At 40.7% G+C, this 72,089-nt stretch overlaps 1 pseudogene; it reads right to left on the reverse strand.

Moving 5' to 3' along the window:
- Positions 1 to 9,955: 9,955 nt before the first annotated feature.
- Positions 9,956 to 55,141, reverse strand: LOC129530395 (zinc finger protein 717-like; annotated as a pseudogene).
- Positions 55,142 to 72,089: the final 16,948 nt, after the last annotated feature.

Below are 72,089 nucleotides of genomic sequence, written 5' to 3' on the forward strand. Positions count from 1 at the left end.
AAGTCTTATATAAAATGGTATATTTGCATATAACCCATGCTTATCCTTCCATATGCAGTCATGTGCCTCATAATGACCTTTTAATCAATAATGAACCATGTATATTACCATGGCCCCCTAAGATTATAAACACATATAGAAACCTTCTTGCGGAAAGTCAGAGACCCCTAATGGAGGGACTGGTGGGAACCGTGGCAGAAGAACATAAATTGTGAAGATTTCATGGACATTTATTTATACTTTTATAATTAATACTTTTGTAATTTCTTATCCCTGTCTTACTTTAATCTAATCCTATCATCTTCATAAGCTGAGGATGTATGTCGCCTCAAGACCCTGTGATGATTGCATTAACTGTACAAATTGTTTGTAAAACGTGTGTTCAAACAATATCAAATCTGATTGTAAAACATGGGTGTTTGAACAATATGAAATCAGTGCACCCTGAAAAAGAACAGAATAACAGTGATTTTCAGGGAGCAAGGGAAGATAAACCTAAGGTCTGACTGCCTGCAGGGTCGGGCAGAATTCAGCCATATTTTTCTTCTTGCCTAGAGCCTATAGATGGACATGTGAGTAAGAGAATATCACTGAATTCTTTTCCCAGCAAGGACTATTAACAATTAATACCCTGGGAAAGGAATGCATTCCCAGGGGTAGGTCTATAGACGGCCACTCTGGGAGTGTCTGTCTTACGCAGTTGAAATAAGAACTGAAATACACCCTGGTCTCCTCCAGTACCCTCAGGCTTGCTAGGATTGGGAAATTCCAGTCTGGTGAATTCTAGTCAGACTGGTCTCTGCTCTTGAACTTTGTTTCCTGTTAAGATGTTTATCAAGACAATGTGTGCACAGCGGGACACAGACACTCATCAGTGGTTCTAATTTTGCCTTCACCTTGTGATCTTTATGGCCCTTTGAAGCATGTGATCCTTGTGACCTACTCCCTGTTCATACACCCCCTCCCCTTTCAAAATCCCTAATAAAAACTGGTTGGTTTTGCAGCTCAAGGTCACCATCCCAGTCCTACCAATGTGATGGCACCCCCAGAGGCCAAGCTGTAAAATTTCTTTCTTTGTACCCTTTATTTCTCACACCAGCCGACAATTAGGGAAAATAGAAAGAACCTACGTTGAAATATTGGGGGTTGGTTCACCCGATAAAACCTGATATGTGGGACTTGATAATAGCACTGCAGATCAAGTAGGGAAAGTGACTGATATTCAATGATGGTGCTAGAACATAAGGTTTCTCATATGAAAAAATATAAACATATATACCATCTAGGGTTATGTAAGTACACTTTATGATGTTCTCAAAACAAAAATATTGCTTAGTAATGCATGTCTCAGAACATAGAGATGTCTTTAAGCCATGCATGACTGTACTTTATATCATCTCTGGAACACTTCAGTCAATCAGGAAACATGATCGAGACAAATCTCGATCATTTTAAGAGGTTTATTTTCCAACGTTAAGGATGCACACCCCGGAGACAGGTCTATGCCTTTCTTCAAAAATGATTATGAGGGCTCCAAATTTAAAGGAGAAAGGGTGAAATATTGAGAAATACAATTTTCATGTAAGACTGGGGTAGGGAGAAAACATTCATTGATACGGTTTGGCTCTGTGTCCCCACCCAAATCTCTCCATAAATTGTAATAATCCTCATGTGTCAAGGATGGGACCAGGTGGAAGTAATTGGATCATTGGGGCAGTTTCCTCTATGCTGTTCTCATGATAATGAGTCACATGAGATCTGATGGTTTTGTAAGTGTCTGGCATTTCCCCTGCTTGCACTTATTGTCTCTCCTGCCCCCCTGTGAAGAGGTGTTCTCTGCCATTATTGTAAGTTTCCTGAGGCCTCCCCAGCCATGCAGAGCTGTGAGTCAATTAAACCTCTTTCCTTTATAAATGACCCAGTCTTGAGTATTTCCTCAGAGCAGTATGAGAACAGACTGATACAGTCATTCATGCCTTTGTCTCAGTGAATCTGCATTTATACATAACTTAGACAAACAGGGAGGGGGAACAATCAGATATGCATTTGTGTCAGGAGGGCAGAGGGGTGAGAATAGACTGATACAGTCATCCATGTCTTTGGCTCAGTGAATCTGCGTTTATACATAACTTAGACAAACAGGGAGGGGGAACAATCAGATATGCATTTGTGTCAGGTGGGCAGAGGGGTGACAACAAACTGATACAGTCATCCATGCCTTTGGCTCAGTGAATCTGCATTTATACATAACATAGACAAACAGGGAGGGGAACAATCAGATATGTATTTGTGTCAGGTGGGCAGAGGGATGACTCTGAGTTCTGTCCTATGCATTGTAAAGATGAGCTATCAGACCAGGCACAGCAGCTCACATCTGTAATCCCAGCACTCTAAGAGGCTGAGGTGGGTGGATCACCTGAGGTCAGGACTTGGAGACCAGCCTGACCAACATGGAGAAACCCCGTCTCTACTAAAAATACAAAATTAGCCAAGTGTGGTGGTTCATGCCTGTAATCCCAGCTACTCAGGAGGCTGAGGCAGGAGAATCACTTGAACCCGGGAGGCAGAGGTTGTGGTGAGCCGAGATTTTGCCATTGCACTCCCGCCTGGGTGACAATAGTGAAACTCCATCTCAAAAAAAGGAATAAAAAGGATAAGCTATCAATTTACATTGCCATGATGAATTTTAACAGAAACACTTTAAAGATCTTAAAGCACACCAGAAATTTCCTTGTGGGAAAAATATGAGGGAGGGAGCTACAAGATAAAAAGCTTTTTATCTTGTAGCCATCTTATTTAGGAACCAAGAGGAGGAGGCAGGTTTGCATGACTGAGTTCCCAGCTTGACTTTTCCCTTTTGCTTAATGAGTTTGGAGTCCCAATCTTTATTTTCCTTTCACACTTAGAAGACCAAATACAATGTGGATGTAAATAGTTGTGTTATTTAGGAAGTAATAACAAGAAAAAGTCTGCATATGTTCACTACAGATGCAAGCATCTGATTTCATTTCAAATATTTTGCATCAAAGTTTGTTTACATACACAGATATTAAACCTACAGATACAAAAAGCTGAGTGTACTTACAAATTAATAGCTCTACACAGGCAGCATAAAATTCTCTTTGTACATGCCAAAAACATTCCGTGTCCACCCAGGGTGAACACAGCCACTTCAGAAACAGGGTGTAAATAAGGAGGTTCACTAAGTACAGGAAAGTTACATGACCATATTGGCATTTTAACAGCCATTCTTGAGAAATATAATGGGAAAGGGCTTAAGAGTCAGAGGAGAGGAAAAGAGGAAGACAGATGACCTCGTACATCAGAAGATGGAGCAGTGAGAATACAGAATAGGGAAGCAATAGTTGAAAGGAAAAAAAGTAGAAACAGGATTTTATGTCAATTTGCTGTGCAGAGGGTAAAAAGGGGAGTTTTATTTCCAGGCTATCTGCCATGATCACAGCTAGTTTGTTACTGGTGATGTGAAATTTGGAAAAATAAAAGAACAATATGATGGCCAGAAGTGATACAGACTTGGACACGTCATGTTTGAAATATCTGAGGTCCCATATGTAGGGATGTCCAGCTGGCAATTGGGAATACAGTTACAGAGTTCACAAGATAGATCAAAGCTGGAGATAAAGATTTTGAAACTATCAGAATTTCAATGGTACCGGAATCTATCAGACCAAATGAACCTAAGAGAATGAAAGGATAAAAACGAACAAGTACAGAATCCCTAATATTTACAAAGAGAAATAAACTGTTAAGACCAAGAAGGAACTTTCCGAGTTTATTTCACAAATTAAGAAAAGCTCAATATTAGAAAGTCTACTAATACAATTAATCATATTCAGAGTCCTGAGGAGAAAAATCCTTTAATTGTCCACATAGGCATTAAGAAGAAAAGTCTTAGAAACAGATTCTAGGTTCTGATTTCCGCATGTAAGAAGCTTAGAAGTGGCCAGGTGCAGTGGCTCATGCCTGTAATCCCAGCACTTTGGGAGACCAAGGTGGGCAGATCACCTGAAGTCAGAAGTTCAAGACCAGCCTGGTCAACATGGCAAACCCCCATCTCTACTAAAAATAAAAAAAAATTAGGCTGGGTGCGGAGGCTCACACCTGTAACCCCAGCATTTTGGGAGCTTGAGGTGGGTGGATCACTTGAAGTCAGGAGTTTGAGACCAACCTGGCCAACATGGCAAAACCCCACCTCTACTAAAAATACAAAAATTAGCGAGGTGTGGTGGTGTTTGCCCATAATACCAGCTACTTGGGAGGCTGAGGCAGGAGAATTGCTTGAACCTGGGAGGTGGAGGTTGCAATGAGCCAAGATCAAGCCACTGCACTACAGCCTGGATGACAGAGTGAGCTCTGCCTCAAAAAATTAAAAAATAAAATAATAATAATACAAACGTCAGCCAGCATGGTGGTGGGTGCCTGTAATCCCAGCTACTCAGGAGGCTGAGGCAAGGATAATCACTTGAACCTGGGAGCCAGATGTTGCAGTGAGCTGAGATTGCAGCACTGCACTCCAGCCTGAGCCACAAAGTGAAACTCCACCTCAAAAAAAGGAAAAAAAAAATAATGGAAGTAATCAGTCCATCTTAACACATGAAAAGCTGAAAAGGTCAGGTGTGGTGGCTCATGCCTATAATCCCAACACTTTGGGAGGCCAAAGCAGGAGGATCCCTTGAGTCTAGGAGTTTGAGACCAGCCTGGGCAACATAGTGAGTCCCCCAAATCTAAAAATTTTTTAAATAAAACAAATAAAAGCTGAAGAGACTGAAAAATCTACAATCTTTTTTGGATTTGAATGTGAAGAGAGGACATAGGGCAAGCCACTGCCCCCAAGACTGGAGAGATAGAGAAGTGAATACAGGAATTTATGGCTTACAGGAACAGAGACTCACTACTGAAACCACCTTAGGAACCAGTGCTGGAGTAGAAAATCTTGAACTATAACTGGTGAACTGCTGAAGGTTCCATATGGACAACTCAAGAAGGTAAAAACTCCAGGGATATCCAGTTATGAGGGAGCATAATATTGTAAAATTTACCTCCTGGAGCTTCACCAGGCTCCTGTGGCAAATACCTGAGAAAACTCACTTCCTGCTTCCACCTTTGGGAAGGAAAAAGGAAAATCATCTTAAAATATGCCAGAGCACCCTGTTCTTAACAAGGCTTGTCCTCTGGAGAAATTACTAAACCTCAGCCTTACCTGCTCTCATATAATCAGGTCCTAAGTGACCTGCTGGAAGTGAAATACCGAACTCCAGCCTACTACAGTCATCCCTAAAGGGGAAGATAAAAACAGAGAAACACATGTGAAGTTCATAGTCCAAAAGCAGAGACTCACTTAAACAATGAGTCCCAATCCTAAGACTCCAGAACACTTCTGCTATGGTCTGAATATTTGTTTCCTGCCCGACCCCCTGCAAAATGTGCCTGTTGAAACCAAGTCTCCAATGCACTAGAATTAAGGGGTGGGGCCTTTGAAAGGTAATGGCAAAGCCATCCTGATTGGGATTAGTGCACTTATGAAAGAGGCCAAAGGCAGCTTCTTTGTCCATTCCAACATGAGAGGACATATAGCTGGCACCATCTATGAGGAATGGGTCTCATCAAACACTGAATCTTTTGGAACCTTGACTTTGGACTTTCTAGCCTCCAAACTGAGCAACAAATTTCTGTTGTTTACAAATTACTTGCTCTATAACTTAGAGCATAACTTGCTGGTGGATGGACTAAGAGAGCTTCCCCTCCCCTTCATAACTTCCCATCATTATAGGATGCACTGTTACAGTCGTTCCTTTTACCTGGTATCTCATATCTAGGAATAAAGAAAAAGCACAAGGCATACTAAAAGGCAAAAAACACAATTTGGAGTGACAGATCAGAACAAGACATAGCTATGATGCTGGAATTATCAGACAGAGATTTTAAAAAATATCTCTGAGTAGTAATGATAAGGGCTCTGATGAACAAAGGAGACAGCATTCAAGAACAGATAGGCAATGTAAGCAGAGAGACAGAAGTCCAAGGAAAGAATAAAAAAGAAACAGTAGAGATAAAAAGATACTGCAACAGACCTGAAGAATGTCTTTGATTGGCTTACTAGTAGACTGAACACAACAAAGGAAAGAGTCTGCGAGCTCTGGAAACATGAAAGAAACTTTAAAAACTGAAAACAATGGGACATAATATCCAAGAACAATGGGACAGCTAGAAAAGGTGTAACATCGAGTGATGAGAATACCAGAAGGAGAAGAGAAATAGAAGAAACATCTGCAACAATCATGTCTGACAACTTCCACTGTTAATGTTAGACACCAAATCAAAGATCCAGGAAGCTCAGAGCACACCAGACAAGATACATGCTAAAATCCTACACCTAGGCATATTATTCTCCAACTGTATAAAACATCAACTCCAAAAGAGACCAAAGGTAGAGTGGACAACATCTTACCTATAGAGAAACAAAGAAACAAAGATAGAGAAACGAAACCTATAGACAAACAAACAAAAATCACATTCAGGCCGGGCTTGGTGGCTCATGCCTGTAATCTCAGTACTGTGGGAGGCCAAGGTGGGTGGATCATGAGGTCAGGAGATTGAGACCATCCTGGCTAACATGGTGAAACCCCGTCTCCACTAAAACAAAAAAATTAGCCAGGTGTGGTGGCAGGAGCCTGTAGTCCTAGCTACTCAGGAGGCTGAGGCAGGAGAATGGTGTGAACCCGGGACGCAGAGCTTGCAGTGAGCCGAGATTACACCACTGCACTCCAGCCTGGGTGACAGAGCGAGACTCCATCTCAAAAAAAAAAAAAGAAGAATTACATTCAACATCTCAGAACCATGAAAGTAAAGAGAGTGGAATGAAATATTAAGCATGCTGAGAGAAAAAAAAAATCAACTTAGATTTAAGTGCCTGTGAGATCTCTCAAAAGTAAATGAGAAATAAAGCATTCCTTGGACAAACAAAAGTTGAGGAAACTTGTTACCAACAAATGTGTTATGTGAGAATATGTTAAACATTATCTAGACTAAAAAATATATACACATCTGAAAACTGAATCTACATTTTATTTATTTTTATTTATTTATTTTGAGACTGAGTCTTGCTCTGTTGCCCAGGCTGGAGTGCAGTGGCACAATCTCGGCTCACTCCAACCTCTGCCTCCCAGGTTCAAGCAATTCTCTGCCTCAGCCTCCCAGGTAGATGGGATTACAGGAGCCCTCCACAATGCCTGGCTAATTTTTTTGTATTTTTATTAGAGACAGTGTTTCACCATCTTTGCCAGGCTGGTCTTGAACTCCTAACCTCGTGATCCACCCATCTTGACCTCCCAAAGTGCTGGGATTACAGGTGTGAGCCACTACACCCGCCTGTATCTACATTTTAAAAATGAATAAGTGGTGGTAAAAATCCTTTTTCTTTTTTTTTTTTTTTTTTTGAGATGGAAGTTTCATTCTGTCACCAAGGCTGGAGTGCAGTAGTGTGATCTTGGCTCACTGCAAGCTCTGCCTTCTAGGTTCATGCCATTCTCCTGCCTCAGCCTCCTGAGTAGCTGGGACTACAGGCACCCACCACCACACTTGGCTAATTTTGTTTTCGTATTTTTAGTAGAGACAGGATTTCACCATGTTAGCTAGGATGGTCTCGATCTTCTGACCTTGTGATCTGCCCACCTTGGCCTCCCAAAGTACTGGGATTACAGGCATAAGCCACCATATCCGGTTGCTTACTTTTTATTCTTAATTCACCTAACATATAACAGTTCGTATATAATAACAATGTATGCAATTATATACTTTTTTTTTTCAGACGGAGTCTTGTTCTGTCACACAGGCTGGAGTGCAGTGGTGCAATCTCAGCTCACTGCAACCTCCACCTCCTCCCTGGTTCAAGCAATTCTCTTGTCTCAGCCTCCTGAATAGCTGGGACTACATGCATGTGCCACCACGTCCAGCTAATTTTTTGTATTTTTAGTAGAGATGGGGTTTCACTGTGTTAGCAAGGAGGGTCTCCATCTCCTGACCTCATGGTCCACCTGCCTTGGCCTCCCAAAGTGTGGGGATTACAGGCGTGAGCCATGGCACCCAGCCAATTACATACTTTTATACAAGGCTATGTATGCTTACATATAAGTGAAACAAATGGCAACAATAACACAAGAGATGGGAATATGAGAGAAACTGGTATTACATTTCTATTAGAAATTTCACTGTTAAAAGGCAGTCAAAGTAACTGAACTGGTATAGTGTTATTTGAAGGTGAACTTGGATTTGTTGCAAGTCTATACTGCAAACTCCAGGGCAACTAGTAAAAACCAAAGTATAAAAATACCAAAAAGAGAAAACAGGCCAGGTATAGTGGCTCATACCAAGGTAGAAAGATGGCTGGACTCCAAGAGTTAGAGACTATCCTGAGCAACACAGTGAGACCCTGTCCCTACAGAAAAGAAAAGGCCAGGTATTGTGGTGCATACTTGTAGTCCTAGCTAATTGCATATTTGTAGTCCTAGCTAATTGCATACTTGTAGTCCTAGCTAATGACTTACTTGTAGTCCTACCTAATTGCATACTTGTAGTCCTAGTTAATTGCATACTTGTAGTCTTAGCTAGTTGGGAGGCTGAGGTGGAAAGATCACTTCAACCCACGAGGTTGAGTCTGCAGGGAATCATGATCACACCACTGCACTCCAGCCTGTGTGACTGCTGTCTCAATTAAAAAAAAAAGCAATGAGAGGAAACAAAAATCATATAAAATCATCAACTCCATAAAAGGCAGATAAACAGTGGTGGACAAAGCAAGAACAAAGAACAATAGGAGTGAATGGAAAATGATATGGCAAAATTAACCTAACTGTATAATCACTTTGAATGTCATGGTCTAAATACACCAATGAAAAAACAAATTGTTAGAGCCCATCAAAATAGAGGCACACCTCACTTTATCGACTTCACTTTATTTTGCTTGGCAACATCACCTTTTTAACAAATTAAAGATTTGTGGCCACAAAGTGCTCAGCAAGTCTGACCAGCACCATTTTTCCAACACTGTGTGCTCACTTCACATCTGTGTCACATCTTTTGGCAATCCCCACAATCTTTCAAAGATTTTAGTTATCACATCCGTTATGATGACCTGTGATCAGTGATTTCTGATGTTACTATTGGAATTGTCTCAGCGTGCTGGAACTCTATGGAAGGCAGTAAACACGATGGAAAACTGTTGTGTTTGAATGCTTCATTGGCTAGTCATTTCCCTGTCTCTATTTCTCTCTTCCAGCCCCGCATTCCCCAAGATACAACAATGAAATTAGGCCACTTCACTCTGCAGTGGCCACCATGTGTTCAAGTGAAAAGAAGTGTGCACATCTGCCACTTCAAATCATCAAGCTTAGTGAAGAAAGCATGTTGGAAGCTAAGACAAGCCAAAGCTAAGCTTCTTGCATGAGCTACCCAAGTTGTGAATGCAAACAAAAAGTTCTTGAAGGAAGTTACAGGTGCTACTCCAGTTAACACATGAATGATTTTTAAAAAACAAAACAGCCTTTTTACTGACACAGAGAAAGTCTGAGTGGTCTGCATAGAACATCAAACCAGCCCCAACATTCCCTTGAGACAAAGCCTAATCCTGAGAAAGGCCCTAACACTCTTCAATTCTATGGAGGAGAAGAGAGGTGAGGAAGTTTCAGAAGAAATGTTTGAAGCTGGCAGAAGTTGGTACATGAACTTCTAGGAAAACAGCCATATCTGTGACATTAAATTGCGAAGTGTGCATAAAAATGGGAACAAGAAAGCCTGCATGATAGCACTTCTGTTACAGCATGGTGAAGACCTTCTTGTTGGTAGGCCAGGAGGTAATGGTCACCATTTGTGTCCATATTCTCCTAGACTGAGCATGGAGAAATCTATAATAGTAGCTGGAGAGGTGTAGGTTGTGAGGTCAAGGGAAAAAAAAGTGATTTTGAGGGAATACATAATCTGCCTCAGCTACATCAGATTTCTCTCCTATATGGGTTTGTTGATACCTACTGAGGTGTGACTTCTGGCAAAAGGTTTTCCCACACTCCTTACATTCATAAGGTTTTTCTCCTGTGTGTATTCTCTGATGTATACTGAGGCCTGACTTCTGGGAGAAAATTTTCCTACATTCATTACATCTAAAGGGTTTTTCCCCTGTGTGAGTTCTGTGCTGTACCAAGAGTTTTGACTTCTGGGAGAAGGTTTTCTTACATTCAAATGGCTTCTCACCTGTGTGAGTTCTCTGATGTATGGTGAGAACTGCCTTATGGTAAAAAAATTTTCCTACATTCATCACATTCACAGGGTTTCTCTCCTGAGTGAATTCCCTGATGCATATTGAGGTTTGACTTGTTATGAAAGGTTTTCCCACACTCATTACATTCGTAAGTTTTTCTCCAGTATGGGTTCTATGATGTACAGTGAGGACTGACTTCTGACTGAAGGTTTTTCCACATTCGCTACATTCATAGGGTTTCTCCCCTGTGTGAATACCTTGATGCTTCTGAAGATTTGCCTTCTGATGAAAGGATTTTCCACATTCATTGCATTCATAGGGCTTTTCCCCAGTGTGAGTTCTCTGACGTATAATAAGGTATGATTTCTGACAAAAAGTTTTTCCACATTGGTTACATCCATACGGTTTCTCCCCTGTGTGAGTTCTCTGGTGTACGGTGAGGAATGACTTGTGATGAAAGGTTTTTCCACATTCATTACATTCATAGGGTCTTTACCCTGTGTGAGTTCTCTTGTCTATCAAAATGTTTAACTTATTAATAAAGGTTTTCTCACATTCATTACATTCATAGAGTTTTTTGCCAGCATGAGTTCTCTGATGTATAGTTAGAAATGACTTATAACTTACAGTAAAACAATTTTCCACATTCATTACTTTCATAGGGTTTTTGCCCTGTGTGAGTTCTGTGATGTATTGTAAGGTATGACTTGTGGCTATACGTTTTACCACATTTGTTACATGCATATGGTTTTTCCCCAGTATGAGTTCTCTGATGGACAGTGGGGAATGACTTACAGTGAAAGGTTTTCCCACTTTCATTGCATTCGTAGGGTTTTTGCCTGTGTGAGTCCTTTGGTGGACAGTGAGGAACGACTTATGGGGAAACGTTTTCCCACATTCATTGCATTCATAGTTTTTCCAGTATGAGTTCTCTGATGTATCCTGAGGTTTGACTTATTGATAAAGGGTTTTCTACACTCATTACATTCATAGGGCTTTTCCCCTGTGTGTGTTCTCTGATGGACAGTAAGCCTTGACTTATCGCTAAATGCTTTTTCACAATTGTCACATGCATAGGGCTTTTGCCAGGTGTGAGTTCCATGATGTATTGTGAGGTATGAGTTCTGGCTAAAGGTTTTTCCACATTCACTACACTGATAGGTCTTTTTCCCTGAGTGAGTTCTGTGATGTAAAGTGAGAAGTGATGTACAGTGAAAAGTTTTTCCACATTCAATACATTTGTAGGGCTTATCCCCAGTGTCAGTTCTCTGATGTAAAGTGAGGAATGACTTACAGCAAATGGTTTTTCCACATTCGTTGCATCCATAGGGCTTTTCCCCTATGTGAATTCTCTGATGGATAGTGAGCCTGGACTTATAGCTGAACAATTTTTCACACCAGTTACAGGCACAAGGTTTTTCCTCAGTAGGCATCTTGTGCTGTATCATGAGGTCTGATGTGCTAATGGCGGGTTTCTCATATTCAACACATTCTTGGGGTTTCTCTCCTGTGTGTGTTTGCTGATGTTTAGTGAAGTCAGACTTTCTACAGCAAGTTGGCTGTCTTACCTGAGTTATCTCTTGGACAATAATAGCTGAGTTATTACAGGCTTTCTCATATTCATCATATTTACCAAAGGTCTGTCCTATATGAACCCTCTTATGTATAAAGAACATTGCCTCCATGTTGAAGGTTTTCCCTTGTTCATTACATTGAAAAGGCTGCAGCAGACTTTGAATCTTGTGATGCTGAGTAAGATGTTCATGATGTCTGTGGGATCTCCTGGTTATATCAGGGACATGAGGTTTCTCTCCAGACTGTGTCTCACTGGGCTTAACAGGTAAAAGCACGTTCTGGCAAACATTAAACTGCCCAGGCTTCATTCCTGAACTGTTTCCATTATTTATAATCAGATTTAAAACATGGTTTGAGATCAAATTAAATGTTTTTCCTAATTCAACTCTCTCCTGAGTTGATGTGTTGCTGTTGGTGATTACAATTTGCCAGAAAAATCTATCATGACTTTCATGGCTCCTTTCAATAAGGTCATCAGTGATCTGGACAGCTGAAATGAGAAAAACGTATCCATGAACCACACAGGAGCATGTCTTACAGAATGCTTGTGTAAAGGTGAAAAAAATTACTTCCTATCCCAGTGGAGTAAGATTTGATAAAAATTAATAATGGGTATTGGTTTTATATGCCTATGGTTCCTGTTCCTTCTGACGTCATGTAATAAATCAGTATATTTTCTAATGTTCAACTGAGTTTTCCTTTGCATTTTGAAGTTTTCCTTTTCTTTTTTATTTCACAAAGAATTATATGGTAATAATATGCATCTACTTCCTACTCATAGGTTTTAATAAGTGTTCATTATCTGTCATTTGTTTTCTCTCTTTTTTTCTATTTATTCATAAAACAATAGTGGCTGTTTTAATAGCTGCTATTTTTTCACTATTCTTCTTTGAAGATAGCCAGTTTTTCTTGGGTCAGCAACTGGCAGGTACAGGAGATGGCCATTTTTCTGTCTCCTAAGCATGGAAGTAGCTTGTAGACAGGATTTTGCCTATGTTAACCTTTCACTCCTCCCTGAGAATGGTTAAATGTGTCTGGAGGTTTTCCAAGCAGAAAATCATATTCCCCATGTTAAACAAAAACAGATCCTGGCAAATTCCTACTTAAGCATGACATCTCTTGCTTCCCAGAACCATAATAGGCAAAGAAGCTCCAGTTAAAAAACCACACTGGTGATCTGAAGGATTGGTTCTGCAACTCAGGCTATGCCCGTCATCCTTGAAAACTGTATTTCTGGTTCCTTCAGAGATCAACAGCCCTGCCCCTCTCCAATCACATACCCCTGCTTGATAATTCACCATTTTTGAAGGGTTTTATTTTGTGTTTTGGAGTTTCACGTGTCACACAGTTATATATAAAAATGAAGTTTCCTGTATATTTCTCATCTTCAAATGGTAACTACAAACTCCACTCTCAAACAGAAATCTGAGCCCTTCAACAGGAAATAATTGGTTTCTTTGGACTTGAGACCCAGAATCTTCTGGTTCTCCTCCCAAGTCCAGCACCACCCCTATCCAGGCCCCTATGATGGGTCCTCCTCAGCAAAATTTCTTTCTGAGACAGGATCTTACTCTGTTACCCAGGCAGGAGTGCAGTGTTTCTATCATAGCTCACTGAAGCTTCAAACTCCTGAGCTCAAGCAATCCTTCCACCTCAGCCTCCCAAGTATAAAAATGGATTACAAACCCATGTCACCATACTCAGCTACTTTTTTTTTTTTTAATAGGTGGGAGTCTACAAGGATCATTTAAGGCCAGAAGTTTGAGACCAGCCTGGGCAACAGAACAAGACCTCATCTCCACAAACAATAAAAAAATAGCCAGGTGTGGTGGCACACACCTGTAGTCCTAGCTACTTGGGAGGCTAGGCTGTGAGAAACACTTGATCCCAGGAGTTCATCGTTACAGTGAACTACGATCATGCCACTGCACTTGAGTCTCAGAAACAGTGAGAACCATCTGTTTAATAAAAAATAAAACAAGAATAATAAAGCTACAGCTTAAAAAGAAACACTATTTTCATCATCATTGTTATAATGACTGATTCTCAAAAATCGCTTAAGATACATTCAAAGGATAAATAAATGCATGAATGTCTAAAAAAAAATTTTAAGACACTACATCAGAATAGAGGAAAAGGGGGAAATAGAGAAAATAAATAGCAAAGAAAAAGGCCTAAAGAGAGGATGGCAGGGATTGGATTTGGGATAAATAGAAGAAGATACTCAGAAAAATAAGAGACTGGGATATATGCATGAGAGTTACCCCTGGGGACTATATAATGGACATTTAATGCAGACCAACAGTCTTCAGGTCAAAGACCTAGGGAAAAAAGTGGTGAAAACAAGATAACACTACCAAAATCTGCTGGGCATTACTCCTCCAGGCCTCCCTGCCCAGTATTCACTGACTGACCTGAAAGTCTCAGGTTTGGGGTTTCTTCTACTATCCATGGCTCTCCTCCTTGCTCTAGCTTGAAGATCATCTCAGGTTTGGTAATGCAATGTCCTAGTAACAAGAAACAATGGAAGACTTTGTCAAACCACTAAGTCAAATCTTTTTCAGAATGACAAAAACTGGGCTTCAGAGACTGTACAATGAAGGAGCCAATTTGAACATTTCATTACAGAGTAATGACACATTTTTCATCAACCAGAATCTTACAAGTAAATATTATTATATGTTAAAAGGGTTCCTACATTTACCAACAACAAAACACATTCCTGGGAGTTACTGGAAAGTTTCACTCACCCAATGATACCAGGCTGCTGTAGGTCTCCACCATCACGTCCCTCCCTGTACAGGGTCCTCTGAGCATCATCCAGGTCCTGCCACGCCTCCCAGGTGAAGTGCAGAGCTACCTCCTCAAAGGACACCAACTCCTGTAATGATACCAGGCTGTTGTAGGTCTCCAGCATCACGTCCCTGTACAGCGTCCTCTAAGCATCATCCAGGTCCTGACACTCCTCCCAGGTGAAGTGAAGAGCCACATCTTCAAAGGACACCAACCCCTGTAATGGCACATTTTTCCTCAAGTCAAAGCATCAGCCCAGGGTCAAAAGAACTAGAATCTGGGAATTCAGTCTTTTGGGTGTCCATGTGTCTTATATGTATTTTACATAAGATGTAGTTTGTTTGGCACTGTTTATGGTGGGAGAAGGAGTAATCACAGTAGAAATATGCTTCCACTGTATTAACTTATGAATTAATAAAATTGTATTACAAATTTCACCTTATAGATCTAGAACCACCCTTGTTGCTAGGGATAAAAGTATAAACAAAAGGCAAGACCCTCTCTCTACAAACATAATTAAAAAATAGGCATAATGCTGCATGCCTGTAGTCCTGGCTACTCTGGAAGCTGAGGCTGAAGAATTGCTCAAGCCAAGGAGTTTGACAGTGCAGTGAGGGATGATCACATCGCTGCACTCCAGCCTGGCCAACAGAGAGCTTATCTCTCAAAAAAAAAAAAAAAAAACAAGAGAAATAAAATTCTGCTCCTCAAAGGAGCGCATGATCTGGTTATGAATATATAAGTATAAACACATACTGGGAATAATGTTTAGGTGAATTCATTGAGACACAAGTTCAATGCAGACTAAGATAAGACAGAAGGAGAAAATAAATTTTGTTTATTTTGCATCATGAGGTTCCACTTTACTGAAAAATCAGGTGTTTGGCTCTACCACATGAACCATGAATTCTCATGACTATGAGAATGTATCAGAAGTCTACTGACAAAGGCAAAGAGAACACACACCATTTTAATGGAACTCTGGACAGCACCATGCCTAGATGAATGATCCTGGGCAGGGATGAAAGCTAAATGCAATATTTAAGGAATGATTATGCAGTGATTCTGCATTTAAATATTTGACCTAATTTCAAAAATTCTTATGCACCTATCATTTTTACATTACATTACTTCCTCAGTATCCATGGGGACTGATTCCAAGACACCCCCAGATACCAAAATCCACAGATTGAATAACTGTTTTATATAAACTAGTCTCATATTTGCATATAACTTATGCACATCCTCCTGTATACAGTCATGAGCTGCATAACATTTCAGTCAATGACTAAACATGTATATCACAATAGTCCCATAAGATGATGATGAAACATACACAGAAACCTGATATTGGCATTGCAGATGAAGTGCAGAAAATGATATTCAATAATGGCTCTGAGCCATCTGGTTACCCATATATCAAAAACATATAAATAAAAATATACATATCATGTAGGTTTTGTAACACACAACAATGAAATTACCTAAAGGTGCATTTCTCAGAAAGTAATCCCATCAGTAAGCCATGCATGATGGAACTTTAAATCTTTAGATTACATATAATACTGAAGACAATGTAATGCTACATAAACGGCTGTTATATTGTACTGTTTAGGAAATAATGACACGAAAAATTTCTGTAGATGCTCTGCACAGAGACAACCATCTATTTTTTTGGGAATACTTTCAATCTGAAGTTGGCTGAATCCGCAGATGCAAAACCCATGGATACAAAAGGGTGAGTATACTTAATTAAAATCATATACACTGGCATTTCAAAATTTCCTTTCTATGGGACAAAAAATTGCTGTATCCACCCAGGGTGAACACAGCCACCTCACAAACAGGTGTAAATAAGGAGGACCAGTAAGGACAGAAAAGTTACATGACCATATTGGCATTTTAACAGCCATCCCTGAGAAAGAGAATGGGAAAGGGCTTAAGGGAAAGCCAGAAGGGAGTAAAAAGGAAGACAGATGACCACCTACATCAGTACATCAGGACACGGAGTGTAAGAATACACAATAGGGAAGCAGTTCTCAAAAGGAAAAAAATGTAGAAACAGGATTTGGTCCAATTTGCTGTGCAGTGGGTAAAAAGGGGAGTTTTGTTTCCAAGTTATCTGTCTGATCCAGCTAGTTTGGTACTTGTGTTGTGAAGTGAAATTTGCAAAAAAATAAAAGAATATGATAACCAGAAGTGACACAAACCTGGACATACCATGTGTGAAACATCTGAGGTTCCATATGTGGGAATGTTCAACTGGCAATTGGGAATATGGCTCCAGTGGTTAAGAAGAGAGATCAAAACTAAAGATAAAGATTTGGAAATTACCAGAATTTCAATGGTAACTGAATCCATCAGACCAAATGAAAATAAGAGAATGAAAGAATAAAAGAAACAAGTACAGAATCTACAGAAACACTAACATTTACACAGGAAGAGAAATAGACTGTGAAGACCAAGAAGGAACTTTCTGAGTTTATTCCATGAATAAAGAAAAGTTCAATATTCGGATGTGTAATATAATTCATCACGATCATATTCCTCTGGAAAAAAATCCTTTGTGCACAGAGGCATTGAGAAGATAGTTTTAGAAACACATTCCAGGTTCCTATTTCTGCATGTAAGGAGCTTGGAAGTAATCAATAATTACTTTAAAATAATTAATTTTAATAACATTCTTAACAACAAATTAATATGACACAATCTTTACAACAAATAAAAAGTTGAAGAGACTAAACAATCAACAATTCTTTCTAGATTTGAAACTCAGGGGAGGACACAGGGCAAACCACTGCTCCCAGGATTGCAGAGACAGAGAAGTGAATATAGGACTTAATGGCTTACAGGAACATGGACTCACTACTGAAACCAACCTTGGAACCAGTGCTGGAGCAGAAAAACTCAAACCGTAACTGGTGAATGGCTGGAGGATCTGCGTGGACAACTCTAAGTGGTAAAAACTACAAAGAGATAGAGTTACTGTGGGGGAGGGGGAACAATACTGTAAAATTGTCTCATGGAGCTTCACCAGGCTCCTGTGACAAATACCTGAGGAAACTCCCCTCCTGCTTCAGCCTTCGGGAAGGAAAAAGGAAAACCAGTTTGAAATATGCCAGAGCACCTGGTTCTTAACAAGGCTCGTCCACAGGAGAAACTACCTAACTTCAGCCTAATCTGCTCTAGTATAATCAGAGACTAAATAACCTAGGGGAAGGGAATTTTCCCTTCCACTGTAGCCCATTCTAGTCATGTTCCACCTAAGGTGGAAAATTAATTAAACAGAGGAACACTTCTGAGGTTCACAGTATAAACCCAATCATAGCATTCCAGAACACTGCTGCTGGGGTCTGAATGTTTCTCCCTCACATAGGATTCCAGAACACTGCTACAAGGGTCTGAATGTTTGTCCCTCACAAAGGATTCCAGAACATTGATGTTGGGGTCTGAATGTTTACCCTTAACTTAGGATTTCAGAACGCTGTTCCTGGGGTCTGAATGTTTGTCCCTCACGCAGGATTCCAGAACACTGATGCTAGGGTCTGAATGTCTATCCCTCACATAGAATACCAGAACACTGATACGAGGGTCAGAAGGTTTGTCCCTCACATAGGATTACAGAACACTGCTGCTGGGGTCTGAAAGTTTGTCCCTCACATAGGATTCCAGATCACTGCTACAAGGTTCTGAATATTTGTCCATTACATAGAACTCCAGAACACTGCTGTCGTGGTCTGAATGTTTGTCCCTCACATAGGATTCCAGAACACTGCTGCTGGGGTCTGAATGTTTGTCCCTCACATAGGATTCCAGAACACTGCTGCTGGGTTCTGAATGTCTGTCCCTCACATAGGATTCCAGAACATTGCTGCGAGGGTCTAAATGTCTGTCCCTCACATAGGATTCCAGAACACTGCTACGAGGTTCTGAATGTTTGTCCATTACATAGGATTCTAGAACACTGCTGCCATGGTCTGAACGTTTGTCCCTCACATAGGATTCCAGAACACTGCTGCTGGGTTCTGAATGTTTTTCCCTCACATAAGATTCCAGAACACTGCTCCCGGGGTCTGAGTGTTTGTCCCTCACATAGGATTGCAGAACGCTAATGCAATGATCTGAATGTTTGTCCCTCACGTAAGATTTCAGAACACTGCTGCTGGGGTCTGAATGTGTGTCCGTCATATAGCATTTCAAAACACTGCAGCCGGGTTATGAATGTTTTTCCCTCACTTAGAATTCCAGAACACTAACGCAATGATCTGGATGATTGTCCCTTACGTAGGATTCCAGAACACTGCTGCTGGGGTCTGAATGTTTGTCCCTCACATAAGATTACGGAACACTGCTACAAGGATCTGTATATTTGTCCCTCACGTAGGATTCCAGAACCCTCCTGCTGTGGTCTGAATGCGTGTCCCTCACATAAGATTCCAGAACACTGCTATGAGGGTCTGAATGTCCATCGCATAGGACTCCAGAACACGGCTGCTGTGGTCTGAAAGTTTTTCCCTCACATAGGATTCCAGAACACTAATACAATGATCTGAATGTTTGTCCCTCATATAGGATTCCAGAACACTGATTCCAGGGTCTGAATGTTTGTACCTCACATAGGATTCCAGAACACTGCTGGGAATGTCTGAATGTTTGTCCATCACATGGGATCCCAGAACACTGCTGCTGGCATCTGAATGTTTGTCCCTCACACAGGATTCCAGAACAGTGCTGCTGTTGTCTGTTTTTTTCTTTTACTTTTTGTCTTTTTAAATTACTTTATTAGTATTTATTTTTAATTGACATATGACATTGCAAGTTTTTTGTAATGTAAAATGTGAGGGACAAACATTCAGACCAATGCAGTAGCGTTCTGGAATCCTATGTGAGGGACAAAGTATGTACACATTGTGAAAAGGTCAAATCTAGCTAATTAACAAATACATCAACTCACATAGTTATCATTTTTTGTGGTGAATACACATAACATCAACTTTCAATTTCTCAAGAATACAATGTCATCATCAATTACAATCACCTTGCTCTACAATACATCTCCTGAAATGTATTCCTTCTGTCTAAGTATGTATCCTCTGATTAACATCACTGCAACTCCCCTTTACCCCTAGCTCTCATACCCACCATTGTACTTTGTCATTCTATGAGATCAACTTTTAAACATGCCAGTAGGAGTCATGTCATGATATATTTGTCTTTTTGTGCCTGACCTATTTCACTTAACATATTGTCCTCCAGGTTCATCCATGTTGTTCACAAACGACAGGGTTTTCTTTTTTACTGCCAAATAGTATATCACATTTTCTTTCTTTTTTTATTATATTTTCCGCATTGAATTATTTATATATATATTTTTTTTATACTTTAAGTTCTAGGATACATGTGCACAACATGCAGGTTTGTTACGTATGTATACATGTGCCATGTTGGTGTGCTGCACCCAGTAACTCATCATTTACATTAGGTATATCTCCTAAGGCTATCCCTCCTCCCTCCACACCACAACAGGCCCCGGGGTGTGATGTTCCCCTTCCTGTTTCTATGTGTTCTCATTGTTCAATTCCCACCTATAAGTGAGAACATGTGGCATTTGGTTTTTCTGTCCTTGCGATAGTTTGCTGAGAATGATGGTTCCCAGCTTCATCCATGTCCCTACAAAGGACATGAACTCATCATTTTTTAAGGCTGCATAGTTTTCCCTGGCATATATGTGCCACATTTTCTTAATCCAGTCTATCATTGTTGGACATTTGGACATTACAGTTGGTTCTAAATCTTTGCTATTGTGAGTAACATCACAATAAACATACTTGTGCATGTGTCTTTATAGCAGCATGACTTATATTCCGTTGGGTACATGTCCAGTAATTGGACTGCTGGGTCAAATGGTACTTCTAGCTCTAGATCCCTGAGGAATCACCACACTGTCTTCCAAAATCATTGAACTACTTTACAGTCCCACCAACAGTGTAAAAGTGTTCCTATTTCTCCACATCCTCTCTAGCACCTGTTGTTTCCTGACTTTTAAATGATCACCATTCTAACTAGTGTGAGATGATATCTCATTGTGATTTTGATTTGCATTTCTCTGATGGCAAGTGATGATGATCATTTTTTCATGTGTCTGTTGGCTGCATAAATGTCTTCTTTTGAGAAGTGTCCGTTCATATCCTTCGCCCACTTGCTGATAGGGTTTTTTCTTGTAAATTTGTTTGAGTTCTTTGTAGATTCTGGATATTAGCCCTTTGTCAGATGAGTAGATTACAAAAATTTTCTCCCATTCTATAGGTTGCCTGTTCACTGTTATGTCTTTTGCTGCACAGAAGCTCTTTAGTTTAATTAGATCCCATTTGTCAATTTTGGCTTTTGTTGCCATTGCTTTTGATGTTTAAGACATGAAGTCCTTGCCCATGCCTATGTCCTGAATGTTATTGCCTAGGTTTTCTTCTCGGGTTTTTATGGTTTCAGGTCTAACATTTTAGTCTTTAATAAATCTTGAATTAATTTTTGTATAAGGTGTAAGGAAGGGATCCAGTTTCAGCTTTCTACGTATGGCTAGCCAGTTTCCCCAGCACCATTTGTTAAATAGGGAATCCTTTCCCGATTTCTTTTGTCAGGTTTGTCAAAGATCACATAGTTGTAGATGTGTGGTGTTATTTCTGAGGGCTCTGTACTGTTCCATTGCTCTGTATCTCTGTTTTGGTACCAGTACCATGCTGCTTTGGTTACTGTAGCCTTTTAGTATAGTTCGAAGTCAGGTAGCGTGATGCCTCCAGGTTTGCTCTTTTAGCTTAGGATTGACGTTGCCATGTGGGCTCTTTTTCGGTTCCATATGAACTTTAAAGTAGTTTTTTCCAATTCTGTGAAGAAAATCATTGTTAGTTAGCTTCATGGGGATGGTATTGAATCTATAAATTACCTTGGGCAGTATGGCCATTTTCACGATATTGATTCTTCCTATCCATGAGCATGGAATGTTCTTCCACTGGTTTGTGTCCTCTTTTATTTTGTTGAGCAGTGTTTTGTAGTTCTCCTTGAAGAGCTCCTTCACATCCCTTGTAAGTTGGGTTCCTAGGTAATTTATTCTCTTTGAAGCAATTGTGAATGGGAGCTCATTCATGATTTGGCTCTCAGTTTGCCTGTTACTGCTGTATAAGAATGCTTGTGATTTTAGCACGTTGATTTTGTATCCTGAGACCTCACTGAAGTTGCTTAACAGCTTAAGGAGATTTTGGGCTGAGAAGATGGGGTTTTCTAGATATACAAACATGTCATCTGCAAACAGGGACAATTTGACTTCCAAGAAATTACTAAGATCAGAACACAACTGAAGGAGATAGAGACACAAAAACCCTTCAAAGAATCAATGAATCCAGGAGCTGGTTTTTTGAAAAGATCAACAAAATTGATAGACCACTAGCAAGACTAATAAAGAAGAAAAGAGAGAAGAATCAAATAGGCACAATATAAATTGATAAAGGGGATAACACCACCAATCCCACAGAAATGCAAACTACCATCAGAGAATACTGTAAACACCTCTATGCAAATAAACTAGAAAATGTAGAAGAAATGGATAAATTCCTCAACACATAAACCCTCCCAAGACTAAACCAGGAGGAAGTTGAATCTCTTAATAGACCAATAACAGGTTCTGAAATTGAGGCAATAATAGCATACCAACCATAAAAAGCCCAGGACAAGATGGAATCACAGCCGAATTCTACCAGAGGTACAAGGAGGAGAAGGTACCATTCCTTCTGAAACTATTCCAATCAAGAGAAAAAGAAGGAATCCTCCCTAACTCATTTTATGAGGCCAGCATCATCCTGATACCAAAGCCTGGATAAGACATAACCAAAAAAGAGAATTTAAGACCAATATCCCTGATGAACATCGATGCAAAAATCCTCAATAAAATACTTGCAAACCCAATCCAGCAGCACATCAAAAAGCTTATCCACCATGATCAAGATGGCTTCATCCCTGGGATGCAAGGCTGGTTCAACATATGCAAGTCAGTAAACGTAATGCAGCATGCAAACAGAACCAAAGACAAAAACCACATGATTATCTCAATACAGGCAGAAAAGGCCTTTGACAAAATTCAACAGCCCTTCATGCTAAAAACTCTCAATGAATTAGGTATTGATGGGATGTATCTAAAAATAATAAGAGCTATTCATGACAAACACACAGCCAGTATCATACTGAATGGGCAAAAACTGGAAGCATTGCCTTTGAAAACAGGCAGAAGACAGGGATGCCCTTTCCATCACTCCTACTCAACATAGTGTTGGAAGTTCTGGCCAGGGCCATCAGGCAGGAGAAAGAAATACAGGGTATTCAATTAGGAAAAGAGGAGGTCAAATTATCCCTGTTTGCAGGGGTCTGTCTGCCCTCACATAAGATTCCAGAACACTGCTGCTGTGGTCTGCTTGTGCCTCACATAGCATTCCAGAACACTGCTGCTATGGTCTGAGTGATTGTCCCTGACATAGGATTCCAAAACACTGCTATGAGGGTCTGAATGGTTTGTCCCCCACTTAGGATTCCAGAACACCGTGGCGAGGGTCTGAATGCTTCCCCCTCACATAGGATTACAGAACACTCCTGCTGTGGTCTGAGTGTTTGTCCCTCACGTAGGATTCCAGAACACTGCAGATGGGTTCTGAGTGTTTGTCCCTTACGTAGGATTCCAAAACACTCCTGCTGTGGTCAGAGTGTTTGTCCCTCACATAGGATTCCAGAACAATCCTGCTGTGGTCTGAATGTTTGTTCCTCATTCAAGATTCCACAACACTGATGCTGTGGTCTGAACGTTTCTCCTTCACATAGGATTCCAGAAAACAGTTGCTGGGGTCTCAAAGTTTGTCCCTCACATAGGAATCCAGAACACTGCTACGAGGGTTTGAATGTTTCTCCCTCACATAGGATTCCAGGCCACTCCTGCTGTGGTCTGAATGTTTTTCCCTCACATAGGATTACAGAACACTGCTAGTGTGGTCTGAATGTTTGGCCCTCACATAGGAGTCCAGAACACTGCTGCTGGGTTGCGAGTGTCTCTCCCTCACATAGAATTCCAGAACACTGCTAACAGGGTCTGATTGTTTGTCCGTCACATAGGATTCTAGAAAACTGCTGCTGGGTTCTTAGTGTTTGCCCACACATAGAATTCCAGAACACTGCTGCTGTGGACTGAATGTTTGTTCCTCACACAGGATTAAAGAACACTCCTGCAGTGGTCTGAATGTTTAACACTCACATAGGATTTCAGAACACTACTGCAGGGTTCTGAGTGTTTGTCCCTCACATAGGACTCCACAACACTGCTGCTGTGGTCTGAATATTTGTTCCTTACATAGGATTCCAGAGCACTGCTACGAGGGTCTGAATATTTGTCCCTCAAATAGGATTCCAGAACATTCCTGCTGTGGTCTGAATGTTAGTCCCTCACATAGGATTCCAAAACAAAGCTGCTGGGTTGTGAGTATTTCCCCTCACTTAGGATTCCAGAGCACTGCTATGAGGGTCTGAATGATTGTCCCTCACTAGGACTCCAGAACACTGCTGCTGGAATCTGAATGTTTGTCCCTCACATAGGATTCCAGAACAATCGTGCTGCAGTCTGAATGTTTGTGCCTCACATAGTATTCCAGAATACTCCTGCTGTGGACTGAAAATTTATCCCTCACTTTGGATTCCAGAACACTGCTGTTGGGTTCTGGGTGTTTGTCCCTCACGTACGATTCCAGAACACTACTACATGGCTCTAAATGTTTGTCCCTCATGCAGGAATCCAGAACACTGCTGCTGGGTCTGAATACTTGTCTGTCACATAGGATTCCAGAAGATTGCTATGAGGGTCTGAATGTTTGTGCCTCAAATAGGATTCGAGAACACTCCTGCTGTGGTCTGTTTGTCCCTCACAAAGGATTCCAGAACACTCCTGCTGTGGTCCGAATGTTTGTCCCTCACACAGGATTCCAGAACAGTGCTACGAGGGTCTGAATGTTTGTCCCTCACATAGGATTCCAGAACACTCCTGCTGTGGTCTGATTGTTTGTCCCTCAGAAAGGATTCCACAATATTCCTGCTGTGGTCTGAATGACTGTTCCTCACAGAGGATCCCAGAACACTCCTGCTGTGGTTTGAAGGTTTGTCCAGCACATAGGAATCCAGAACACTCCTACTATGGTGTGAAAGTTTGTTCCTCACATAAGATTCCAGAACACTGCTGTTGTGGTCTCAATGTTTGAATCTCACAAAGGATTCCAGGACACATCCTGTGATCTCAATGTTTGTCCCTCACACAGGATTCCACAACACTGCAGGGGGGTTCCGAGAGTTTGTCCCTCACATAGGATTCCCAAACACTGCTACAAGGGTCAGAATGTTTGTCCCTCACAGAGGATTCCAGAACACTACTGCTGGGTTCTGAGTGTTTGTCCCTCACATAGGACTCCACAACACTGCTGCTGTGTTCTGAAGGTTTGTTCCTCACATAGGATTCCAGAACAGTGCTATGAGGGTATGAATATTTGTCCCTCATATAGGATTAAAGAACATTCCTCCTGTGGTATGAATGTTTGTCCTCCACATAGGATTCCAGAACACTGCTGCTGGGTTCTGAGTGTCTGTCCCTCACATAGGATTCCAGAACACTGCTAGGAGGGTCTGAATGTGTGCCCCTCTCATAGGATATCAGAACATTCCTGCTGTGGTCTGATTGTTTCTCCCTCACAAAGGACACCAGAACACTCCTGCTGTGGTCTGAATGTTTGTCCATCACACAAGATTCCAGAACACTGATGCTAGGTTCTCAGTGTCTGTCCCTCACATAGGATTCCACAACACTGCTTCTGGGGTCTGAATGTTTGTCCCTCACATAGGGTTACAGAACACTGCTATAAGGGTCTGAATGTTCATCCTACACAAAGGATTCCAGAACACTCCTGCTGTGGTCTGAATGTTTGTCCCTCACATAAAATTCCAGAACACTCCTGCTGTGGTCTGAATGTTTTTCCCTCACATAGGATTACACAACACTCCTGCTGTGGTCTGAATGTTTGCCCCTCACAAAAGATTCCAGAACACTGCTATGAGGGTCTGAATGTTTGTCCTTCACATAGCATTTCTGAACTGCCATGGTCTGAATGTTTGTGCCTCACATAGTATTCCAGAACAGTGCTACGAGGGTATGAATGTCCCTCACATAGGATTCCAGAACACTGCTACGAGGGTCTGAAAATTTCTCCCTCACATAGGATTCCAGAACACTGCTGCTGGGCTCTGAATGTTTGTCCCTCACATAGGATTCCAGAACACTCCTGCTGTGGTCTGAATGTTTGCCCCTCACATAGTATTCCAGAACATTCCTGCTGTGGTCTGATTGTTCCTCACATAGGATTCCAGAACACTGCTACGAGGTTCTGAATTTTTTTCCCTCACATATTATTCCAGAACACTGCTACGAGGGTTTGAATGTTTGTCCCTCACATAGGATTCCACAACACTACTGCTGAGGTCTGAATGTTTGTCCCTCACATAGGATTCTAGAACACTCCAGCTGGCTTCTGAGTGTTTGTCCCTCACATAGGATTCCTGAAGACTGCTGCTGTCACTATAGTCATTGCAAGTGTCTGAATGTTTGACCTTCACCAAACACCAAATATCCTGGCCCTTTAGTCTTGGACTTTCCAGCCTCCAGATCTGTGAGCAATAATCTCTGTTGTTTATGAATTACTCAGTCTAAAGTATTTTGTTATAGTAGCCTAAAGAGACTAAGAGAGCATCACCTGTCCTGTCACCTCATCACCACATTACTGAAGCTATACTAACATCAGTCACTTTTAGTGGGTACTTCATGCATGAGAATAAAGGGAAAAAATTGCAAGGCATACTAAAATCAAAAAAAAGAAAAAAAATACAATTTGTGTCAACACAGCAAGCTTCAGAAGCAGTCAAAAATATGATTTTGGATTTTTTTTTAAACCTCTGGAGAATATGCTAAGGGCTCTAATGAATGAAGTAGACAGTATTCAAGTGTAGATGGGTAATGTAATCAGAAAGACAGACATCGTTAAGAACCTTCAACATAATGTAGTGATAAAAAATGTAAATAACTGAAGAATACCTCTGATGGCTTATTAGTAGACTGGACCCAGCTGAGTAAAGAATCTCTGAGCTTGAAGATTTATCATCAGAAACTTCAAAACCTAAAGAAAAGAAACACTGAACAGAAGATGATATCCAAGACTGTGGGACAACTACAAAAGGTGAAACAGAGTAATGAGAATACCAGGAGGAGAAGAAATAGAAGAAAGTTCTGCAATGACCATGTCTGAGAACTTCCAGTATTAATGTCAGACACAAAACCAAAGATCCGGGAAGCTCCGAGAACACCAGGCAGCATAAATGCCAACAACCTACACTTGGACATATAATTTTCAAACTATATGAAATAAAAGATAAAGGAAAACTCTGAAAGAAACCAGAGGTGGGGCAGAAAACACCTTACCTACAGAGACACAAAGATAAGAACTGCATTCAACATTGCAGAAACTGTGAAAGCAAGAAGACAGTGAAATGAAAAATTCAAAATGTTGACAGAAAAAAACCCACTAACCTAAGTTTCTGTACCCACTGAAACCACCCTTCAAAAGTGAAGGAGAATTAAGGCCTTCCTCAGAAAAATAAAAATTCAAGAAACTTGTTGCCAGGAGACCTGTCTTGCAAGAAATGTTAAATGAAATTCTTTAGAGGGAAACAAATGATATTTAACTGAAACCTGGATCAAATTTTTTTAAAAAGATCATTAAAGAAAGAATTATGGTACAATAAAAACCTATGTATTTATTCTTAATTGATCTGACCAAGAAGTTCACAGACAGTAACAAATACACACAGATAGATTATGTATGCTTATACACAAGTGAAATGAGTAACATTAATACAAGGAATGGAATGGAAGGAAGGGAGGGAGTAATCAGGTGTTTTCTTTGTTAAGCAGGTAGTCACCCATGAAGTGGGATAGTGTTATCTGAAAGTGGACTTGAGTTGGTTGTAAATGTATATTGAGGAATTAGGTGTTTTGTTTGTTAAGCAGGTAGTCTTATTTGTGGGATAGTGGGATAGTGTTATTTGAAAGTGGACTTGAATTGGTTGTAAATGTTACTGAGGAATTAGGTGTTTTGTTTGTTAAGCAGGTAGTCTTATTTGTGGGATAGTGGGATAGTGTTATTTGAAAGTGGACTTGAATTGGTTGTAAATGTTACTGAGGAATTAGGTGTTTTGTTTGTTAAGCAGGTAGTCTTATTTGTGGGATAGTGGGATAGTGTTATTTGAAAGTGGACTTGAATTGGTTGTAAATGTTACTGAGGAATTAGGTGTTTTGTTTGTTAAGCAGGTAGTCTTATTTGTGGGATAGTGGGATAGTGTTATTTGAAAGTGGACTTGAATTGGTTGTAAATGTTACTGAGGAATTAGGTGTTTTGTTTGTTAAGCAGGTAGTCTTATTTGTGGGATAGTGGGATAGTGTTATTTGAAAGTGGACTTGAATTGGTTGTAAATGTTACTGAGGAATTAGGTGTTTTGTTTGTTAAGCAGGTAGTCTTATTTGTGGGATAGTGGGATAGTGTTATTTGAAAGTGGACTTGAATTTGTTGTAAATGTATGTTGCAAATTCTGTGGCAACTAGTTAAAAAAAGTTTTAAAAAGAGAAGTACATGCTAAGAAAGGGAAAATGTAGTCATCTAAAATCATCAATGAAAACTGCAAAAGGCAGAAAAAGAGTGGTAGACAAAAGAATGAAGACTGAGGAGAATGAATAGAAAACAGTAACAAATATAGTAGATATTAATCCAATGATATCAATAATCACTTGGAATGTTAATAGTATGAACGTACCAATTCAAAGATAGAGATTGTCAGAATCTATCAAAAGACAGACACATCTTGTTTCACTGCACTTTGCTTTATTGTGTTTTGTGACCATGTTTTTTACATATTGAAGGTTTGTGGCCACCCTGCAATAAGCAGGTCTCACTGGCACCATTGTTCCTACAGCACATGCTCACTTCACGTCTCTGTGTCACATTTCGGTCATTCTCACAGTATTTTAAGATTTTTATTATTGAATCTGTTATGCTGATCTGTAATCAATGATCTTCAATGCTACTGTTGTCATTGTTTTTGGAACCATAAATCACACCCGGATAAGACAGCAAACAATTGAAAAATGCCTTTGTTCTGACTGCCCTACCAATGGGCCATTTCTCTTTCTCTCTCTTTTTCTCAGGCTTCTTTCTACTAATATTAAAATGTGGCCAATTAATAACCCTACAATAGCATCTATATGTTCAAGTGAAAGAAGAGTTGCATGTCTGTCACTTTAAACCAAAAGGAAGAAATAATTAAGCTTAGTGAGGAAGGCATGCTGTAAGCAAGACAGGCCAGTAGCTAGACCTCATGCAACAAACACTTAGCCAAGTTGTGAATGCAAAGGAAGTGTTCTGGGAAGAAATTTAAAGTACTATTCCAGTGAACACATGAATGATAAAAAGCTAAACATTCTTGCTGCTGTTATGAAGAAAATTTAATTGGTCTAGACAGAAGATAAAAAAAAAATTCCATTAAACCTAAGCCTCTCTTTTTACTTTTCTTTGTTTTTGAGACAGAGTTTCATTCTTCTTGCCCAAGCTGGAGTGCAATGGCGCGATCTTGGCTCACTGCAACCTCTGCCTCCCAAGTTCAAGCCATTCTCCTGCCTCAGCATCCCGAGTAGCTGGGATTACAGGCATGTGCCACCACGCCTGGCTAATTTTTTGTATTTTTAGTAGAGATGGGGTTTCTCCACGTTGGTCAGACTGGTGTCGAACTCCCGACCTTAGGTGATCTGCCCACCTCGGCCTCCCAAAGTGCTAGGATTACAGGTGTGACAGCCACCGCACCTAGCCTCTCTTCATTTCTATGAAGACTCAGAGAGGTCAGGCAGCTGCAGAAGAAAAGTCTGAAGACAGAAGAGCTTGTTTCTTGAGGTTTAAGGAAGAAAGTCATCTCCATAACATAAAAGCCCAAGATAAAGCAGCAAGTACTGATGGAAAACCTGCAGAAAGCTATCTAGAAGATAACTGATTAAGATGGCTACATTAAACAGATTTGCAATGGAGACAAAACAGCCTTCTACTAGAAAGAGATGTCATCTAGGATGTTCCCAGCTAGAGAGGAGTTGATGCCTGGCTTTAAGGCTTCAAAGGACATGCTAACTCTTTTGTTAAGGGCTAATGCAGTTGGTGATGTTAACTTGAAACCAATGATGATTTACTATGCTGAAAATCCAAGGGCCCTGAAGAATTATGATAAAACACAGCTCTGCCTGTACTCTACAAATGGGAACAAAGCCTGGATGACAGACTATCGGTTTACAAATACAGTTTACTGAATATCTTAAGCCCACTGTTGACACCTACTGCTCAAGAAATAAGATTCCTTTCAAAGTATTACAGCTCACTGACAATGCCCCTGGTACTCAAGGGCTTTTACAGAGATGTATAAAGAGCTGAATATTGTTTTCTTGCCTACTAACCCAACATTCATTCTGCTGCCCTTGGATCAAAGAGTAATTTCAACTTTCAAGTCTTATCACTTAAAAATATATTTCATAAAGCTATAGCTTCTCTAGAAAGTGATTCCTTTGATGGATCTGGGCAAAATAATTGAAAACCTACTGGAAAGGATTTATCATTCTAGATGCCATTGAGAACATTCACGATTTAAAAAAGAAGATCAAAATAGCAACATTAGGAGAAGTTGGGGCCGGGTTTGGTGGCTCACGTCTGTAATCCCAGCACTTTGGGAGGCCAAGACACGTGGATCACGAGGTCAGGAATTTGAGACCAGACTGGCCAACATAGTGAAATCCTGTCTGTACTAAAAACACACAAAAAAATTAGCTGGGCCTGGTCGGGGGTGACTGTAATCCCAAATACTTGGGAGGCTGAGGCAGGAGAATTGCTTGAACCCAGGAGGTGGAGGTTACAGTGAGCTGAGATCACATCACTGCACTCCAGCCCAGGCAAGACTATATCTCAAAAAAAAAAAAAAAAGAGAGAGAGAGAATTTGGGAAGATTATTCCAACCCTCACAGATGACACTGAGGGGTTCACAACTTCTGTGTAGGAAGTAACTGCATATATAGTGGAAATAACAAGAGCACTAGAATCAGAGACAGAGCCTGAAGATGTGGAGACTGCAGCATCCTCCGGAGAAAACGTGAGCGGATGAGGTGCTTCCACGGATGAGCAAAGAAAGTGGTTTCTTGAGATGAATCTATTCGTGGTGAAGACAGTGTCAATATTGTTGAGATGACAATAGATTTAGAATAAACTTAGTTGGTACAGCAGAAGGAGGGCTTGACAGGACTGAACCCAATGATTTACAATAATACATAAACTTAGTTCGTACAGCAGTACGAATGTTTGACAGGATTGAATCCAATTTTGAAAGTTCTACTGTGGGTAAAAAGCTATCAAACAATATCGTATGCTACAGATAATTCTTTTGTGAAAGGGAGAGTCAACTGACACAACAAACTTCAATGTTGTCTTATTTTAAGAAATTGCCACAGCCACCCCAACGCCCAGCAACCACCACCTTACATTAAGGCAAGACCCTCCATCAGCAAGAAGACTGAAACTTGGACAGGTGCAGTGGCTCACACCTGTCATCCCAACACCTTGGGAGGCCAAGTTGTGTGGATTGCTTGAGCCCAGGAGGTCAAGGTAACATGGCAAAACCCCATCTCTACCAAAAAAAAAAAAATACAAAAATTAGCTGGACATGGTGGCATGCACCTGTAGTCCCAGCTAGTCAGGAGTCTGAGGTGGGGGTTTGATTGAGCATGAGGTTGATGCTACAATTACTCCAGCCTGAGCCACAGAGTAAAACCATGTCACGCACACAAAAAAAGATTGCAGCTTTCTGAAGGCTCAGATGACTGTTAGCACTTGTTAACAATAAAGTAATTGTAAATTAAAGTGTGCACACCTTGTAGTCGTATGCTATTGCACACTTTATACAGCACAGTATAAACATACTTTTACATGCACTGGGAAACCACAAGAAATTGTATAACTCACTTTATCACAGTGGTCTGGAACCAAACCCACATATATCTCTGATGCATGGCTGTCCTGTATTGTACACTTAAAAAAATACTAAAGAGGGTATATTTTAGGTGAAATGGTCATCTCATTTTTTTTTTTTTTTGAGATGGAGTCTCGCTCTGTTGTCCAGGCTAGAGTGCAGTGGCATGATCTCGGCTCACTGCAAGCTCTGCCTCCCGAGTTCACACCATCATCCTGCCTCAGTCTCCCGAGTAGCTGGGACTACAGGTGCCCGCCATCACGCCCAGCTAATTTTCTGTATTTTTAGTAGAAACTGGGTTTCACTGTGTTAGCCAGGATGGTCTTGATCTCCTGACCTTGTGACCCACACGCCTCGGCCTCCCAAAGTGCTGGGATTACAGGCGTGAGCCACTGCTCCCGGTCTCATTTTTTAAAAAGGGTGAGAATGAGAAATATATGGAGAGTGATGGTCAAGTTTACGGCATTATTTGTTGTGATGAGTCCTGGGGCGAATATTTATCTCTAAACTCATTAAGATGTATATATTCAGTGTCACACACCTGTAATCCCAGCACTTTGGGAGGCCGAGACAGGTGGATCATCTGAGGTCAGGAGTTCGAGACCAGCCTGGCCAACATGGTGAAACCCTGTCTCTACTAAAAAAAATACAAAAATTAGCTAGGCATGGGGGCTCACACCTGCGATCCCAGCTACTCAGGAGGCTGAGGCAGGAGAACTGCTTGAACCTGGGAGGTGGAGGTTGCAGTTAGCTGAGTTCCTGTCACTGCACTCCAGCCTGGGCAACAAGAGTAAAACCTCTGTCACACACACACACACACACACACACACACACAAACACACAAGGTATATATTAAATATGTGTAATTTTTGTATGTCAACCACACCTTAGTTTTATTTCATTTTATTTTGAGACAGAGTCTCGCTCTGTCACCCAGGCTGGAGTCCAGTGGTACAATCTCGGCTCACTGCAATCTCCACCTCCCAGGTTCACACCATTCTCCTGACTCAACCTCCAGAGTAGCTGGAACTACAGGCACCCACCAACACGCCTGGCTAATTTTTTGTATTTTTAGTAGAGACGGCTTTTCACTGTGTTAGCCCGGATGGTCTCGATTACCTGACGTGATCTGCCTGCCTCAGCTTCCCAAAGTGCTGTGATTGCAGTTGTGAGCCACCGCACCCAGGCAATTTTTATTTTTTTGAGACAGAGTCTCACTCTGTCACCCAGGCTGGAGTGCAGTGGTGCTATCTTGGCTCACTGCAACCTCTGCCTCCCATGTTCAAGCAATTCTCCTGCCTCAGTCTCCTGAGTAGCTGGGACTACAGATGCATGCTATCACGCTTGGCTAATTTTCTGATTTTTAATAGAGATGAGGTTTCACCACGTTGGCCAGGCTGGTCTCAAACTCCTGACCTCATGTGATCTGCCCAACTCAGCCTCCCAAACTGCTGGGATTACAGGTGTAAGCCACTGCACCTGGCAATTTTTAAATATATATAATTAAAAATTAATAAAAAACAGGTATTTGCAAGTTTCCGTTTTGTTATATGCTTATTATTCTTTATCTTTATGTCAGGTTGCTGTGTCAATACACTTAGGAGATCATAGTTTCTAAGTTGAAATACATATAAATATGTCTGAATTTTTTTCTTTTTTTTTGAGATGGACTCTCATTCTGTCACCCAGACTGGAGTGCAGTGGTGCAATCTCAGCTTACTGCAACCTTCGCCTCCCACATTCAAGCGATTCTCCTGCCTCAGCCTCCACAGTAGCTGGGATTACAGGCACCCGCCACGACACCCAGCTAACTTTTATATATTTTTTTTCTATTTTTAGTAAAGACAGGGTTTCACCATGTTGGCCAGGCTGGTCTCCAACACCTGACCTCAGATGATCCACCTGCCTCGGCTTCCCCAAGTGCTGGGATTATAGGTGTGAGCCACTGTGCCTGGCCTGGAATTTTTTTCTAAAATTTACATTTCTGATTTAAGAATTCTTAAAATATTATAAAAACAGAAGCACAATTCATTATGTGTTTCATTAATTACCTTTATTAAGAACAACGCAATTATATTACAATAGGACAAAAAAATGTTTAAGCAAATGTAAACAAAACCATGACATACCCAATCTCAGGAGGAGGCAACAAAGGCACTGCTAAAGTGAAGCTTACAGCTGCAGATGCTTAAATTAAAAAGAAGAAAGATCTCAAACCCATGCTAAAGGGAAGCTTACAGTTGCAGATCCTTAAATTAAAAAGAAGAAAGATCTCAAACCCATGCTAAAGGGAAGCTTACAGCTGCAGATGCATAAATTAAAAAGAAGATCTCAAACTCATGCTAAAGGGAAGCTTACAGCTGCAGATGCTTAAATTAAAAAGAAGAACGATCTCAAACCCATGCTAAAGGGAAGGTTTTAGCTGCGGGTGCTTAAATTAAAAAGAAGAAAGATCTCAAATCAATAACCTAACATTACACCTGTAGGGGGAAAAAAAAAACTAATGACAAACCAAGCAAAAGGAAGAAAATAACAGATTAGAGCAGAGATAAGCATAATAAGACCAGAACAAAAGGAAAAAAAAACACACTGAGTTTCTTCTTTTAAAGATCAATAAAAATTTTAAAACTCACAGCTATATTAAGAAAAAAAGAGAAATCTCAAATACTAAAATCATAAATAAAAGAGGTGACAGTACAACAGATGCCAGAGAAATGAAAAAGATTACAAGAGACTAATGTGAGCAACCATATGCCACAAAACTGGGCAACCTAGAATAAATTTATAAATTCCTAGAAACACAAACCACCATACTGCATTACGGAGAAATAAAAAATCCAAAGAGACCTGTAACTAGTATGAAGATTCAACCAGTAATCAAAACCCCCTAAAAAAGAAAATTCCAGGTCCAGATAACTTTACTGGAGAATTTTACCAAACATTTCAAGAAGAATTAATGTCAGTCCTCTGCAAAATATTCCAAAAATGTTCAAAAACCAGAAGGGGACATTCCAATCCATTCTGTCAGGTCAACATTTATCTGGTTCCAGAGCCAGATGAACACCTTTTTTAATAAAAACACTCAAAGAATTAGTAATATATGGAAACTCCTCAGTAAATAAAGATCGTACATGAAAAGCTCACAGCTAACATCATACTCAATGGTGAAAAACTAAAATCTTTTCCTCTAGGATCAGGAATAAGATAGCAACATCTCTTCCTGCCACTTCTATTCACCACAGTACTGGAATTTCTACTCAGAATAATTAGGCAAGAGAAAGCAATAAAAAGCATGCAAATTGGAAAGGAAAAAGTACAAAATTTTGTTCACAGACAACAGGATGTAATGTTTAAAAATCCTGAAATTCCACAAAATACTGGTAAAATAATGAAATTCAACAAAGTTTCAGGATACAGTGACACACACAAGTCAGTTGCATTTCTATAAACTAACAATGAACAATCTGCAAATAAAATTTTAAAAAGAGAAGCCAGGTGCAGTGGCTCACACATATAATCCCAGCACTTTGGGAGGCCAAGGTGGGTAGACCCCCTGAGGTCAGGACTTCGTGACCAGCTGGGCCAACCCCATCTCTAATATAAATAGTAAAACTCTGTCTCTATTAAAAATACAAAAATTAGCTGGGCATAGTGGCAGACACCTGTACTCCCAGCTACTTGGGAGGCTGAGGGAAGAGAATTGCTTGAACTTGGAAGGTGGAGGTTGCAGTCAGCTAAGATTGTGCCACTGTGCTCCAGCTTAGGAAACTGACTGAGACGCCGTCTCAAAGAAAAGAAAGAAAGGAAAGAAAGAGAGAGAGAGAAAGAAAAGAAAGAGAAAACAAAAAAAAAAAAAAGAAATTTTTTAAAAGAATGACATTTGGCAGGGTGCAGTGGTTCATGCCTGCAATCCCAGCAGTTTGGGAGGCCGAGGCGGGCAGATCACCTGAGGTCACTAGTTCAAGACTAGCCTGGTCAACATGGAGAAACCCTGTCTTTAGTAAAAATACCAAAAAATTAGCTGGGTGTGGTGGCATGCACCTGTGATCCCAGGTACTTGAGAGGCTGGGGTTGGAGAATCGCTTGAATAAAGAAGGCACAGGTTGCAGTGAGCTGAGATAGTGCCACTGCACTCCAGCCTGGGAGACAGAGCAAGATTCCATCTCAAAAAAAAAGAATTACATTTACAACAGCATTATAAAAATTAGAAATAAGCTTAACCAAGAGGGCAAAATATTTGAAAACAGAAAACTACAAAACACTGTTGAAAGAAATTAAACACAAATAAATGAAAAGCTGGGTTTGCAGATTAGATGATTTCATCTTGGAATGATGTCAACACTACTCGAAGTGACCTAGATTCAATACAATCCTTATAAAGATTCCAAAGACATTTTTGATAAACAGAAAAACCTATCCTAAAATTCATATGGAATCTCCAGGGCCCATGAATAGGCAAATCAATCTTGAAACAGAACAAAATTAAAGGTTTCAAAACAATTACAAAACTGCAATAAGCCAAAAAAAATGTGGTCATGGCATAAAAACACACTTGATACACTTATGGACCAACACAACAGAGACCTCAGAAACCAACCCTGGCGTATATGGTCTGATGATCTTCCACAAGGATGCCAAGACCACTCAATGGTGAAGTACAGTTTCTTCAACAAATGGTGTTGGGAAAATTGTATATCTACATGCAAAACAATGAAGTTGGACTCTTACCTTACACAACGTTAAAATTAATTCAAAGTGAATTATAAACCTAACGTAAAACTAGAACTATCAAACTCCTAGGGAAAACGAATTTGGAAAATGCTTCATGAAGATGAATTTGTCAATAACTTTTAGGATATGACATTAAAAGCTCAGGAAGCAAAAGCAAAAATATATCAAACCTAGAAACTTCTGTACCTCAAAGGTCACAACCAACAGGGTAAAAGGCAAACTGCAGAATAAAAGAAAATACCAGCTGACTGTCCCTTATTTGAAATACTTGGGATGTGTTTCAGATTTTGTAATATTTGCATTATTCTTACTGGTTTAGCATCTTGAATTCAAACACCTGAGTCTGAGATGCTCCAATAAGCATTTCCTTTGAGTGTCATGTTGGCACTCAAAAAGTTTCAGACTTTAGAGCATTTGGGATTTCAGATTTTTGGATCAGAGACATTCAATCTATAGTTGCACATCATGTATCTCATAAGAAGTGAACATCCAGAATACGTAAAGTACTCCTACAGAGAGACTACCAGAAGCAGAGAGGAGCAAACACATTTTCACACTAGGGCACCTCCTATCTCTCCTGGATTCCAATTAGGTCAGTGTAAGTGCTAGTTCTCTGCCAACCCAGGATTAGGCCCTGCAGCTGCAGTGAAAATAACCACAGAAGAAAACTAAGAAATAAAAAATGGAGAAAGTGAGCCATCAGACTAGAATTACTAGAAACCCCTAGGAAGAAGGGGGAAAAAAACCAAGAAAACAGAAAACCAATCAAACCAGTTAATTAAACCTTGGTGTGACCAGAAGATCAGAGTTTCCTAAAGGAGTGGAAATTTGTTGACTTGAAGAGGATTTATTGATTACTGATTTGAAGAGGAAGAAAAACCATGAATGGTCTAAAGCAAAAGCCTAGTGTCTGAAGAAATCAGTAGGGTGAAAACAAGAGCTGGCCAGAATGTCCACAGATGGTGACAAGTTTGCAAAGCCTTTACTAGACTACTCATGAGGCTAAGTAGAGGCCAAGGAGCCAACACTGCCCCTGTCCTTACAGAGAGACCCTACACAAGATTCCCAAATATACATGGAAGGACAACATCTTATCAGGTCCTCTCTGTGCAGATGTGGTTATCATTCCAAATAATGAGCTCCAGCCCCAAGATTGTTCCATCCTCAATTGCTTTGAGTAGGCAATGTAGGCTCTCCACACACGAGCTGCAAGTAGGTTCCTTGGGCACACAGATGGTAGCCATGAAACACAAACCCTCCATGGTCAGGTCCATATCGGTTTCCTGCCTTTTTCCCAGCAATCCCCAGGCCTCAGCAGCAGTGGTCTACCTCTGCTGATTCTCATTCAGAATCTAAACTTAGAAACAATTAGAACCTAGACCCCAATTCTACCTGAAAGTAACAGAATAGCATAATCTACACCCTGCAGCATGACTGCCCAACGTAATGAGGGTGAACTGAGAGATAATGAATGATCATGACCCTGGCCCAAGTAATGAGAATGAACTGTGAGATAAATGAATGATCATGACCAAAAAACCCCGCTACAACCCAACAACAAAATAAAGTGATTAAAAAATGGACAAAGAACATTTATCCAAAGATGCAAAGATGATATACAAATAGCCAACAGATACATGAGATATATGAGAAGATGTGTAACATCACTAGTCATTAGAGAAATGCAAATAGAAACCACAATGGGACATCACTTCAAACCCAACAGAAAGTAACAAGTGCAGGTGAAACTGAAACCCTTGAACACTGTTGATGGAAATAGAAACTGGCCCCTCAAAGAAAATAAAATAAAATGACCATATGATCCAGCCATTGAACTTCTACAGAGACAGAATAACTAGTAGCAGGACCTCAAACAGATATGTGCACACTTAAGTTCACAGCAGCATTACACAGCCACAAGGTGGAAGAAACCAAAACGTCCCTCCAGGAATAGATGGATAAACAAAAGGATATATATATATATATATAATATAATATATATGAAGAAATATTATTCAGCCATAGAAAAGAAGAAAGTCCTGACACATCTGACACACAACATGGATCCTACTTACAAAACAACTAATATTATATAACCCTAGGTATATAAGCCAAATTTTTAGAAACACAAAGTAGAATAGTACTTGCCAGGAGGTGGAAGGAGGGGAAAATTAATAGTTGTTGAATGGGTACAGAGTTTTCCAAGATAAAAAAAAATCTAGAAATCTGCTACACAACACTGTAAATATTCTTAACTCTACAAAACTGTATACTTACAACTGGTTATGACGGTAAATTTTAAGGTATGTGTTTGTTACCAAAATTCAAAATAATAAATTATTTATAAAAAATGATCTTTTTTGACACAGGGTCTTACTCTGTTGCCCTGGCAGGAGTGCAATGGCATGATCACAGCTCATCGCAGCCTCAACCTCCCAGGCTCAAGCAACCCTCCCACCTCAGCCTCCCAAATAGTTGGGACTACAGGTGGACACCAAGATGCCAGGCTAAATTTTGGTTTGGATTTTTTGTAGAGAGGGTTTTGCCATGTTGCCCAGGCTGGTCTCAACCTCCTGGGCTCAAGCAATCCACCTCCCTTGGCCTCACACAGAGCTGAGATTATGAGCATAAGCCACCATGCCCAGTCTATAGAAAATTATTTCAAAAAGCCAAAAGATTAATCAAACTGGAATATTTAGAAATATTTAACCCAAAAGAAGTTAGGAAAGAATATATAGAAGATCAAAAGACAGAAGAAGGCCAGACATGGTGGCTCGTGCTTGTAATCTGAACACTTCGGGAGGCCAAGGTGGGTAGATTGCTTGAGCTCAGGAGTTCAAGACCAGCCTGTGCAACCTGGCAAAACCCTATCTCTACAAAAAATATAAAAATTAGCCAGGTGTGGTGCCATGCACCTGTAGTCCCAGCTACTCAGGGGGCTCAAGTGAGGATTGGTTGGGCCTGGGAGGCAGAGGTTGTAGTGAGCCAAGATTGCACCACTGCACTACAGTCTGGGTGACAGAGCAAGACCCTGTCTTAAAAAAATAAACAAACAAATAGAAAATAAGTAGAAAAATGGCAGACCTAAATCCAACCTTAGCAATGATTAGTTACAGTGTAACTGGGCAAATACTCTACTTAAGACACAGACTGCCACACCTGACAGGAAAGCAAGACCCAACAATATGGCATCCACAGAGACACAATTTAAACACAAAGACACAAAGTATGAGAAAAAATATACTATGCAGACATTAATCATAAAAATATGCTATGCAGACACTAATCATAAAAAGCTTCAATGGAGATGTTAACACTAGATGAAAGAGGCTTCAGAACAAAATATATCACCAGAAATAAACAAGGTAATTTTATAAAAATAAAAGAATCAGAGAGGATGATGTTACAATTATAAATTGTGCCTCCAAGTGCACACAAAGTACACACACACACAGAGCCTCAAAGTATGTGAATCAAAAACAACAGAACAAAAGCAAGAAATTGAGAATCCAAAATTACAGCTGGTGAATTAATACTGCTCTCTCAGTAACTGACGGAACAACCAGATAAAAATATACGAAAAACATGGATCTAAATGATAAAATCCTGACTCAATGGTACTTGGCAGTACCAAGATAGACTGTATGTCGATCGATTGAGAAAAGGTTCAAGCCTGAAATAGTATACAAAGTATGTTGTCTGAACACTTGAAACTAAATTAGAAACCAACAACAAATTGATATCCAGAAAAGCCTCAAATGTCTGAAAACCAAGTAATAAACTTTGAAATACCCTGTGAGTCAAAAAAGTATTCATAAGGGGAACTGGAATGTATTTGGAACAAACTTGTTATAAAAATCATATTTCCGGTAGACTAAAGGTGACAACTGCTTTCCTGCTCCTCTCTCTGTGAGAACCAATTCCCCTTAAACCTTGCCCAGACTACTGACTTATTTGGCCAACAGAAGGTGACAAAGTTGGTATTTGGGGACTTCAGAAGCCAGGCTGAGAAAACAGAACTTATCCAGGAGAAAGCCAGTCACCAGGCAGGAAATCCCACTCTCCTGAGACCCCATGATGGAAACCACACGGCCAGTCCATGACTAGCTATACGCATTGACATCCCCCACTGAGCCTCCAGCAACACCGACTCCCAACAACTAGTGAGCCTCCAGCAACATCCACTCCCAACCACTAGTGAGCCACCCTGAACACCACCCCGCTGTGCTTTCACACAATCCAGCTTGGCTGCAACTGTGTGTGAGATGAGCTGGCCACCAACACTCTCTAAGCCAAAAAAAAAAAAAAAAGTAATAATGATTTGTTTTAAGCTGCCAAGTTTTGGGGATGGTTTCTTCAGAATAGATAACTGGAACAGAATATGGTAGCTGGAAATAAGCCACTGTGGTAATCAGAAGCTACAATATGTGCCATGACTGTGAGGCTGACATGGCCTCAGGGAGACCATTCATGCAACCTGGAAGGGCATCAAGACTCTGGGTCAGGGCCTGAAGGACGGTGAGAAAATGTCATTGGAAACTGGAGAAAAGGCCTGAGAGTTATGTGCTGAGGGACTGTGGGAAAACTATGGCCACTACATGGAAACTGAAAGGGCACTGCACCATCTCAGGGATCTGCCTAAGGAGACATCTGGGAAGAACGTGGAAAGTGCTACCAGCCTGCCCTAACTGTCACTGAATAAATATGACAGGAGAGGGACATGATCTAAAGAAGGAGATTCAGTTTTCAAACAAAATTTAGAGAAAATATAAAGAAATAATTTCTTGTCTCAAAAGGCCAAAGTAAAAAAAAAAGAAAGGTAAAAAAAATGAAAAAGAAGCCATTGAATACCCTATTGACCATAAGAAAAAGGCAGAGAAAGTTGGTCAATGGCGGCAACCCAGGCACTGAAAGAAAAAGAACATGGAGAATGACAAAAGCCCAGAAGGAGGAGTAAAAGGACACAAACGCCGTTCTCAGGGACGAGGACTGGGCGCCATTCTAAGGGACCAGGACTGGGCACTAACCACAGAACTCTAACAGGCGCCCCATGGGAATGACCAACTGTTAGACGGGGTCTGCAGGGCAGCACCTCCCTCCTGCCTCCCACCAACCGCTTCTAAAGGGAAATGCCGACTGTTTTCACACCAGTTTCCTCACTGTGGCTGAGTGTGTGGGCGCAGATGATAGGTCACAACAACCTGATTCAGTCCTCACTGCGGCTGAGTGCGTCGGGGGCAGAAGACAGGCCACCACAACCTGATTCAGTCCTCACTGCGGCTGAGTGTGTGTGGGTGCAGATGACAGGCCACCACAACCTGATTCAGGATTCAGTTGGGCTACCAGCCAGTGCCATAAGGAAAACCATTCTGGGGCTCTTGAGAGGGGCAAAGCATAATTTTCATGTGGGAGAAACGTTAATAGTTTGTGGCCAGAGGACAAGCTGTGGTTTATTAAAGACTGCTGCAGGTTCCTATTATGCTTCTCATCAAGAGGTGGAATCTAATCACATTCCCCCCTTGAATCATGGCTGGTCTCAGTGATGAGTACGACTGGACAGTGTGGCAGGAGAGATGCTCTGGGACTTCTGAGGGATGATCATGAGAGGCCTTACAGCTTCTGCCTGGGCCTCTTGGACACACACCCTTGGAGAAGCCAGACAAACCTGACTACCTGACGCTGCCAGAATGGAAGCAAGTCCGTGCTGGCCACAAAGAGAGGGCTGGGTGCCTGCTCCATGTCCCCAGCCACTAGACTCCTTCTGGATGCCTGCTTCACGACCGCAGCCACTAGAGTCCTTCCAGATGAGACCAGGGACATCATGAAGCAGCCAACCCACACCACCCTGTCCAGTGTCTTGACCCAGAAAATTGTGACACGTAAAAAGAATAAATTCCTGGTTTAAGCCAGTAAGGTTACTGGTACGTTGTTACATTGCAGATAATTAAAACCTTGAAAAACTCATGAGAGATCACAAGTAAAACCTTGATCTGAAACATGGCATGTGGCGATTTATATTGAGTATTAAGTTAAAAATGCAAGAATGGAGCATAGTTAATATTTTACGTTAAAGCTAAAACTATAATTGCCTTCTTAAAATTTTCAGTTAATTAGGTTGTCACTTTTTGTTCTTAACCAAGAAATCAACTAGTTTTAGTCCATAAACAGTTAGAACTGATGCACACATCCGTTTTTCCTTACTCATTTTAAGCAGCTATCTGAAATAGGAAGCGTGATATAATCTTTAAAGAATCTGTAAACATGACAGAAATGTTTAAACTATAAACACATATTGTATATGTTAGCATATTGTATACATTGCATATTAACATAAGCTAGAATCATTGACATAAATTTATATAAACAAAAGGTAGAAAATACGACAATGTTCTTCTTGTTTTTTGTCTTTGCATATTTCTTTATTGGCCCTTGTCAAACGTGACCAACTCCTGAATGCTTTCTCTTTCCCCATGGATTCCTAAGGATGTCACCACAATGCTGGCCAGATGCACAGGTCACAGCGGACTGAACCTCATCACCCCACAAACACACCCTTCAGGTTTTGCCAAGAATAACACTGTAAAAACACTGTAAACATAACAAAGCTTCTGTGCTTGTTAGTGAACACCAACTCAGCTCCTCTCCTGTATTCGGAAATCAGGATGAGATGAAAACAACAAGCAGGCCAGGCACGGTGGCTCACACCTGTAATCCCAGCACTTTGGGAGGCTGAGGCGGGCAGATCACCTGAGGTCGGGAGTTCGAGAACACCCTGATCAAAACAGAGAAACCCCATGTCTACTAAAAATACAAAATTAGCAGGGCGTGGTGGCACATGCCTGTAATACCAGCTACTCAGGAGCTGAGGCAGGAGAATTGCTTGAACCCGGGAGGTGGAGGCTGCAGTGAGCCAAGATCACACTACTGCGCTCTAGCCTGGGCAACAAGAGTGAAACTTTGTCTCAAAAGAAAAAAAAATTTAGAAATAAAAGAACAAGGAAACAAAAGTAACAAGGCTTGACACCAGATGAGCCTGAATCTAAGCAAGAAAAGTCCAGAAGAAATCCCATTTTGGGTCACTGGCTGCATGGTAGTAATACCATACACAAAAGGGAAGAGAGGAGGATGTGGCTTTCACTTTGAATTTTTTGAGCTTAAGGTAACTTTTGGATAGCTACAAAGAAGCATTCAACAGAGAGTTAAACCTACGATGGAAAGACTGAAGACGTCCAAGCTGTAGAGAAACAGGACCGCAAACCACAAAGGGCTGAATCACTCAAGGAGAACTGCAGGGCGGGATGAACAGGGACCAACGGAACATTTAGATAAGCTGCTGAGAAGAAAGGGAAATTCAGAGAAAAAGAACTGTCAGTGAGGTCATAATAGGAACTGTTACAGTGAACTAAATATGGCCTGGGAAGGACTCTGTACTTCTAGATTTGAGTCCCTGTGGACAAACTGCAGCCTAACTTAATAGGTAGAAAGACTGAAAACCTAACTTAGGAGTATGCACCTCCAACTATAGCTGAGTTCTGGCCAATCCCAATAGCCAAACTTCTGCCACTCACACACTGCTGAGTGTTCAGTTGTGTTCAAATAAGGCAAATGCTGAGCACTGTAACCAGTCCAGTTATTTCTGGACCTCACTGCTGAGAACCATAATGGACCCAATTGCTTCTAGACCTCACTCTTCACTTCAGATTTTTGTACATCATGTTCCCTTCATTGTCTATAAATCTTCCACCATGTGTCTGTGCTGGAGTCTCACTGAATCTGCTGTGATTCTGGGGGCTGCTTGATTCGTGAATCATTCATTGCTCAATTAAGTTCCTTTCAATTTAATTCAGCTGAAGATTTTCTTTTAATAGATGGTGTCAGAAGTGGGATCTGTGGGAGCAGGACCGCCAGGGCCTCTGGAGCAGTGTTGTGAGCAGTGTTGCTAGGGCTTCTAATGACCCCCAGAGTGCTGAGGTATAAGGAAGGAACCTGCAAGGACCCGTTTGTGATGGCAGCAGTGGCCCACGTGGAGCAGTTGCTATGGAGACACCGGCTGCAGTGGGGAGGAGTGGCTGGGGCTGTGAGCTCCTCAAAGCTGGTGGGAGCCAGGAACGGGTGGGAGACCTGCCCCTTCTAAATTGTCAGGCAGGAGCCCTGCCTTCCCAGACACAGCTGCAGCCATCCAGCCATGACTGCAAACCCGGGCATCTCTGCACTCTCAGAGGCCCAGCAAGCCCCCCTGCCCCGCAGGCTCAGTTGTACCTGGTCCCGCCACCTGGCATCTCTCTGCTCCCAGAGCCCACTCCAACTTCGGATCCAAGTTGAGGCCAAACCCGGGCACAGTCGCAACTCAGCCCGGTTTGTGCAAGCTCAGGGCAGTGCTGACATGCCAGCCCCCTGCCACCTTGGCCCCCTCCAGACTTTCGGCACTGGCAAGCACAGGAGGGAGGCTGAGGTGGGGCCAAGAGTGGCTCAGCTTGAACGGCCTGGGCACTATGGGCACAGCTACCCACCATGTGTCTCCTCTCAGCTGCTGAGAGCTGAACAGACGTTGGGATGACCTGCCTGCAGAAAGGAGCTACCCACTGCAGGTCTCCCCTGAGCTGTACTGTTTGCTCAATAAAGCACCTCTTCACCTTGGACACCTTCTACTTGTCCACATACCTCAATTTTCCTGGACTCAGGACAAGAACTCGGGACCTGCCAACTAGCAGGGCTGAAAGAGGTGTAATATAAACAGGGCTGAAACGCGCTCCTTGCTTGCCAAATTGCAGGCAAGAAGAGAAGACAGAAGGAGAGAAGAGCTGTGTCCCTTCAGGGAGCACAGACCTAGGAGCTCCCCCAGGCAGGGCTGTGACACCTTCTTTGGGGCTCTGCATGTCCTGCATCTCCAAGCTTCCGGGTGCCACTGCATTCCCTGATACCTACAGTGGAAGCTGTTTGCAGTCGGCCTCTCGCTTGCTCACACATCCCTCACTGCTCTGTACCCAGCTCGCCCTTGGCAGGTGTGGGATCCAGACCACTAGCATGAGCCGAGTGGACAGAACAAACCCAGTGGGCCCAAGCAAAACACAGGTAAAGTCTCCACCAGCCAGAGGTTACAGGCAGAAAAGTGACACCTCAGGATTCTGTAACACTTGTGTCCTTTGACCTCTTGCAGCAGCTGGGGATCATGGTAAATTCTCTCTCAGATTTCAGAGCTCCATGGATTTGTGTTTTGAGCTCTGAGTTTCTTTGAGCAAATTTCTGTTCCAAACAGCTATCCAGCCATGACTGGATGGATGTTTTAGAAGTTATGACAGAAACGGGACTGGGTCCAGGATCAGATTTGATCCAGTAGTTAACTGGCTTGAATCCAGTTCCAGTTAGAGGCCTCCTACATCTGACTGGGTCAGAAGGAAAGTGGTAGTAAATGATAATATTGGAAGGTTGTAAAATTTGGCTTTTGAAAATTCACAGGGATTTTTGTGTTCTACCCCTTTGTTTCATTTTTCTCACACGCTAAGGCAGGAAAAAAAAAAAATCATTGGCTAAGTTAATGAAGGGAACCTGGGAGTAAAGCCAATATTTTAGGTAAAAATAGGATCCTTAATTTCTGGAAAACTAAGTTCCTTCTCGCTAATACTTTAGGCCTGGGAAGCAGCAAAGTCTTACAGAAATGGCAAAATCTTACTAAAGATAACTTACAGTGGAACGTTCCAAATGAATAATACCCTGAAGTGCATTCAAAAATGAGGGCTCCCAAATTAGTCTCATCTAGGGATGCCTATTAATATGCAGAAGCTTCTAAAAAGATTTAGAGATGGCACGGCCCATCTGGGAGCAAGTTTGAGTCTTACAAGTTTGATACTGGGTGCTGAGCAAAGTGGCTTGTGTCTATGTTTTGTCACATGTATTTTGCTCTGGGCGGAATGAAAAATGTTAATTTGGTTACTCCAAGCAACCCCTTGGGCAGCATCTTACAAAGCTGAGTGGATTCTTCCTGTGATTCCATGATTTTCCATTGTGATGCAGCTTGGCCCCCAGAGCTATAATGTGGTGAGGAGGGTGACAGAGCAAGATGCAATCTTTAAAAAAAAAAAAAAAAATGGCCAGGCGCAGTGGCTCATGCCTGTAATCCCAACACTTGGGGAGGCTGAGGCAGGTGGGTCACGTGAGGTCAGGAGTTCAGGGCCAGCCTGACCTACAAGGAAAAACCCCATCTCTACTTAAAACACAAAATTAGCTGGGTATGGTGGTGCATGCCTCTAATCCCAGCTACTCAGGAGGCTGGGGCAGGAGAATCGCTTGAACCCGGGAGGCAGGGGGTTGCAGTGAACCGAGATCACACCATTGCACTCCAGCCTGGGCAACAAGAGGGAAAATCCATCTCAAAAAAAAAGAAAGAATAATAGGTTTGTCTATAAGGTTTTATGAAAAAGTGGGTGACATTTGGCTTTCTCTCTTTAAAGATGTTCAGATAATATTAAAAAATAATGAAAAATTTGTTTGCCTTTTAAAGAAACTACCAAAAAAAAAAAAGGAAAAACGAGGCAGATTATTTGTGAAGATAAGTCTTCCCTCTATCAATGAGTAAAGATTTTTGCCCTTTAAAACTTTTTTAAGTCATGATTTTAGGTAAATGAATGACTTACGGTGACCTGGAATTCTATTTCATAACATCAAGTGTTTAAACTTTAATATATTTAATAGCCTTCCCAAAATCAAATTTCAACTTCAAAATTGTCTTTTCTGACCTCTAACTTTGGGATACTACAGAAGCCCTTGAAGCACCCAAAAGAGAGGTAAACAGGACTATTTAACATGTTAAGTCACATGGGTAGCACTGTCAAAATGAAACACAATGTTGAAACTTCTTCAGGTTATATTTAGTTTATCAATTATCCATTCTAAAATTGTATAGGATTTCTAAACTTCTTTTTTTTTTTTTTTTTTTTCCTGAGACGAACTCTTGCTCTGTCACCCAGGCTGGAGTACAGTGGCACAATCTCAGCTCACTGCAACCTCCGCTTCCTGGGTTCATGCCATTCTCCTTCTTCAGCCTCCTGAGTAGCTGGGACTACAGGCATCCACCACCATGCCAGGCTAATTTTTGTATTTTTAGTAGAGACGGGGTTTCACTGTGTTAGCCAGGATGGTCTCATCTCCTGACCTTGTGATCCTTCCGCCTTGGCCTCCCAAAGTGCTGGGATTACAGGCGTGAGCCACTGCACCTGGCCAGGATTCTAAAATTCTAATATGCCTATATGCTATCTATCATAATTACCTGTTTTGTTTGTTTTGAGACAGAGTTTCACTCTTGTCACCTAGGCTGGAGTGCAATGGTGTGATCTAGGCTCACTGAAGCCTCCACCTCCTGGATTCAAGCATTTCTCCTGCCTCAGCCTCCCAAGTAGCTGGGATTACAGACAACTGTCGCCACATCCGGCTAATTTTTTTATTTTTAGTAGAGACAGGGTTTTACCATGTTGGCCAGGCTGGTCTCAAACTCCTGACCTCAGGTGATCCACCTAACTTGGCCTCTCAAAGAGCTGGGATTACAGGAATGAGCCACCACATCCACCCTAATTATGGTTATTAAGTTATTGTGGACTACAGAAATAACCAAATTTCCTTACCAATTGTCTTTAACTATAACTATTTAAAGTCATTTGCACAGTTAATTGCTTAATGGTGAAGCAGTTTCTAAAAACTTCAGAAGCATGCAAAATTCTAGAATAGAAGATTCATGAAAGAATGAAAAGGACCGTAAAAAACACTCCTGAACACAGGTTTCTAATAACTTTAATATCACGGGTAAAAATTCCCCATAAGTTCCCCGACGCCCCAATAATTGGACTGGTTAAGAATTCTCAAAAGTTAAGCTGGGTGCAGTGGTTCACGTTGGCAATCCCAGCACTTTGGGAGGCTGAGGCCGGTGGATCACTTGAGGTCAGAAGTTTTAAGACCAGCATGGTCAATGGTGAAACCCCACCTCTACTAAAAATACAAAAATTAGCCGGGTGTGCTGGTGTGCACCTGTAATCCCAGCTACTCGGGAGGCTGAGGCAGGAGAATCACTTGAACCCAGGAGGCGGAGGTTGCAGTGAGCCAAAATTGTGCCACTGCACTCCAACCTAGGTAAAAGAGTGAGACTCTGTCTAAAAAAAAAAAAAAAAAAAAAAATTCCTAAAGTTTAATAAGAAGACCAACTGGTTTATAAAACTGCTAACCCAAGTAAAACAAAAACTGAATATCAAGGAAATACTTTGCCAGATTTGCATGCTAAATCATGAATATTGAAATTGTTTAGATATATAATTTAAATAAACTCCATGGTCTAAGCCAAATTACCTATAACTCATCAGTTACCAGTGCCATGCACCTAATTTGAAGAAACAGCTGGTATTCAAGAGGATGGAAGTCTAATGTTAATTAAGCACAGACTTATGAAGAACCAGGATGGCCACCTTGTCCTTCTTAAGTCCTTAAAACTTTTGTTATTAAAAGTTCTGCATTCCATAACTCATCATGGAAAGAGAAAATGATCCAAATTAAATATATTGGTGTGGTGATCTCTAAATTGCTAAAATAGTTTATAATCAATGTTTGGTTTGTCAAACCTATATTCCTAGGAAAACAATCAAAACTTCAGGTACATTTGGTTACCTGATGGGCCATTTAAACATTTTATAAAGGGACTTCATTCGGTTGTCATCTTCAGTGCATGTTTTCTGATTGTATAAAAGCTCTTCCATGCAAGAGGGTTGACCTTAAAACAGTAGATTATTATGCTGAAGTGTGTTTTCACCAGCTAAAGAAAGCCTTTTATGGTTCACAGAGGACAGCCAACCCCTTTAAAATCTAGAACCTGATGACTGGATCTTCTGAGAACATCAGAGAAGGACTGCCCTTGCCATCCACATGACGGCAAAACTTTAAAACCTTAAACTTTGGGTTCATAGTCTTACAACTCAGAAGGGTCCCTCCACACTCGGAACCATATACCCATTGGAACTCTTAAGGTAAAGCTAACAAGGACAGTTCCCACCAGAAGAAGATGGCATCCTTAACGTGAACAGCTTTTCCCAAGATCACAGATCAACACTTCTCTACTATCATGAGACTCTTAAGTATCTGTGAAGCTGCTAACACTTATAGCATATGGAGAAAATGGGTATTATAAAGATTTGGTTGTGGGGAATTAACAGAAAAACCCACTTAGTTAAGCAAGTAAACTCTTTTTCTAATCCATTCTTTAATCTATTTGATTTTAGGTGGTTTGATTTATGGGGAACCTGAGTAAGGAGCATATACCAAATTCTTGGTGTTATCTCAATAGCCATAAGAGTCTCCCTGGTGCACCGTACTTACTCAAATGTTTTAAGAGTTTGCATGCAGCCATCTCTAAAATGTCAAATGGTGTCTCTTCAACTGGAATGACAAGAGATTAAAAAAAATGTGCAACCATAAGGACAATGTAACCTATGAGTGACATGCTAAACCGGAAACCCCAAACAATGGGAGTGACATGCTAAACCAGAAACCCAAAACAATGGGACTGATGTACTAAAACCGGAACCCAAAACAATGGGAATGATGTACTAAAACCAGAACCCAAAACAATGGGAGTGAGGTGCTAAACCAGAAACCCAAAACAATGGGAGTGACATGCTAAAACCAGAACCCAAAACAATGGGAGTGACGTGCTAAAACCATTACCCAAAACAATGGGAGTGATGCACTAAACCAGAAACCCAAAACAATGGTAACTAAGAGTAATGCTAAGGCCCTATATTTTGGTCACACTCTCAACTAAGTGAGAACTTGACTGAAAAGGAGGATTTTTTTTTTTTTTCTGAGACAAAGTCTTGCTCTGTCGCCCAGAGTGGAGTGCAGTGGCATGATCTCGGCTCATTGCAAGCTCTGCCTCCCGGGTTCAGGCCATTCTCCTGCCTCAGCCTCCTGAGTAGCTGGGACTACAGGCACCTGCCACCACGCTTGGCTGATTTTTTGTATTTTTAGTAGAGACGAGGTTTCACCGTATTAGCAAGGATGGTCTCAATCTCCTGATCTCCCCACCTCGGCCTCCCAAAGTGCTGACATTACAGGCATGAGTCACCGCACCCAGCCAAAAGGAGGAATTTTTTAAGAAAAATTATAGGAGGCCATTGTTTTGAACTAAGCTCATGCAAGAGGTCCCAACAGACCAAACCAAACCAAAATGGAGTCACTCATGCTAAATGTAACATAATCAAACTAAGACTTTAAGGAAACACATAAATCCTAGAACAAACCAGGTTTTGTTTTTCTCCTGTAAACAGGACGTTCCAGCATAAGAAGATACCTTCTACTCAAGTCCTTGTTCCACCTTTTCAAATCTCACTGGTCTGTTTCCCAGTGGGTTTCTAAACCAAGTAAGTATATTTGCAACGGTAATAGTGACACCAGTGACTGAAGTTTTGGCCAATCTCTCAAAATTGAGAAAATAACCAAAGGGAAGACATTGTTAAAGTGAACTAAGTATGCCCTGAGAAGGACTCCATAATTATATATATGAGTCCTTGTGGATGAACTGCAACCTACCTTAACAGGTAGACAAGAATGAAAACCTAACATGAGTGTATGCACCTGGAACAACAGCTACATCCCGGCCAATCCCAATGGCCAAACTTCAACCACTCAGGCACTGCCAAATGTTCAAACTGTGTTCAAACAAGGCAAATGCTGAGTTGTTTCTGTACCTCACTTCCGATTTTGGTATGCCACTTCCCTTTTGTCTATAAATCTTCTTCCACCACATGACTACACTGGAGTCCATGTGAATCTGCTGTGATTCTGGGGACTTTCCGATTCGTGAATCGTTTATTGCTCAATTAAACTCCTTTAAAGTTTTTCTTTTAACAGAACTAACACAGAAGAATTTCCAGATCATGAGCAGACGTTTTGTAATACCCAACGTTGTATTTACATGAATAGACTCTTCCTTAGATAGCTAACCTTGTTTTTAATATTAATAGACTCTCCCTTAGCTGAGAAAACCAGACAAACTCCATTTGGCTCCTTCATTTACAAGACATCAAGGACTCCTTACCCACCCCCTTTCCTCAAGGACTTTAACTTGTGCAAGCTGATTTTCAACATATCAAAGAGTGCAATTAACTGATAAAGTGCTGAGGCAAGCGCTGTCCGCAGTTCCCAGCAATTTACTCAGAGATAGTATAATAAAGCCCCCACATTTGTCCAGCAGATAATGCCCAGAGCCCCCTCACCTATCACTTTGTGGTGAATTTAAAGCCCCTACACCTGGAACAGTTTGTTTTCCTGTAACCATCTGTCTTTTTAACTTTTTTGTCTGTTTTATCTTCTGTAAAGTTGCTGCAGCTAGAATCCCCCCTCCCCTCTCTAAACCAAAGTATAAAAGAAAATCTAGTCCCTTCTTCGGGGCCGAGAGAATTTCGTGCATTAGCCATCTGTCAGTCACTGGCTAATAAAGGACTCCTGAATTCGTCTCAATGTGTGGCATTTCTCTCTAACTCACTTGGGTACGACAGTTTCAACTATGGTAGAAGACTTGAGTAAGGCAAATACAGTCCCGCTAAATTTGACTATTATTTAGGTTAATGGTGAGTTTAGAAGAAATAAGACTACATAGAGTGGGCTAAAGTGTAAATAAACACTGGAAATATTTCCCAGAAAATATGACTTTGAACAGGCTGCTGCACACCCTGCATGTAGAGATAAACTAAGAAACTAAATAACTGGAGAGTTATTCAAGGATCTATGGTTAACTCAGTCCTCAAGATGTTCCGGGTTTCATCCATGAATCAAGGAGGACCACCCAAAAGCTCTTTGGGACCACACTCATTGAGCAAGGAGCATACCTTATGATGGAAGCTGTACTTTAGCGGCAGATGACCATTTCTACTGCACAACACGCCGTGCTTTAGCGGAAGATGACCGTTTCCACTGCACAACACTAAAAGTGTTTACTGCCAGGCCGGTGTGAAATATGTCCCAGCACATAATCTATGTCACCAATGAAGGTGGTGGTTCAGTCTTGGTGCACACAATCTTTCCTGTCCTACAAGAACACAACATGCTCTCTTCTCCGGTTCCATTCCAATCACGTAACAAACATGACTGCCTTTTTTGTCTCGGCATCAGAAATATCAGAGGAAAATTTGCACTCAACTTAGACAACTCTAAGCTCTTATAACCTGCCTGTATCTACAGGTCAGCTTTAACTTATTTATGTATATTTCCTTCAAACTGAATTTTAACTTATTTCTACTTTTCCTTTTTAATTCACAGACACCCATAAACTCAGAAAACACAGTGTAAAACAAAGTGAAGAACAAATAAACAACTCACCAGAGATTTATTCGTTTCCTGTTGCTCTTGGAAACACTCAGAGGACACTGGAAACATAGCTGGGAGAGAAGATAAATGACGTGAATTAAGGAGAGAACTGGTGTGGTGTGGTCCCAGAGTCTTCTGCCCAAGACTCTGGACACATTACCTGGGAAAGCCCTCCTCCCCGCTGAAAAAGAAAAACTTCCCTGTGGGAGAAGAGTCCTTCATGCCTCATTAGGGGCAGCAAAGACTCAAGCTACGATAAGATACATCTACAAGTACATTAATTGGTAGACATTAGATGCACAATTTATTTTCGAATAAAAATATGTATTACCTACTAATTTAGTAACAATATTACCTAAAGATATAATCTAATAACTTAATACAAAGAAACATTATAAGTTCACTAAAATAAATGTTATAGAAATATACTGGGCTGTATTAACTATTTTCCTATTAATATGTAGATTCCACAAATAACTTCATATGAGTGTTCCCATGACAGTACATCTTGCTTTTCTATACCTGAACATCATGGAAAGTGCATCTTGCAAACCAGCAATTTTGGCCTACAGTTACGTTTTTTAAAATGTACATAATATGTACTTCCTGCAGTACACCATTCTACTCACGTTTCCCAATAACACCTTTCCCTGTATCCAAGCCCTCATATTATGCTCTGACAATAAATTGGGCTTTTCCATCTGACTTGTCCAGTGAATGGACAATGGAAAATTTGATGCAAATATCCATTGTTTCTTGCCTTTTTGGACACAGTCATATTGTGAAGAGGTCTGGAGATACCCTGTTGGAAACACAGGGTCTAGCCAAGAGTCACCACAAACCACCAGATTGTGAAGGAAACTATCTTAAACCAACCAGGCTCAGTCAAGGCACCAGGTGACTAAGGCCTCTTCTGTGATACAGGCAACACAAATATATCAACTACCCAGCTGAACCCACCACACCAAAATGCAGATCCACAGAACTTCAAACAAATAAAATGGTGGTTGTTTTCTATAAGCCAGTAAGGTTTAATTAGTTCCTTAAACCGCAAGTATTAACTGTTACACCTAGGTGAACAGAATTCACTTCTGTGTTTTTAAGAAAATTACGTAGGGGGAGAAAATCTTCAATTACCAATCAAATACAATCAATAGAACTTCATAATCTAATGCTAAATTTGGTGATGGACTAGGTTTAATATATATATCTCAGACGCTGGAAACAACGAGCTAAGGTTGAAGGAATGGGACTGTGTTTGGAGAATATTCTAATCTTCTCAAGTATGACAGGTCACTCCTGTACCACAGACCACACTTTCAGGCCCCTTCGAGTAAGGAATATTTCCTAGGTCCTTGCCTGTTCTTCTCAGCTGAATTCACCTCAACCTTCTGAAAATTCGTCCAAACCTTCTACTATCACCTAGTCTTTGCAAATCTTGTGCATTCTAGGGAGCAGAATTAATATTTCCTTAGCGAGGAAAACTGGGATCTTCACCTGTGACCTTTTTTCCTCCTCTGAAGCACCAGTGAGAGGTTAGACCAGACGGCTGTTCTTTCAAGTGCGCTTCTTATTTATAGGGAACCCTCCCTTTCAAACTTTGTAACACACAGTTAAGACTGAAGTACCCTTAAGGCTGAAGACCATCATCCATTACGCCATCTCCCTCACGGAATCAGTGAGTTCTTCCCTGGAAACTAGGTCTCGTATAAACTTCTGTAAATGCAACCCAGGAGGACTAGGCAGGTCACACAGTGAAGGAGGGAACCACAAACTTCACTTGCTAAAGAGAAACCAGGAAACCCAACTAATACAAACTCCCAGTTTAAGACTAGAGGCGCACGCATTTCGCACTACTCCTCTGGGAATGGGGAACATCTCCCGAGAACTGTGTGTTAGCACCGGGACAGTTGGGCAAAATGAGCGACATGCGGGTTGGTAACCGGGTCCCTCAGCGGCAGGACAGGAGCTTGGCCTGCAGACTCGGGGCCCAGGGCCACCGGCCTCGCCTACGTGCTCCTGCGTCTCTGGAACCCGCTACACTGCCGGGATCCCAAGCCTGTCCTCCCAGCCCCCGCCACAGTCTGCAGCCCGCACCTGCACGTCATGCCCCACCCACCTGCGATGCGCCCACGCCTCTGCTCCCACAACTGGGGAACACTGGTCCGGCCCCCCGGGATCCCCCGAGGCCCACGGGTTCCTCTTCACCCTCGCACCCACCCGCAGGGACATAGAACCAAGCCCCATGCCTGCCCAGCCGCAGGACAGCCTCTGGGTTGCGCACTTCCGGAGGAAAATGGCGGAGTGGGCGGGGTGGCGCATGCGCAGAGAGAAAAGCTGGTTCCCAAGGTCCTTCATGGTAACATCATTGGAAGGTGACACTACATTTCCCATGAAGGTCTGCGTTCCCCGATTAGGAACGCACGCCGGACATTCTGTTTTGCCCAGCAGTGAGTCCAGTTACCCAGACACCCGGACTTAATGGATCAGGACTGGTCCCTATCCACATGACACAGTTGTGGCATTCTGGTTCTTTATTAAATCCTGGTTTCACAGCCTGAGACATCGTGAAAATAATGGAGAAATTTCAAGAGAGGCCAATTGGTCTATGCTATTAATGAGTAACTTTTTTTTTTTTTTTTTTTTTGACACAGCGTCTCGCTCTGTCACCCAGGCTGGAGTGCAATGGTGGAATCTCGGCTCATTGCAACCTCCGCCTCCCAGGTTCAAGCAATTCTCCTCCCTCAGCCTCCTGAGTAGCTGGGATTACAGCCGGGCGCCACCAAACTCGCCTAATTTTTGCATATTTCGTACAGATGGGGTTTCACCATGTTGGTCAGGCTGGTCTCAAACTCCTGACCTCGTGATCTGCCCTCCTCAGCCTCCCAAAGTGCTGGGATTACAGGCTTGAGCCACCACGCCCAGCCCTCAAGTCTATTTTTTATAGATGCATTCGAAAGCATGAAAAAAGTCTCTATTTTACTTTAAATTTTAAAAACACAACTAATGAATATGGTAATTCTCTTCCAATCTGTTATCTTTTCTCTCACTAAACTAATTTGTGAGCCTACAATTTACGCAGGAAAAATGCTCTAGTGTATATACTAGGATAAAATAACAGGGTCATACGACAGGTGCACTCCATAATCTTTGTGGCAACTTACACTTCCAGTGTCTGATAAATATTTGCCCATAAACTCCCACGTTTCATCCATCCACCAATCAGTCAAATCTACCTATCTTTATTTATTTATTGTGAGAAAGACGAGAACTTTGCCTTTCCTTCCCTGATGTCTGCCACAAACTAGGCAAGGGGTTCTGCCTAGGGGTTTCTCAGAGCTCCGGCTATCACCGAGGTTCCTAACAGGGAAATTGCCGGCTTGAATGCTCTGGCTTGATGTGGGAGTGCATGTGAAACGGGAGTGGGGTGAAAGAGCAGTGAAGTTCGTAAGTGGGCAGATGGGGGTGTGAAGGGCTTTCAGGTAAGAGGCATGCAGGAAACTGGGAGAAGCAGCAAAAGCACCTCACGCCTCAGATCACCAGAAGATGCTCCCACCAGTGCCATGACAGTTTGACAATGCCATGGCAGCATGGGAAGTCCCACCCCTTGCCATGGAAGCAGCTGGAAGTTACTGCTCATTTCTAGCTATTTCTGAGTAACCCGCTCCTTAATTAGCATGCCATTAAAAGTGAATTATAAAAATGACTACAAGCCACCCCTAGGCTGCTGCTCTGGGAGCACAACACACGGAGGTCTCCCTGCCCTGCCGGAGTGGACACAGGGCTGTAACACTGCCAATGCCTCCATAGAGCTGCTTTCTTCCACCACAGGCTTGCTTTTGGATTCCTTCCTGAGCGATGCCAAGAACCTTCCCTTCCTCAGTGTGACTCTTGCCTAAAACCTATCCCTGGTATTCTCTTTTCCTAAGCATGTCCTGACTTGTTCTTTCATATCCTCTGATCTTGCAATTGGTCCTCAGTGACTCTATTCTGCAGATCCAGAAAACTCAATCTTAATCTTCCCAGAGCCCTGTTGTCTCCAATATTGGAATCTCTAACCTTGTTTTCTCAGAAGCCTAGATTACAGGCCTCTGTCTTGAACACCTATTGGTAAGGTATCTGGGGATCCTTTGAATACACGATGATTGGCAGGGGTTACATAGGGGAAATCAGTGCCTGACAATTCGCCTTCCAGGATATGGATTGCCATTCCCTCTCTTTGTGGGCCTCAGTCTCTTACACATAAAAGTAGAGATTGTAATACTCATTTGACTTGCAAATAACTCACCCCGAACCCACCTAATATAATGTAAAAGCCAAGAATGAAATCCCTTTCCTCACCCCATGAAGGTAAAGTCCTCAGAGCCAAGGAGAGAATGCTCAGGGATGGTACCTGGGTGTTTCCAACACTAACAATATATTGTAGTTTTTACTGTTCAAGCTTAAGCTTCTTATGTTAAAGTTATCCCAGTTTTAATTCTATTGTAACAAGATTTATTTTTGTAATTCCATTTTTGGATTCTTGATTTCTTGGTAAAGAAAGACAGTTATTTTTGTATACCAATCTTATATAGTGTTACATTCCTAAATTTGTTCATGAGTCCTAACACTTTTTAGTAAATTTCTTATGATTTTCTAAATGCGAGATCATGTCATCTGTACATAAAGATAACTGTACTTCTTCCTTTCCAATCTAGATGCTGTTTATTTATTTACATTTCCAAGTTGTCCCAGCTACCACTGTTATCAAGTAAAAGGGTCTCACTGCCCAAAGCACTAGAAGCCGGTACCATGACACTGAGTTTTTGAGAAAAGAAAAACTTTAAAGTCAAACCAAAACCTATGGGATACAGCCCGGGCTCAGTGGCTCATGCCTGTAATCCCAGCACTTTGGGAGGCCGAGTCGGGTGGATCACGAGGTCAGGAGATCGAGACCATCCTGGCTAACACGGTGAAACCCTGTCTCTACTAAAAATACAAAAAAAAAAAAAACAAAAATTAATCGGGCATGGTGGCGGGCACCTGTAGTCTCAGCTACTCAGAAGGCTGAGGTGGGAGAATGGCATGAACCTAGAAGAAAGAGCTTGTAGTAAGCCAAAATTGCACCACTGCACTCCAGCCTGGGCAACAGAGAGAGGTTCCGTCTCAAAAAAAAAAAAAAAAAAAAAAAGCAAACCATGGGATGCAGTAAAAACAGTACTAAGGAGCAAGTTTATAGCAAAAAGCACCTAGATCAAAAAAAGTAGAAAAACTTCAAATAACCTAATAATGCATCTTAAATAATTAGAAAAGCAAGAGCAAACCAAAACCGAAATTAGTAGAAGGAAACGTAGCAAAGATCAGAGCAGAAATAAATGAAATTGAAATTTAAAAATATAAAATATCAATGAAATGAAAAGTTAATTTTTTTAAAATATCAACAAAATCAACAAACATTTAGCCAGACTAAGAGAAAAGAGAGAAGACTCAAATACATAAAACCAGAGATTAAAAACGAGACACTACAACTGATACTGCAGAAATTCAAAGAATAATTAGAAACTATTATGACCAACTATATTCCAATAAATTGAAAAACCTGGAAGTAATGGCCAGCACCATGGCCCATGCCTGTAGTCCCAACACTTTGGGAGCCAAGGCACATGATCACCTGAGCTCAGGAGTTCAAGACCAGCCTGGCCAACATGGTGAAACCCCATCTCTACTAAAAATACAAAAATTAACTGGGTGTGGTGGTGTGCACCTGTACTCCCAGCTACTCCAGAGGCTGAGGCAGGAGAATCACTTGAACCTGAGAGGCAGGAGTTGCAGTGAGCTGAGATTGTACCAAGCTCCATTCTGGGTGACAGAGCAAGACTCCATCTCAAAAACAAACAAACAAACAACAAACCTAGAAGAACTGGATAAATGAGATTGAACGCATAATAAAACATCTCCTAGCAAAGAAAAGCCTGGATCCAATGGCTTCACTGATTAATTTTACCAAACATTGAAGGAAGAATTACTATCAATCCTACTCAAACTATTCCAAAAACAGAGAATGCTGTAGTATTTCCAAAATCATTCTATGAAAAAGACCATTCATCATGTCTAAGTGGGATTCATTCCAAGGATGCCAACATGGTTCAACATATGCAAATCAATCAATGTGACACATCATATCAACAGAATGAAGGACAAAAAACATATGGTAATTTCAATTGACACTGAAAAGCATTTAATAAAATCCAACATCCCTGTGATAAAAAGAAACCCTAAAAAAAACTAGATTTAGAAGGAACATACCACAACACAATAAAAACCATATGCAACAGATCAACAGCCGGTTTAATCCTGAACAGAGATAACCTGAAAGCCTTTCTTCTAAGATCTGGAACAAGGCAAGAATGTCCACTTCCAACACTGTTACTCAACATAGTACTGGAAGTCCTAGCTAGAGCAATTCGGAAAAGTGAAAAACAATAAAGGGCATCCAAATTGAAAGAAGTAAAATTATTATTGTTTTCTTGTTTGCAGGTGATTTGATCTTATATTTGGAAAAACCTAAGGACTCCACCAAAAAGCCTTTAGAACTGATTAACAAATTCAGAGTCACACGATACAAAATCAAAATACAAAACTCAGTAGCATTTCTAAATGCCAAAAATGAACAATCTGAAGCAGAAAATCAAGAACATAATCCCATTTACAATAGCTACAAATAAAATAAAATATCTAGGAATAAATGTAAAAAAAGAAGTGAAAGATCTCTACGATGAAAACTACAGAACACCAACGCAAAAAAATTAAAGAAGACACAAAAAAAAAATGGAAAGATAGTCCATGTTCATAGATTGGAAGAGTAAATATTGTTAAAATACACATACTTCACAAAGCAATCTACAGATTCAATGCAATCCCTATTGAAATACTAATAACATTCTTCACAGAAACAGAAAAAAAATCCTAAAATTTATATGAAATCATAAAAGACCCAGAATACCCAAAGCCATCCTTAGCAAAAAGAACAAAACTGGAAGAATCACATCACCTGACGTTAAATTATACTACAGAGCAATTGTAAACAAAGCAGCATTGTACTGGCATAAAACAGACACATAGACCAATGGAACAGAATAGAGAACCCAGAAATAAATCCTTACATTTACAACTAACTCATTTTCAATGAAGGTGCCAAGAATATACATGGAGGAGAGGACAGTCTCTTCAACAAATTGTGCTGGGAAAACTAGATATTCACTGGCAGAATAAGTTTTTTTTTTTTTTGAGATGGAGTCTAGCTCTGTTGCTCAGGCTGCAGTGCAGTGGCGCGATCTGGGCTCACTGCAAGCTCCACCTCCCTGGTTCACACCATTCTCCTCCTCAGCCTCCCAAGTAGCTGGGAGTAGAGGTGCCCCCACCACGCCCAGCTAATTATTTTGTTTTTGTATTTTTAATAGAGACGGAGTTTCACCGTGTTAGCCAGGATGGTCTTAATATCCTGCCCTCATGATCTGTCCACCTCAGCCTCCCAAAGTCATTGGCAGAATAATTAAACTGGAACCCTCTCTTGCGCTATATACAAAAATCTAATCCAAATGGGTTAAAGACTTAAATCAAGGACAAGAAACTAGTGAAAGAAAACATTAGGGAAACTCTCCAGGAAATTGGTCTGGGCACAGATTTCTTGAGTAATACTCCAAAAGCTCAGGCAACCAAAGCAGAAATGAACAAATGGTATCACATGAAGTTCAAAAGTTTCTGCATAGTAAAGAAAACAATGGACAAAGTGAAAAGACAATCCACAGAATGGAAGAAAATATTTGCAAACTATATATCTGACAAGGGATTAATAACCAGAATATATAAGGAGTTCAAACAACCCTATAAGAAAAAAACTAATAATCCAATTATTTAAATGGGCAAAAAACCTGAACAGATATTTCTCAAAAGAAGGCACACAGGTCAGGCGCAGTGTCTCTCACCTGTAATTCCAGCATTTTGGGGAGCCAAGACAGGTGGACCACTTGAGCCCAGGAATTCAAGACCAACCTGAAAAACATAGCAAATAATTTTAAAAATTATCTGGGCATGGTGATGCATGCCTGTGGTCCCAGCTACTCAGGAGGCTGAGGTGGGAGGATTGCTTGAACCCTGGTAGTCAAAACTACAGTAAGCCATCATCATACCACTGCACTCCAGCCTGGATGACATAGTGAGACCCTGTCTCAAAAAATGAGCAAAAACAAAAAAGAAGATATATAAATGTCAAATAGGTATATGAAAAGATGCTCAATATCATTGATCATCAGAGGAATTCAAATCAAAACTACAATAAGATATCATCTTACCCCCATTAAAATGGCTTTTATGCAAAAGAGAGGCAATAACAAATGCTTGCAAGAATGTGGGGAAAAGAGAACCCTCTTACTCTGTTGGCCGCAATGTAAATTAGTACATTCACTATGGAGAACAATATGGAGGTCCCTCAAAAAATTAAAAATAGAACTATCATATGATACAGCAATCCCACTGCTGGGTATATACTCAAGGGAGGGAAAATTAGTATATCAAAGAGATATCTGCATTCCCATATTTATTTCAGCACTATTCATAATAGCCAAGATTTGGAAGCAACCTAGGTGTGCATCAACAGATGAAGGGATAAAGAAAATGTAGTACATGTACACGATGGAGTACTCTTCGGCCATGAAAAAGAATAAGATTCTGTCATTTGCAAAAACATGGATGGAACTAGGGAACATTATGTTAAGTACAATAAGCCAGCCACAGAAAGACTTTGCATGTTCTCACACATTTATGGGAGCTAAAAATTAAAACAATTGAACTCATTAAGATAGAGAGTAGACTGAGAGTTTCCAGAGGCTGGGAAGAGTAGCGGTGTTACGTGATCTTTGGAGTGTCACTTTTCTGGACAGAAACCTCTACGGCTGGTGGCACCTTTACCTGAGTTTTGCTTGGGCCCCACTCAGCCTGGCAGGCTGTGCTCAGCTCATGCTACCAGGTTGGATCCCGTGTTTGCCAAGGGAGACTGCGCAGAGTGGCAAGGGGTGTGTGAGAGAGCATGGGGTCTGGCCACTGTGCAGTCAGACTTCCTGGCTGCTGCAGTGGGGCAGGTAGCTCCAGGTGCCAACATGGGTGCCAGCTCTCCACAAGGCTGTGGCTGGACCACGGGCACCTCAAGCAGCTTCCACAGCTGGCACACTGGGAACACAGTGGCACCCAGAAGCTTCGAGATACCAGGAACCACAGAGCCCCAAAGAGGGAATCAGCCCTGGCTCAGGGAGCTCCAAGGTCTGGGCTTCCCAAAGGGTCACAGCTCTTCTTTCCTTCTCTTTGCCCACAGTGTGGCAAGCAAGGGGCATGTCTCAGCCCTGTTTGTGTTACAGCTCTTTCAGCCTCTTCCCTAGGATTTGTCATAATTAATTCCCATATTGTCTTTTTTTTTACATGTGTTTCAACTTCAGAAGATGCATGGATCTAAACACAACATGATGTGTTAGCTAGGTGCCATATGAATTTCTCCCTGTTTCACCACTATGTAGCTTAAAGTTATTCCATCATCCATGACTATCCTGGCTAAAGAGTCTAAAGATCTTTGTTTGGTAGCTACGGCTTCAGCTAGTTCATTTGTTAAGTAACCTAGAGTGGTTGACAGATTTCTAATTTTACGTTCATGAGAGGTTACTCCCCACCATTGCAAGTGACTTCTGCCAAACATAGGCCAAAATTCATCTACTTGGTTTGAAGGTATGGTTTGTCTAATCCTGGAAAGTCATTTCGATGAACTACTTCAGTGTTCAGAAACATTGGAGTTATAAATAGAAAGAGGAAGAGTCACATAACCTAATAGACAATTACTTCTCATATGCCAGCGGTCAACACATTCATAAGCCCATGGGTGGTTGATCCAGGGACCACACAGGGTCCCTGACAGATTCTGAAAGTTAAGACTTTGGTTTACTGGTAACAGAAACAGGTTAAAGTACATGTCTTCAGTCTTGAGTAGAGTGTAATCTGTCTCATTTTTTTTTAATGAGACAAACATCAGGTAAAGACCTTGACAAGAAGGAAGAGAAATCTCAAGATTCTATAATCATAATAATTGAATTGTAATTGCTAGTTTAAGTAGTTCTTCAAAAATACATCTCATTCCTGATGGGATAAAACAAGTTTTTAAAAATATATTATATTCAGATTCACTAGGGAACACTTGGAGCCAGGAAATAATTCAGGATTCAGCCCAAATTATAGGCAAATAATATAAACTCTAAAACAATGATCACGGTTGGAATCTAATATCATATGTCATAGTTTTCTCTTGGAACATAAATTTTCTCTCTAGTCCATCATTTTATCAAAGACAAATCATAGTAGGACCAATTTTGTATGCAAAATAAGTTTTAGTCTTATCATACCTGGCCTGATTATTTCCATAAAGTGCAGCAAGAATATTTATTGGCCATATAGGCTTCTTAAAATTGGCTTTGTTGGAAATTTTTAATAAGAATCTTAGACTTTTAAGAGCCTTGAAGCTAGCCAAGTCAAAAATTTGCATCAGACTGTGTGTGTAATACTTTTTTAACCTACTTTTAAAAATTATACTTTAAGTTCTGGGGTACATATGCAGAACGTGCAGGTTTCTTACATAGGTATATATATTTTGTGGTGGTTTGCTGTACCCATCAACCCATCACCTATATTAGGCATTTCTCCTAATGCTATCCCTCCCCCCTGACCCCACCCCCAACAGGCCCCAGTGTGTGATGTTCCCCTCCCTGTGTCCATGTGTTCTCATTGTTCAACTCCCACACGAGTGAGAACATGTGGTGTTTGGTTTTCTGTTCTTGTGTTAGTTTGCTGAGAATGATGGTTTCCAGCTTCTTCCATGTCCCTGCAAAGGACATGTACTCATCCATGTTTATGGCGGCATAGTATTTCATGGTGTATATGTGCCACATTTTCTTCATTCAGTCTATCATTGATGGGCATTTGGGTTGGTTCCAAGTCTTTGTTACTGTGAACAGTCCAGCAATAAACATACATGTGCATGTGTCTTTATAGTAGAATGATTTATAATCCTTTGGGTATATACCCAGCAATGGGATTGCTGGGCCAAATTGTATTTCTAGTTCTAGATCCTTGAGGAATAGCTACACTGTCTTCCACAATGGTTGAACTAATTTACACTCCCACCAACAGCGTAAAAGCCTCCACACCCTCTCCAGTATTTGTTGTTTCCTGACTCTTTAATGATCGCCATTCTAACCGGCATGAGATGGTATCTCATTGTGGTTTTGATTTGCATTTCTCTAATGACTAGTGATGATGAGATTTTTTTTCATAAGTTTGTTGGTTGCATAATTGTCCTCTTTTGAGAAGTGTCTGTTCACATCCTTCGCCCACTTTTCAATGGGGTTGTTTTATCTTGTAAATTTGTTTAAGTTCTTTGTAGATTCTGGATATTAGCCCTTTGTCAGATGGATAGATTGCAAAAATTTTCTCCCGTTTTGTAGGTTGCCCATTCACTCTGATAGTTTATTTTGCTGTCCAGAAGCTCTTTAGTTTAATTAGGTCCCATTTGTCAATTTTGGCTTTTGTTGCCTCTGTTTTTGGTGTTTTAGTCATGAAGTCTTTGCCCATGCCTATGTCCTGAATGGTATTGCCTAGGTTTTCCTCTACGGTTTTTATGGCTTTAGGTCTTATGTTTAAGTCTTTAACCCATCTTGAGTTAATTTTTGTATAAGGTGTAAGGAAGGGATCCAGTTTCAGCTTTCTGCCTATGGCTAGCCAGTTTTCCCAACACCATTTATTAAATAGGGAATCCTTTCCCCAGTGCTTGTTTTTCTCAGGTTTGTCAAAGATCAGATGGTTGTAAATGTGTGGTGTTATTTCTGAGGCCTCTGTTCTGTTCCTTTGATCTATATATCTGTTTTGGTACCAGTACCATGCTGTTTTGGTTACCATAGCTTGCTTGTAGTATAGTTTGAAGTCAGGTGGCATGATGCTTCCAGCTTTGTTCTTTTTGGTTAGGATTGTCTTGGCTATTCGGGCTCTTTTTTGATTCCATATGAAATTTAAAGTATATCTTTCCAATTCCGTGGAGAAAGTCAATGGTAGTTTAATGGAGATAGCAGTGAATCTGTAAATTACTTTGGGCAGTATGGCCACTTTCACGATACTGATTCTTCCTATCTATGAGCATGGAATGATTTTCCATTTGTTTGTGTCCTCTCTTATTTCCTTGAGGAGCGGTTTGTAGTTCTCCTTGAAGGAGTCCTTCACATCCTTTTAAGTTGTATTCCTAGGTATTTCATTCTTTTTATAGCAATGGTGAATGGGAGTTCACTCTCAGTTTGGCTCTCTATTTGTCTGTTATTGCTGTATAGGAATGCTTGTGATTTTTGCACATTGATTTTGTATCCTGAAATTTTGCTGAAGTTGCTTATCAGGTTAAGGAGATTTCGGGCTGAGATGATGGGGTTTTCTAAATATACAATCATGTCATCTGCAAACAGAGACCATTTGACTTCCTCTTTTCCTAATTGAATACCCTTTATTTCTTTCTCTTGCCTGATTGCCCTGGCCAGAACTTCCAATACTATGTTGAATAGGAGTAGTGAGAGAGGGCATCCTTGTCTTGTGCTGATTTTCAAAGGGAATGCTTCCAGTTTTTGCACATTCAGTATGTTATTGGCTGTGGGTTTGTCATAAATAGCACTTATTATTTTGAGATACGTTCCATCAATACCAGTTTATTGAGAGTTTTTAACATGAAGGGCTGTTGAATTTTGTCAAAGGCCCTTTCTGCATCTATTGAGATAATCATGCAGTTTTTGTCATTGGTTCCCTTTATGTGATGGATTACATTTATTGATTTGCATATGTTGAACCACCCTTGCATCCCAGGGTTGAAGCCGACTTGATCATGGTGGACAAGATTTTGATGTGCTGCTGGATTCAGTTTTCCAGTATTTTATTCAGGATTTCTGCATTGATGTTCATCAGGGATATTGGTCTAAAATTTTCTTTTTTTGTTGTGTCCCTGCAAGGTTTTGGTATCAAGGTGATGCTGACCTCATAAAATGAGTTAGGGAGGATTCTCTCTTTTTCTATTGTTTGAAATAGTTTCAGAAGGAATGGTACCAGCTCCTCTTTGTACCTCTCATAGAATTTGGCTGTGAATCCTTCTGGTCCTGGAATTTTTTTGGTTGGTAGGCTATAAATAATGCCTCAATTTCCGAACTTGTTATTGGTCTATTCAGGAATTTCACTTCTTCCTGGTTGAGTCTTGATAGTATTCTCTGATGATAATTTGTATTTCTGTGGGATCAGTGGTGATATCCCCTTAATCATGTTTTATTGCATCTATTCGATTCTTCTCTCTTTGTTTCTTTATTAGTCTGGCTAGTGGTCTGTTTTGTTGATCTTTTCAAAAAACCAGCTCCTGGATTCACTGATTTTTTGAAGGGTTTTTCGTGTCTCTATCTCCTTCAATTCTGCTCTGATCTTATTTGTGTCTTGTCTTCTGCTAGCTTTTGAATTTGTTTGCTCTTGCTTCTCTAGTTCATTTAATTTTGATGTTAAGGTGTCAATTTTAGATCTTTCCTGCTTTCTCTTGTGGACATTTAGTGCTATAAATTTACCTCTACACACTGCTTTAAATGTATCCCAGAGATTCTGGGACATTGTGTCTTTGTTCTCATTGGTTTCGAAGAACATCTTTATTTTTGCCTTCATTTCGTTATTTACCCAGTAGTCATTCAGGAGCAGGTTACCCAGTTTCCATGTAGTTGTGAGGTTTTGAGTGAGTTTCTTAATCCTGTATACTAATTTGAATGCATTGTGGTCTGAGAGACTGTTTGTTATGATTTCCATTCTTTTGCATTTCCTGAGGAGTGTTTTACTTCCAATTATGTGGTCAATTTTAGAATACGTGCAATGTAGTGCTGAGAAGAAGGTACATTCTGTTGATTTGGGGTGGAGAGTTCTGTAGATATCTTTTAGGTCCACTTGGTCCAGAGCTGAGTTCAAGTCCTGGATATTCTTGTTAATTTTCTGTCTCATTGATCTAATATTGACAGTGGAGTGTTAAAGTCTCCCACTACTATTGTGTGGGAGTCTAAGTCTCTTTGTAGGTCTTTAAGAACTTGCTTTATGAATCTGAGTGCTCCTGTATTGGGTGCATATATGTCTAGGATAGTTAGCTCTTCTTGTTGCATTGATCCCTTTACCATTATATAATGCTCTTCTTTGTCTCTTTTGATCTTTGTTGGCTTAAGATCTGTTTTATCAGAAACTAGGATTGCAACCCCTGCCTTTTGTTGCTTTCCACTTGCTTGGTAAATGTTCCTCCATCCCTTTATTTTGAGCCTATGTGTATGATATGGGTCTCCTTAATACAGCACATTGATGGGTCTTGACTCTTTATCCAATTTGCCAGTCTGTATCTTTCAATTGGGGACATTTAGCTCATTTACATTTAAGGTTAATATTGTTATGTATGAATTTGATCCTGTCGTTATGATACTAGCTGGTTATTTTGCTCATTAGTTGATGCAGTTTTTTCATAGTGTCAATGGTCTTTATAATTTGGTATGTTTTTGCAGTGGCTGTTACCAGTCGTTCCTTTTCGTGTTTAGTGCTTCCTTCAGGAGCTCTTGTAAGGCAGGCCTGGTGGTGACAATATCTCTCAGCATTTGCTTGTAAAGGATTTTATTTCTCCTTCACTTATGAAGCTTAGTTTGGCTGGATATGAAATTCTGACATGAAAATTCTTTTCTTTAGGAATGTTGTATATTGGCCCCCACTCTCTTCTGGCTTGTAGGCTTTCTGCCAAGAGATCCACTGTTAGTCTGATGGGCTTCCCTTTGTGGGTAACTCAACCTTTCTCTCTGGCTGCCCTTTATATTTTTTCCTTCATTTCAACCTTGGTGAATCTGATGATTTTGTGTCTTGTGGTTGCCCTTCTTGAGGAGTATCTTAGTGGTGTTCTCTGTATTTCCTGAATTTGAATGTTGGCCTGTCCTGCTAGGTTGGGGAAGTTCTCCTGGATAATATACTTGAGAGTGTTTTCCAACTTCATTCCATTCTCTCTGTCACTTTCAGGTACATGAATCAAATGTAGATTCAGTCTTTTAACATAGTCCTCTATTTCTTGGAGGCTTTGTTCATTTCTTTCACTCTTTTTTCTCTAATCTTGTCTTCTTGCTTTATTTCATTGAGTTGATCTTCAATCTCTGATATCCTTTCTCCTGCTTGATTGATTCAGCTATTGATACTTGTGTATGCATCACGAAGTTCTTGTGCTGGGTTTTTCAGCCCCATCAGGTCATTTATATTCTTCTCTAAACTGGTTATTCTAGTTAACAATTCGTCCTACCTTTTTTTTTCAGTCTCTTAGCTTCCTTGCATTGGGTTAGAACATGCTCCTTTAGCTCGGAGGAGTTTGTTATCACCCGCCTTCTGAAGCCTACTTCTGTCAATTCGTCAAACTCATTGTCTGTCGAGTTTTGTTCCCTTGCTTGTGGGGAGTTGTGTTCTTCTGGAGGAGAAGAGGCATTCTGGCTTTTGGAGTTTTCAGCCTTTTTGCACTGGTTTCTCCCCATCTTTGTGGATTTATCTACCTTTTATTTTTGATGTTGTTGATGTTGATACTATTCCTTTCTGTTTGTTAGTTTTCCTACTAACAGTCAGGTCCCTCTGCTGCAGGTTTGCTCGAGTTTGCTGGAGGTCCACTTCAGACCCTGTTTGCATGGGTATCACCAGTGGAGGCTCAGTTGGAAATGCATGAACCACTTGCCTTCTGTGTTGATCTCACTGGGTGCTGCAGGCCGGAGCTGTTCCTATTCAGAAATCTTGCCAGCTCTCCTGTAATACTTTTATGGATGGGTGTAGTCCTCTCTTCTCAAGGTCCCCAAATAACTTGAGGTTCCTGGGCCCGTCAGAAAGTGACATTCTTTACTTCTTACCACAAGGACAGCAACTTTGTAAAGGACCCTTGTAGACAAGACACCAAGCCAGTCATTCTAAGGAGCTTTGTATTGGTGTTATAAAGTCAACCTCAATTCCTTAAAGTGGTCTGGTTGTATCTGCCATTTGAGTTAAAGCCTTGATAAAACAAACAGTGTCTCCAATTGAATCCTGTTACCAAAAACAGATTCTTATTGAAATTATGCAAATAATTATATTGCCATAACTTAGGAATGCTCATGAATGGCTTCTGAATTCTGGAGAAATCAGTTAGAAAGACAGATAAATGGCTCAAATTTTTGTTCACAATGTAGTTTATCTAATGTATGGTAAGTTAAAAATAGCTGAAAAGAAAAAAAAATTATTGACTTTGGAAAACAAAACATAAAGAGAATCAACAATGTTTCCAATGGAAGGGCCATGAATAAAATCTTTTCCTTCTTTTATAAGTTCAGTCCCATGTAACTAAATCTTGTTCTGCTTGATTTCAAATAGCAACTCTCATTCAGTTTTTTGTGTTTTGCTTGATTTCAATTGGAAATTCTCATTCAGCTTTTTAGAGTCCTGGAAGATTTTCCTAGTCCAATGGTATGATCCCCAAAGTTATCTGAAACCATATTTAAGAGAACTTGTCAGAGTCCTTTCCATTATAAGTAATTTAGATGATAGCTGATTGTAAAGGTTTTTTTTTTTCTTTTTTTGAGACATGGTCTGGCTCTATCACTCAGGGTGGAGTGCAGTGGCATGATCTTGGCTCACTGCAATCTCTCCCCCCCAAACTCAAGCCATCCTCCTACCTCAGCCTCCGAAGTAGCTGGGACCATAGGCATGCAACATCATGCTGGTTAATTTTTGTATTTTTGTAGAGACAGGGTTTTACCATGTTGCCAAGGATGCTTTCAAACTTCTGATTTCAAGCAATTCACCCACCTCGACCTTGCAAAGTGCTGGGATTTTTACACGCGTGAGCCACCGTGCCCTGCACCATGCCCAGCACCATGCCCTGCACAGCCTCCAGCAGCGCACCAGGCCTGTAAAGGGTTTTAGAGAAGAACTTTAAACAATCACCGTGGATGACAAAAACTTAGAATATCCTTTGGTTAAAATCCGGTGGAAGTTCTCAACTGGTGAGAAAATTTAGTTATTTCTATTATATGTAGCATTTTAAGATAACAGCCAGAATCATGACTGATGGCAACACATCAGATCCATCAGACTTCCACAAATTTTATATAATCTTTAGAATGTTTATATTAATAATATATCTATACATATACAACTTTAGAGAATAACATCATCAAAATTATGACTGATACCATATTAGATTTTTATAATTTATATAACATTTAAAACATTTATATTAATAATATACCTATAAATGTAACCAAAAGAAGATTTAGGCCAGGCACAGTGTCTCATGCCTGTAATCCCAACACTTTGGGAGGCCAAGTTGGACAGATCATCAGAGGTCAGGAGCTTGACACCAGCCTGGCCAACATGGAGAAATCTTGTCTCTACTAAAAATACAAAATTAGCTGGGTATGGTGACATGTGTCTGTAGTCCCAGCTACTTGGGAGGTTGAGGCAGGAGAATCACTTGAACCTTGAGGCAGAGGTTGCAGTGAACCTAGATCATGCCACTGCACTCCAGCCTGGGTGACAAAGCAAGATTCTGTCTCAGAGAACAAAAAAAAAGAAGATTTAGTGTTACTTACCTTTTGGCAATGCTTCCCATACAATGTTATCAACTAAGTTTTAGCAAAGATGTCAAAAAATTGAAAACATTTGACCAAAACAGAATGACAGTTTATTGTTTTTTATTTTGTTATTTTTTTGAGACAGGGTCTCACCCTGTTGCCCAGGCTGGAGTGCAGTGGTGAAATCATGGCTCACTGCAGCCTCAACCTCCCAGGCTCAGGTGATCCTCCACCTTAGTCTCACAAGTAGCCAGGACTATGAGCACTTGCCAGCACACATAGCTAGCTTTTGTATTTTTAGTAGAGATGTGGTTTTGCCATTTTGCCCAAGCTGGACTTGAACTCCTGGGCTCAAGTGATCCACCCACCTTGGCCTCCCAAAGGGCTGGAATTACAGACATGAGCCGCCGCACACAGCCACATGTCATTTTTAAATAACAGTCATTCATTTAATTAGCATGACAACCAAAAGACATCAAAAGCAACATAGAAGGTTACATGGATGTGAAAACTGAAAACCCTCAGTTTTCCCAAGTAATTAATAAAAAATAAAGGCAACACATGGATTATCTTGATAAAACCTAAAATCTTTATTACAGGCCAGTCATTTAAAGGGTAAAACTCCTGTGGCATAACTGTGTCTTCTTATGGGAAGATAATTTAAATCACTTGGAAGTCAATTCCGATGACAAGGAGACTTGAATTTAATTAGACATAGAAAGAGTGTGTCCAGGGTCATGAGTGAGCATAATATTACAAAGGAATGTAAACAGGAAAACCAGAGCATACAGCAGTGGGGATCCAGAGCTCACAATGATAGCATGGAAGTTTCCTGGTTACATGAAGTAATTAAGATATATTTAAAAGCCAAGAGTACAAAATTAGACCTGATGAAAAAGCTGAAGGAGTTATCGCAGCCAAGCAGGAAACCCAAGCCTTTTATTCCTTCTCAAAAAGGAACAGGAGACAGTGATGTGATCTGTGAGTCATGTGTAACAGGACTGTGAGTCATGAGTACAGGAAAAGTTGAACTTCTGATATACAAATCTGAAAAGATTTTATAGTAACAGATTTCAGGATTAAAAGTCAATATTTATTACCTCTTATTATGAGCAAATAAATACATTAAGAAAACCTTGTTATTTTAACCAAAATTTTTAGTTTTTATCACTATGTTTTTAATATTACAGCTAATTTAAATAAACTTTATAAACAATCTATCTGATCTCAATCAGTTTTGACCTTGAGGTAAGATTTACATAAACTTTTAATAACCTTGTATAATTTTTTCGTCTTTCCCAACTTTTTATACACATTTAGCTTTATCTATCTTTTTTATTCGTTCAATTTAAAATAATCCTTAAAAATCTCTAAGCGAATTTACTTTCTCTGAAACAAAAACCAGTATACATTTTGCATACAGAATTGTTTCTCTTGTATCTAGTAGTCTTAATCACATATATCTACCAAGATATTAACACTTAGTAACCCTTATTTTAATAAAAAACCTAGGAAGCAAGAAATCTTGAATTGTCATATAGCAGTATCTT

The sequence above is a fragment of the Gorilla gorilla genome, chromosome Y (genome assembly GCF_029281585.2).
Source record: "Gorilla gorilla gorilla isolate KB3781 chromosome Y, NHGRI_mGorGor1-v2.1_pri, whole genome shotgun sequence".
Taxonomy (NCBI): Eukaryota; Metazoa; Chordata; class Mammalia; order Primates; family Hominidae; genus Gorilla; species Gorilla gorilla.